The sequence below is a fragment of the Cherax quadricarinatus genome, chromosome 31 (assembly GCF_038502225.1).
Source record: "Cherax quadricarinatus isolate ZL_2023a chromosome 31, ASM3850222v1, whole genome shotgun sequence".
NCBI lineage: Eukaryota > Metazoa > Arthropoda > Malacostraca > Decapoda > Parastacidae > Cherax > Cherax quadricarinatus.
Window position 1 is genome coordinate 29,453,436 of NC_091322.1, and position 72,089 is coordinate 29,525,524.

Here is a 72,089-nt window from a genome sequence, read left to right on the forward strand (position 1 = left end):
ATAAGTAGCATGAATACCATAGTTGCATTAGTACTGTTGCAGTAGAGGTATTTGTACCTAGACCTGTCTTTCCTATCGTATATCTGTACCCATTTTTCAAATACGATATGCCCTTTTTTCATGCTAGAGCAGAAAGCTCTACTTGCCTCAGCCCTTTAGATTTTTTTTTTTTTAACGAGTCGGCCATCTCCCACCTAGGCAGGGTGACCCAAAGAGAAAGAAAATCCCCAAAAAGAAAATACTTTCATCATCATTCAACACTTTCACCACACTCACACATTATCACTGCTTTTGCAGAGGTGCTCAGAATACAACAGTTTAGAAGCATATACGTATAAAGATACACAACATATCCCTCCAAACTGCCAATATCCCAAACCCCTCCTTTAAAGTGCAGGCATTGTACTTCCCATTTCCAGGACTCAAGTCCGACTATAAGAAAATAACCGGTTTCCCTGAATCCCTTCACTAAATATTACCCTGCTCACACTCCAACAGATCGTCAGGTCCCAATTATCATTCGTCTCCATTCACTCCTATCTAACACGCTCATGCACGCTTGCTTTAGAAGTATATACGTATAAAAATACACAATATATCTCTCCAAACTGCCAATATCCCAAACCCCTCCTTTAGAGTGCAGGCATTGTACTTCCCATTTCCAGGACTCAAGTCCGGTTATATAAAATAACCGGTTTCCCTGAATCCCTTCACTAAATATTACCCTGCTCACACTCCAACAGATCATCAGGTCCCAAATACCATTTGTCTCCATTCACTCCTATGTAACACGCTCACGCACGCTTCCTGGAAGTCCAAAAAACCCCTCGCCCACAACACCTCCTTTACCCCCTCCCTCCAACCTTTTCGAGGACGACCCCTACCCCGCCTTCCTTCCCCTACAGATTTATACGCTCTCCATGTCATTCTACTTTGATCCATTCTCTCTAAATGACCAAACCACCTCAACAAACCCTCTTCAGCCCTCTGATTAATACTTTTATTAACTCCACGCCTTCTCCTAATTTCCACACTCCAAATTTTCTGCATAATATTTACACCACACATTGCTCTTAGACAGGACATCTCCACTGCCTCCTTGCAGCAGTATTTACCACCCAAACTTCACACCCATATAAGAGTGTTGGTACTACTATACTTTCATACATTCCTTTCTTTGCCTCCATAGTTAACATTTTTTGCCTCCACATATACCTCAATGCACCACTCACCTTTTTTCCTTCATCAATTCTGTGATTAACCTCATCCTTCATAAATCCATCCGCTGACACGTCAACTCCCAAATATCTGAAAACATTCACTTCTTCCATACTCCTCCTCCCCAATTTGATATCCAATTTTTCTTTATCTAAATCATTTGATAATCTTATATACATTTATATCATTCATTTTGAAAACTAAAAATATATCTATATCTTAATATATTATATTTCTGTTCTTTCAGAATCTAGCAACTAAGCAACTGTTTAAGAAATTAGAAGGTGCTAACATGGAATTAAAGAAGTATTCACATGTTAACAAGAAGGCCCTGGATCAGTTCATATCATTTTCTGAACAAAAAGAGAAGCTTGTGATGAGGAAAGATGAGTTAGATAGAGGGTAAGCTTTCATTGGGGGAAATAGTTTTGTCTTGGATTTTTATTTTCTGTAATTAAGTTTGTTGAAAAGATAGCTGTACTGCATTTCAAAACTATGTTGATAAATACAAGTAATGCATCATCTCAGTCATGTCTGTATCATAATGTTACAGGTATGACAAGATTAAGGAACTTATGAATGTCCTCGAGCACCGTAAATATGAAGCCATTCAATTTACCTTCAAACAAGTATCCAGATATTTCAGTGAAGTCTTCAAGAAGCTAGCACCTCAAGGACATGCTCAGTTGGTCATGAAAAATAATAAGGATGATGAGAGTGAGGTTAGTTTTCATGGACTATCTGATCTATTGTTATTTGACACCCTACTATTATTATTTTTATTATTATTATTATTTTGTTTTAGTGTTACACAAAAAGTCATCAAAGAGTGTTTGAGCTCTTGGATGGCATTTGGTTATTGATGTAAAGGAAGTTCGGGAGAGAGCTTTGAATACTGCCCTGTGTAATTCCCATTTTTATTGTCAGTGTAAATTTTAGCATAGGCTATCTTCCACCAAGTTAGAGTGACCTCTTAACAACAACACTAATTGAATGCTTTTCCTACCAGAAGTGGGCAGACACAACTCAAATGACCCTCTGAACTGCAGTATCCCCCAGCCTTCCAGAGTGGTGGTAATGTCCTTACCACCATCGGGACTCGAGTCTGGCTTACTCGTTTTTTGTAAATGTTACATTACTCCCATTCTATTAGCATGTCATGCCATAAAAAAACACTTGTTTTTATTTAGATTTAACACTTGCACAAACCTGTTGGATGCTCAAGCCACTGGCATTATTCCACCTCTCCGACCCTTCCTGAGATGACCTTCACCCCCTCTTCTTTCCACCTCATATTTATTCACTCTTGGTCATCTTATTCTGCCCCATCCTCTCTTAACCCTTTCAGGGTCCCTAGGCCCTCTCCCAGACTTGTTCTCAGGGTCGCCCAAATTTCAAAAAAAAAAAAAAAAGAAGAAGAAATTCTTTTTTCTTATGAAAAGATAAAGAATCTTTTTCCGATCATAATGACACCAAAAGTATGAAATTTGATGGATAACTTACGGAATTATGCTCTTGCGAAGTTAGCGGTCTCGACAGTGTTTACGCATCATCGATTTTTGCCTACTTTGAGCCCTATTTTCGGCCAATTTCAGTGTACTAGTCGACAAAAATCATAACTATTTTGCTAGAACTCCATTTTTTTCTATCAAATGAGTACAAGAAACCACCCATTTACCGATTTCAACTATCAATACAGTGGTCAGGATTTAGCAATTTTGCCAATTTCACACACATTTAAAAAAATGCCAGTTTCCAAATAGGGTCAAGAATAAACAAGAAAGACATTCCTGGCACTAAAATAACATTTCCTCTGTTCATTAGTCACGTCCTCACGCCCCTCTTACATTCTTTTGCTTCCCACTTTGAGTTTTTATTCTCACAAAAAAATATAAGATTTACTGTTATGCAGACTACTGCATTAGTCTAGAAATGGTATAAATAATATCGGCGCACTTGTGAAAGAATATTAGACTCACCAGTTGACGTATATTGGACGCTTAGCATGATTTGTTTACTTTCGAACTTTTGTAAAATTTGAACATTTCTGCTACTTTGAACTCAATTTCAAGGTACTTTGCATTGTAAAACCAGTCAAAATCATCTCAATTTCTGCAACATGTCTTCCATTCTATAAAATGAGACCGGGAAAACTAGAATATAACAATAAATACCATACGAAAATACAGTGCAAAGTCGCTGTTTTAATTCAAAAACATGGTTAAAAAAAAAATTCTCATTACGCACTGTGCTGCAGGATTTTTTTATACTGCGCACACTGACCACATAGACCCATTCTTCCATATGTAGGCCTACCAGCTTTCTCTCGCTAGATTTGAGGGTTCTAGAATTTAGGCGTACTAGTACGTCAAAACCCCTGGTGCGTAAGCCGTTCTAGTACGTCCAAAACCCTGAAAGGGTTAATGCTTGAACTACCTCAACAATTCTCCTCAGTCCTCTGATTCACGTCCTAATATTCACGTCGCACATTACTCTCAAACAAGACTCTCTCCACTGCCTACACCTTATTGCATTATATAAAGCCCATACAGAAGTGTTAGTACCACTATACTGTGGAACTGCCCTTTTTGCCTCCAAAATTAAACTTTTATGGAGATGCTTCAACACGCCAATTCCCCTTTTCCCTTTTTTATTCTATGATTTCACCTCGTCTTATCTGCTGACTTGTGTACTCCCAAATCTTTGAATATATTCACTTTCTCAGTTCTCTCTCCCTCTAGTCTGATTTTTGTGCCTCAAGTAGGATGTAATAAAATGGTATGAGCAACCTCTTTAGTACATAATGCTGCTGTTTATAATGTCAGAGGCTTATTTTTTTTATCAGATTGTATATTCATTCTTATTAAGTAATGCAGAGATTTTGGTGATAATTGTGATGCTTTTATATTCATAGATCAAGCCTGATAACCTCCCACTTCTTAGGTGCTTTATGAAGTCTCATACTACTATCTGTATTTCAGTGTAGTCAGGTTAAAGTGAATGCTAAGAAAAGTTAAAAACCAGATAATTGGGATACATTTCAGTTAGTTTTAATAATAGGTCATGCTTGTTCCATTATTTCAGCAAGAAGAACAGGGTACAGTGGATAACTTCTCTGGGGTTGGTATCAGAGTATCCTTTACTGGACGAAATGCAGAAATGAGAGAAATGAATCAGCTTTCAGGTGGTCAGAAGTCTCTTGTAGCTCTTGCTCTTATTTTTGCTATTCAAAAGTGTGATCCAGCTCCATTCTATCTCTTTGATGAAATTGACCAGGTGAGTTTGAATATGAAATATGGCATACTCCTTAAATTTAATAGAAGTCTGGCAATCATTCAAATTATAGTTGACATTAATGAGAATTAGCACTTGCATGCAGAATATTATTGTAATATTAAAATGTGTGCTAGAATTTTTTTAAGAATGCATATTTGTGAAATAAGTACCTAGAAGATTTCTGTAAGTTAGAATTTTTTATTTTCCAGGCTCTTGATGCTCAGCATAGGAAGGCAGTGGCAGATATGATTCATGAGCTGAGTAAAGATGCTCAGTTTATCACAACCACTTTCAGACCGGAATTGCTGGAACATGCCAACAAATTCTATGGTGTTAAATTCAGAAATAAAGTTTCCCATGTGGAATGTGTGTCAAGAGAAGAAGCATATGACTTTGTCGAAGATGATCAAACTCATGGCTAGGTTGTGTTTTATACTGTGAGGCTATTAAGCAGTGGCTGAGTGAGAAGCTTCAAAAAAAAAAAAACTTAACTAGTATGGGAATGAATATTTGTGATATTCAAAATATTTTTAGAAACTTTTCATAGAATTTGTTACCTTTATTAAAGACATGTACATATATTACAAGTGAGGCAAATAAAGTGTAAGTCTGTGGTTTGGATGAAACGTTAATGATAAATGAAAGTGATAGAGACTTGTAAATATTTATTTTCAGCACAGGCATTGGCTTGCTTGAAAATAGGATCTGTACAAAGTAATTATTTTCTACAAATTTAGATAATTTTCTAATATGTGTCAATATAATGAAATATTAAAGAAAGAAAGCACTTTTGTTAATATACTTTAATTTGATTACTATTAATCTACATTATTTTTTTAGATTGAACCTTTTTAATGAATGGAAGAAGAATTTTTGTTTGCTTTTTTTTTATTTGAATTTATTGTCATTCCTATTTAGTTAAATTTTTGGAGATTATTATTAAACTTTTATGATGAGTGCAAGAATATGAGTTTTTATTATTTTATATGGCCAAATTAAGGAAGTCACAGTATATGGAAGGTGCTTTATTATTTTGTAATAAAGGATAAAACATATTCAGTTAAATTTCATTTTGAACCTCTGGACTTTAAGAATTCTGGTAATTGAGTAAAATATTGCCAAGATAATCTTCATAAGGCCATTTTCACATTACCATATTTTCCAGCATATAAGTACACCCCAATTTTGGCCTGCATATTCTGGGGATAAAGGTTTATAACGTATTACTTGCTACACCTTGAGTTGGTGAACAGTAAAGAGATGCTGGTAAGCATCATTGGTGATGGTGGTAAATAGGTAATCTTATACAGGAGGCCCTCCACATTTGCGAGGGTTAGGGGAAGAACCTCATGAATCTTGAAAATTCGCAAATGTCTGGTGTGCAAATATTTAGAGAAATATAATAATACTGTTCTGGATCATTTGCAAATGTTTTGATGTGCAGATATATTGTAGGGAAATATAATAATAGTATTTACTTACAGTACTGCTTTCTTAATCTATTGAACCACGAACGGTCACAAAACACATGAAAACATTGTAAAATATTGTATATACCATACATGTTACGGTTTAATAACAACAAACAAAACACACCACTTGTAAAGTTAGGCAGACAAACTCTGACGACTTATGATAATGGTGATAGTTAGCCATGCAGTTACTGATGACAGTTTAATGCAGGTGATTAAATGTAGTGTAACTGCATGGCATGATGAGCCTAGTGTGTGGATTCTGAGTGGTTGGCAGACTGATGGGCTGTTGGTTGATCTGGCACCTGTGAAGATGCTTGTCCAGTTTCCTCTTGAAGGCTTCTACACTTGTCCCAGCCATGTTTCTGATATCTTCTGGTAAGATGTTGAATAGTCTGGGACCCTGGATGTTGATACAGTATTCCCTTATTGTCCCCACTGCACCCCTGCTTCTAACTGGGTTTATTGTACACTTTCATATCTCTCACTCCAGTATGTTATGGCAGTGTACAGATTTGGGACCAGGCCCTCTTAATATTTTCCAGGTACTGTATATATTATCATGTATCTCTCCTCCGCTCCAACGAATACATGTTCAAGACTTATAGGTGTTCCCAGTAGTTTAGGTGGTTTACAGGCTCAGTGTGAGCCGTAAATGATCTCTGTATTGCTCCAGCTCTGATATTTTCCTGATTTGAACAGGGCTGTCAGCACTGAGCAATATTCTAAGTGAGGGAGCACTGGCGATTTGAAGAGTGCCACCATTGGCATTATTTCCCTTGTTTTGAAAGTTCTCAATACCCACAGATCCACCCCATCATCTTCCTGGCTGTCGTGATCTTTGTCTTGTTATGGTCTTTCAAAGAAAGTTCCACTGACATAACTATTCCCAGGTCCTTTACATGTTCCTTACGTTCTATTTGGTGACCCTCTTGAGTTTATTGTATATAGTGTTCCTTTTGAGTTGCTTTTTCCAAACCTAAGCAGCTGGAACTTACCACCATTGAACATTGTGTTGTTCTCCACTATGACGTTCAATGGTGATCAGTTCCAGCTGCTTAGGTACATCTGTTTTTATTTATAGTAAACAGTAAGTGTATGTACTCAAGTTATAATCTGGGGATATTACATTGGGACAATTTGAAAGTATTTTGTAGGTTGTGTATATCAACAGTAAATATTAAAGTTATATTATTGGAATATAATGTTGAGCATTGGTGAAAATAGTTTACAGTATGAGAATGCTACAATTTGGTGTAAGAGAAACGTTTGTTTTTTCTTTTTGGGCCACCCTGTCTCGGGATACGGCTGGTTTGTTGAAAGAAGAAGAAAATTTATACTACACTGCAGTATTAAGTTATGTATGAGCTTTGGGTATCTAAATTTTGAAGTGTTTAGATTTAGGTAATTGGGAGATCTTTTGGCAAATTTAAGTATTGAGTATTTAGGCTGAGTAGATGGTTTTTGAGAAGAGTCTTAAATTGATGTCCAGACTGGGTTACTTTAGTATTTACTGGTAATGAATTGCAAATTTTGGGGCCCTTTATTTGCAAAGGGTTCTTACAGTGTGATGTGGACACAGGTACATTAAAAAGTGATCTGCGCCTTGTGTTATGGTCGTGTGTCCTGTTAAGGTTGGTGAGGAGAAGTTCGAGTGGAGGGCTTATGTTCGAGTGTAGTGTTCTAAGTGTGTAGTAGGCGCAAGAATAAGTATGGATGTTCTTTACAGCGAGTAGTTTTAGACTTCTGAATATTGGTGGAGCATGCTGTTTGGAGTGGGAATTTGTTATTCTGACTGCAGCCTTTTGCTGGGTTATCAGTGGTCTCAGGTGATTTAATGTTGATCCTCATGCACAAATTCCATAGGTGAGATAAGGGTAGATGAGCGAGTGATACAGTGCAAGGAGAGCTGATTGTGGAACATAGTACCATATCTTTGATAGTATGCCTACTGTTTTAGAGATTTTCTTGGAAATTTGTTGTATATGGGTCTGGAATTTGAGGATACTGTCAAGGTGGATTCCTAGGAATTTTCCCTTTGTGCATCTTGTGATGGGTGATCTGTTTAGTGTTATGTTAAGTGGAACATTTGTGGCTCTGTTTCCAAACTGAATGAAATAGGGTTTGTCAGTTTTGAGAGTAAGTTTGTTAGTCGTCATCCAAGCAGATATTTTCTGCAATTCAGCATTGACAGTGTTGTCCGGTATGACTGGGCTTGGGTGAGAGAAGACGCATGTTATGTCATCTGTAAATATGGGTTTGAGTAGTTGTGATGTATTCAGTAGGTCACTGATATACAAGTAAATGAGAAAGAGGAGAGGGCCAAGGACACCTCCCTGTGGGACCCCAACTGTAATTGGTTGTGTGGAAGAGTTAGCTCCATTTATGTACACATACCTATGCAGTTTGTACCCACTTCCACAAGTAGTGTTATGAGATCCTAAAAATTTTTTTTTTTTTTTTTTCATCCAATTTTTTCTGTAAAACCTTATTCTCATTTCCATATTGTCAAACTAACAGCAGTGATTCTAAGCTGTCCAATCACTACCTCATATTTTATATTCTTGTTAAACACCTCGAGATCACCATCTTGTTTGCCTAAAAAGATATACACTTCTGTTTGTTTTGTTATGTTTTTATATGTTTGTAACTATCTTCTTGCAGTCCTCCACTAGTTAACTACTTTATTTTTAATTTTCTTGTGTGTGTAATCTAAAACAAGTAGTGCAATACAATCCAAAGTAAGTGTTTACTGTCTAAAAAGATAAATATTTCTTATTTTTTATACAGTTGTAACTTTTTTTTTTTAACTTGTGTGCAGTCTATAATAGTTGATTTAATACAAAACCCCCTTTGTTTGTTTACTGTCTAGCATTAGTGCAAGCATTGTTAGGTAATATTGATATACCTAGTCTTAATAGTTCATTTTTTTATTTTCTAATCGTACAATTTGTGTTATTACTTGCCTAAATTTTGTGCTTTAAGTCAAATCTTACCATTTAAATTTTCTTTAAGACCTTTTTTTACCATCTTTTAACTTTATATTTTTTTTATTATTATTACTTTTTAAGTATCTGCGCAATCTGAAGAATAGTTCTTCTGCTACCTACACTCTGTACTGCTTGTATAAGCTCTCATATCACCTCCAATGCAACATAACAGTTATCTTTATACTATTTATACATTGTTAAACTTGCATTAGCCATATGATTGCAAACATCGATCCTGACATTAACCTTTTATTAAATGACACACATAATCCTAACAACAATTCCCTTTATTATACTGCTGGTCAGGCTAAGACACTGCTTAGTGCCAACAATAACATAACAGTATTCAATTATAATGTCAGATCACTAAGCAAGCATTATGATGACCTCCAAGCACTACTGAATAATCTAAATGTCAGTACGTATGTCTATCATTACTCTCACTGAAACATGGCTAAAACATGAAGTTACAAACATCTATTCTATATGACTCACGAAATCGTAATGACACGATTGCAAACAAACCATACCCCGGCCGGGATTGAACCCGCGGGTTCAATCCCGGCCGGGGTATGGTTTGATCTATTCTATACCTGTATACACAGCCATACACAATTGTAGGCCAGAACAATTAGGAGGTGGAACAGCTATATACTACTCTGATGAACTAGAATGTATAAATTCTACTTGCACAAGGGATGAACATGGTGAATATACCTTTGCAGAATTTAAATAAAAAAACCTTACAAAACCTCTAACAGTCGGAGCAATATATAGAGTTCCTCACTCCAATATTTACTCTATTAGTGAAAAACTAAGAAACGTAATAACTATCGTTGAAATGAATAAACCACCTAATACTTATGGGGGACTTCAACATAAATCTCATCCATGACCATGACCCACAAGTGACTGAATTCACTAACACCATGAACAGCTGCTTGCTTCTACCAACAACAACAAAACCTACAAGAATCACTGACACAAATGCCTCATTACTAGACCATATCTGGACAAACACTATCCCTGTTAAAAGCAGGCATAATCACATAACACCACTGACCACTACCCCATCTTTCTCATAACCAACATGTGTAAGGTGCCCCAGGACACAACTAAGATCACATTCCTACTACACGACGAGTCATCTGTTAACTTTTATTTCAGCATTTAGTGACACTGGCAAAACGAGCTAGCAGACAACTTCGATATTGATGAATGTGTTAATATTTTCTTACAAAAAACCCAAAACCTCTATAACAAGTATTGCCCAGTAAAAACTAAGCAGATCACAGCAGAGAGACTAAACAGCCCCTGGCATACAAACAGCATCCTCAAATCTATTGATAAAAAACATCTATATGAAAAACAGTACAGAATGGGTCTAATAAAGGATCTCGCAAAACATTATACTCATTCAATACTAACCAATCTTATAAGGAGGTCAAAAAAAATTGCATTATGAAAACAGATTTCATGACATAAAAGGTGATATGAAAAAGACCTGGAAAACCTTATCTGAAATTCTAGGAACAAAAAAGCTGTCACAAAACAGAACGATTAACTTAACTAAACCAGATGAACCTCTCCTACAGCCAACTGATACTGCCAACAAACTTAATGTCTTTTTCTCTACCATAGGAACAAAACTAGCAAGTAAAATCCCAAGCTCAAGCATTCAACCAAAAGACTATGGTGACTTTGTCAATGGTCCAAGTCGGACCGAAACGTCGTCGTAAGCTTCTGTCTTTTATGTGCGGGTTATTTGTGTATCGTTCCAGTCACGGTATTGTGCCTTTTTGTTATTTAAAAGACTACCTCACTGGCAACTACCCTAATATTCTATTTTTAGCCCCAACAAACCCAATTGAAATCTCGCTTATCATCAAAACTCAAAAGAGCAAGACAGGGAACCTAAATAACTAACCACCACTCATGTATAAAAAGCTTCTCATGTGTTGTCACCAATTATCGCAACTCTTTTTAACAAATCCATTGAATCTTCCACCTTCCCATCCATACTCAAGACAGCAAGTCACCCCGATCCTCAAAGGAGGTGACCCAACTAAATTGAACAATTATAGGCCTATATCAAACCTGCCCCTACTATCTAAAATCTTCGAAAAATTAATACACAAACAAGTCTACTCCTACTTCGTATCCCACAACATACTCAATCCTTGTCAGTTTGGATTCAGACCGAAAAAAAGTACTAATGATGCTATTATACATATGTTTGAACTAATATACTCTGCACTCGAGAAAAATGAATTTCCCCTGGGACTGTTCATAGACTTACGAAAAGCTTTTGATACAGTTGACCATGACCTTTTGCACCAAGAACTTGAACGTTACAGGGTCAGAGGACACTCGATTACCTAAAATCTTATCTTAACAATAGAACCCAGTATGTATACACAAATGGAGCCTGTTCCACTACATAACTTATTCTTGTTAGAGTCCCACAGGGGAACGTTCTTGGCCCACTTCTCTTTCATTGTCCTCATTGCTCTCGGGCCGTGTGGACGTGCTGCGCAAAAGCTCCTGCTTTCTCTGTTGCGCAACTTCCTGTTTTCTCCAAGATGGCTGCCAGTGGCCGCAGGAGGAGTAACACTGTGTGTGTTGACTTAGTCAAAGGGGCAATTTACCCTACAAATGCCTCTGTTTTGCTGCCGACGATCATCAGGGATACTTTCTGTATTGCCAACGATGAGTTATATGGGATTGCTCTGAATGGTTCTACAAGGATTTTCATCAAGTTCTGCACAGTGGAAGCTTACGAAAGGACGGTAACTAACTACCAGGAGAGATGTATCACCTTTTCATCTGGGCTGGAGGTACGCCTGCGGGATGCCTCCAAATGCTACACCTGCGTGAGGATTCGGAATGTTCCTTTTGAAGCAGATTACGTGGATATTCGAGAGACTTTTCGAAGCTATGGTGAGGTACATGCTGTGACTTTGGAACGATGGACAGATGGAATCTACGTGTGGCTTCCTGCAGGATCTTACAATATCAAGATGACTTTGAGAAGATCTATCCCCTCGTATCCCCTCAAGGAAGGTTCCTTGATGTTGGTGAGGGGCTCTTCATTTAGGGAATTGGATCTGTGCTCCAGTTCCCCGAATTAAGCCTGAATGCCTTCCACATCCCCCCCCCAGGCGCTGTATAATCCTCCGGGTTTAGCGCTTCCCCTTTGATTATAATAATAATATCCCCTCGTATGTTGTCCTGGTGGATTTTAGGACACAAGCATTTGTGACCTATGCAGGACAACATAAAACGTGTCGACTGTGTGGTGCTTTTGATCACATGGCAACCGGGTGTGGTAAGGCTACAGCTCCACGGTCAAAGGAATTGCCAGTAGCCACAGAGTCGTTGGTGGCTCCTTCGTCTGCTGCGATGGTTGCAGCGGGCAAAGGAAATTGGGCGGACAAAGTGGACGGTGTGGAGGAGCGTTGTGTGACGCTACCAGAAGCTTCGGTAGCTCCCTCACAGGAAGAACCTGAAGTGGAGCAGCAGCCTGTGGGAGTGGGGGAGGCTGGTGACCTACAGGAATTATCTGAACCTCTGCAGAAAATGATTAAGTCCTTCCTAGACGTGCCAGCGGAGGAGAACCCTGCTCTAGATGGGGGACTTCTGATGGTTGACGACCTGACTGGACAGGCCACTGGGTCGACGGGTTTAGGATCTGGCATACCTGGAGGTTACCTACCTGGAGGTTATTCCGGGGATCAACGCCCCCGCGGCCCGGTCCATGACCAGGCCTGGCATGTTGCAGTTGTTGCAGGTGGATGCTGAGGTGCACAGGGAGAGTGGAAATAATGACATGGAGATTGAGGGGGTTTCTAGGAAGAGAGCTGGAGACCTGTCAGATGACGAGGTCATTACTCCAGCTCAGTGACCTGGCAAGAAGACGTGGGCGGGAGTAACTAAGAAAGAGCAGAGTAGTGCACAGGGGAGGGAGGGAATCAAGGAGGGCAAGAGTGTACGGGAGAAGTCAGGAGTAATAAAAAGTGTTATAGACAGGACACAGAGACATAGAGGAAAGCCACCTTTTTTGCATCTTTAAGTGTTTAACTATAAATGTGAATGGCCTAAGAGCTGAAGTTAAATGTGTATGGTTCGAAAATGTTTTGAGGCATTTTGATGTTGACGTGTGCTTTATACAGGAACACAATTTTAAGTGTGGCAGAGAGTTGAGGTTGAAAGGGTTTAGGATGTATGCTGGTAGTTCAGGGAAAGTAAAGGGTGGGGTGGCAGTGGCAGTGAGGGAATCCAGCCCATTTCAAGTGCTCACGTGGGAAGAGGGGGGAGGGGAGGGTGGAGGGGCTCTGGGGGGAGATTAGAGTGTGTTTTCTGGGGATATATATGCCGGCTGATAGTAACAGACGGATAATGGTGAATTTTATACGGGATGTTCTGCTTTTCCACTTGCAGGGTTTACTCATGGTTTCCATAGTAGGCGGGGACTGGAATTGTGTAATTAGAAATAAGGATGTGGAGCCGAGGGGTGCAGGGTGTGTGCTTCGGGTGTTGAGGGATTTGTTGAGGGATGCAGGGGTTTATGATGTAGTCAGGGGTGATGGGTGGAAAGTGGAGCACACGTTTATGTGGAGGGATTATGATGCCAGATTAGATCACATATACATAACTCGTGAGATTACAGTAGAACGTGTGCTGATGGTTGACGTAGGTTTTTCGGACCATCGTGCCATGTTGGCAGAGGTGGCATGGGATGGTATGGTTTGCCGGTATGCAGGTTATTGGAAAATGAATGTGAGGTTACTTCAGGGGAAGGGGGAGGGGTTTACATTCAGGGACTGGTGGAGACAATTCTGTGAGGCACGCAACATCGAGGAGGATGTTTTGGGATGGTGGGAGATGCAAGCTAAATGGCAGATTAAATTCAAATTCAAATTCAAAGTTTATTCTCTATAAGGATTACAATGCTGAGTTTACAGAAATTTGGTTATTGTTTGGTTTACATGTAGTAAAATTGTGATTACAGAGTGTACCACTAGAACGCTTAGCATGGCTAGGCATTTCGGGCATACTTAGTTTTATTCTTAATTGTAAAATATTACAAATTATGAGGTAAGTTGGTATTATGGCTAAGTGACTAAATACTAGTTTATGAGTTTAGCAATGTGAATGCTTTTGTTTTGGCACAGTATATAGTTTCAGTATTGGAGTATCACAGGATTCATTATTTTAAGACTGAGATTAATATTTCTGTTTATGGTCAAATGAGTGAGCGAGTGTAAGTGTGAACCACCAGGTGGTATTCGTGTAGTTAGTTGACGGGGTGTATCAGGGAGATAAGATGTTTTCTAATGGTAGTTTTGAAGGTGATGAATGCGTCTGCAGTTCTAGAGTTCTCAGGTAGGGTATTCCAGATTTTAGGGCCTTTGACATACATTGAATTTTTGTAAAGGTTTAGTCGGACACGGGGAATGTCGTAGAGATGTTTGTGTCTGGTGTTATGCCTGTGGGTTCTGTCACAACTATCAAGAAAGCGTTTTAGGTCAAGGTTGATATTAGAGTTTAAGGCCCTGTAGATATAGATTGCACAGTAGTAAGTGTGGATGTACTGAACTGGGAGTAAGTTTAGATCTTTGAAGAGTGGGGGGGTGTGCTACCAGGGATGGGATTTAGTGATTATTCTTACTGCAGCTTTTTGTTGGGTTATTATTGGCTTTAGGTGTGTTGCTGCAGTTGATCCCCAAGCACAAATAGCATAGGTGAGGTATGGATAAATAAGTGAGTGGTATAGTGTGAGAAGGGCATTTTGCGGCACGTAGTATCGTATCTTGGAGAGGATCCCAACCGTTTTGGATACTTTTTTGGCTATATGCTGGATATGGGTGCTGAAATTCAGGTTGTTGTCAAGGTATAAGCCTAGGAATTTTCCCCCATTATTTCTGGTAATTAGAGTGTTGTCAATCTTAATGTTAATTTGTGCATCTCCTGCTCTGCTACCAAACATAATATAGTAAGTTTTGTCAGTGTTAAGCGTAAGTTTATTGGCTGTCATCCAAGTCGATATTTTAATCAGCTCCTCATTCACAATGGTGTTGAGGGTGGCAAGATTAGGGTGAGAGATGACATAAGTCGTGTCATCAGCAAAGAGAATGGGTTTCAGGTGTTGGGATACGTTTGGAAGGTCATTGATGTATATGAGGAAGAGCAGGGGACCAAGGACACTTCCCTGCGGAACTCCAGTATCAAGTGGCCGTGTTGCTGATGCTGTGTCTTTAATGGTGACGTACTGATACCTATTAGTAATGTAAAATTTGAAATAAGCAAGCGCATGGCCTCTTATACCGTAGTGGTCAAGTTTGTGGAGTAGGATTTGGTGGTTTACTGTGTCAAAAGCTTTTCTTAGGTCAATAAAAATTCCTAGTGGATATTCCTTATTTTCCAATGCTGTGTAAAGCAGATCTAGCATTTTTATGATTGCATCATTAGTGCTTTTATTTTTCCTGAATCCAAACTGGCAGGGGTTGAGTATGTTTTGAGCCGTTATAAATGAATACAGTCTCTTGTACACGAGTTTCTCAAAGATTTTGGATAGCAATGGTAAGTTAGATATTGGCCTATAGTTGTTTAAGTCTGTAGGGTTACCACCTTTATGTATTGGTGTAACCCTTGCCATCTTGAGTAGTTTCGGGAAGGTGCTAGTCTCTATTGACTTGTTAAAAAGTAATGAAATAGCATGCGAAAGGACATGGGCCGCTCGCTTGTATAGTAATGGTGGGACATGAGACAGATTCCCGGAGTTATTTTTAAGTGACTTTATGATCCCAATGACTTCCGTGGGCTCAGTTGGTGCAAGATAGAAGGAATTAGGGAAATTACCATCTAGGTAGTCCCCGGCATGGGCATTGGTATGTGGGATTTTACTGGCGAGATTAGATCCTATGTTTGAGAAGAAGTCGTTTATCTTGTTAGCTGTGTCAGTGGGATGTAGTGGTGTTTCATTAGGTTTAGTTAGGACAATATTCTTGGTTTTTCTCAGTTTGTGGGTCCCTAGAATCTGAGAGAGTGTTTTCCAGGTCTTTTTTATATCTCCTCTAGTGTCTGTGAATCTACTGGAGTAGTATAGTTGTTTGGCTTTTTTTATTACTTTGGTGAGAGCTGATGAATAGTGTTTAAGAGTATCTTTGTGTATTAAGCCCTGTCTATATTGCTTTTCATATTGGTGTTTCTTGTCTATGGATTTCAGAATGGTGCTGGTTAGCCATGGGCAACCAAGCCGTTTGTTTGTGATCTGTTTTGTTTTTATAGGACAATGTTTGTTGTTTAGTCTAAGTAATTTGTTAAGAAAGATGTCTGTCCAGTCATCAATACCATTGGCCTTGGAGAATTCTGTAGGCCAATCAACAGTCTCTAGGTCAGCTGTGAACTTCCTTACTGAGGCCTCGTCATGGAGTCTAAATGAGACTTTGTTGTATTCAAGTGGTGGTTTACTAATGTTTGTCAGGAGGAAGGTAGGGTAGTGGTCAGTAGTGCTATCTGTGATTATTATTACCAACATAGAGAACGGGATGAGGCGCAGTGGAGGTTTGGATTACAGAAATACCTTGAGGGGCAGCTCAATGATTGCTATGAAACGGGTGGGGGTGGTAGGCATGGGGAAATTGAGGTTTTAAGGGGAAGATTGAAGGATATACAGAATTCTCGTTTTGATGCGATACGTGTGAGGGAAGGATTAGAAGAGGTACTATGAGGTGATAAACCGTCAGGATGTGTTCTGCGGAGGTTCAGGGAAAGACAACAGATGACCACGATTATGGGATTAGAGGTGTGTAAAGGGGTGGGGGCTATAGTATGGGGCAGGTACTAAGAACCACTGATGCAATGAGTAACTATGCTGATCATTGGTTCAGGGAGAATTTTAAGCAGGGCAGGGTGGAGGGAGGGAGGGAGAGATTATAGGAGAGGGAATTCGGGGAATTTTAGGGGAGGAAGAGAGGGCGGAGCTTGAGGGTAGAATCAGTGAGGAGGAGGTGGGGGAGGCGGTAATGAGCTTGAGTAGGAGAAAAGTGCCAGGGATGGATGAGATTCCTAACGATTTCTATATTGCACACTGGGATTGTATGAAGGAATGTCTGGTCTCGTTGCTTAACTGTATGAAGGAAGGGGGAGTGTTGGGGGAAATGCATGGCATGGGGGTAGTTGTTTTGGTTTATAAAGGGGAGGAGGACCCTGGGTGCCCATAGGGTGATATCTCTCATGTGCACTGATTATAAGATATTTGCGAAGGTTTTGGGCAATCGCATGAAGAAGGTGATTGACCTTGTCCTACATAAAGGACAGTATGGGATTCCAGGTCGAAGTATGCATGAGGGGAATGGAAGAATTAGGGATTTCGTGGAGGGCAGACAAGGGGGGGGGGGATCTTGGGGATCGACTGGAGGCATGCTTATGACTGTGTTGACAGATGTATGTTGTGGCGTATTTTACAAAAACACGGTTTTGGGGATGAGATTGTGCAATGGGTGTCTACTTTGTATACACCTGCGAGAGTCAGGGTACAAGTTAATGGGAAGTTAGGGCTGCTGGTACAGATGAGGAAGGGCTTGAAACAGGGTTGTCCCTTGTCACAAATTCTCTTTGCATGCATGCAGGACCCATTTTATAGGCTTATAGAGGAAAGAGTGTGGGAACGGGGAGGGAAGGGTCCTGGCAGATGTGGGATTGTGGGGCATGTGGATGACACCACAATTTTGGTGGGAGGGGAAATAGGATTGGGGAATGTGGGACGCATAATAGAGATTTTTGGTGGGGCGACTGGGATGAGGGTTAATGGAGCAAAGTCTAAGTTAACGGAAGTAGGTACGTGGGTGGGGGGGATTTGGGGGAATTGTATGGGTGGAATGTTGTGGATAGACTTAAGATATGTGGGGTGGTGTACATGGCAGAGGCTGGGGAGGCGCAGAGGGTAAATTCAAGGGATGTTGTGAGTAGAGCAATGGGTAGGATGCGAGGGTGGAGGGCCGGGGATATAACGTCGCAGCAGAGGGTGATGGTGGTAAACACACTGGTGTATAGTAAAGTGTGGGGAGTGGCAGAAGTATATCCCCTGAGGGCGTGTGATATTCAGGAACTGGAGAGGGGGGTTTTGAGGTATGTGTGGGGTTATGGGAGGCCGTAGCTTCGGAAGGAAGTGGTGATGAAGGACGTGCGACTGGGTGGGCTGGGTCTCATACCTTTGGACACACGTGTTAAGGCAGTATATGTGAAGCAGAGGTACCTAAGGGTGGGAGGGGAGAGGGGTATAAGGGTGGGAGAGGTCATGGAGGATGTGAGGAAATGGTGGAAGAGGAAGGAGTTATTGATGTGTGAAGATATGATGCATAATTTATTGACAATCCAGGATGCAAGGAAGGTAAAGGTTAGTAGGCTTGGGTGGACAGGTAGGCAGGGAGAGGTGATACAGGGACTAGATACATACCCGATGTATGATTGGAGGGGCATTTGGGAAGACTTTCGAAAGATTAGATTAAAGCTGAAGGTTCGTGAATTGGTATATAGGTTTTTTCTGGGAATTTTAGCTTCAAGGTCTGTACTGTGTTGAATGGGTTATGTAGGTGCGGGGAATTGTCAGCATTGTGGGGAGGAGGAGACAGCTTTTCACGCTGTATATTTTTGTGAAAACATGGGGGTTGTAAGGACATGGTTAGCGAGGATCCTAGGTATAGTGGCGGGGGGGGGGCGAGAGTAACATCTCGACCTTGAGGGCGTTGCACTTTGATATAGGTGGAGTTTCTAAGGACATTCGGCGGGCTGTGATGTACGTGGTGGCAGAATTTTTGTATGTTTCTTGCGATATGCAGGAGGTGGGGAGTGATTGTAGGGTAAGGGCACTTGCAGCGAGTGTGTATTGTATGGTTTGCAGGAATAGGCTACTATATGGGAAGGTGTGGGTAAATAGTTTCCCAGTGGGTTATCGTAATCTGACGGTAGGTGTTATGTTAGGGTTGGGTGCAGGGTAGAGCTGGAATGGGTGTATTCCCTGAGTCACTTTTGTTCTGTTTTGAGATTAGTGGAGGATGGAATGTGAATAAAAGTGTGTGGTAGTGGAGTATATGGGTGTGCAGTCGCTAGGCATGAGGGGAGGCGTAGGGTGGGGTGACCTGTGATTAAGAGACAGGGGTTTATGACTTTAGACTTCAGGTACGAGCTTGAGCATGTAAAGGAACATAAGTTTGTGTTTTTTAATATAGACAGTATGGGGTCAGGGGATGGCAGGGGGTGGCTTTCTGAAGTGTCTTGTGCCTGGATGGATTTTTAATGATGGGCGTTGACCCCAGGAACTCTCTCCAGGTAAACTCCAGGTAAACTCCTTCCGCTGTGTGAAAATTTGTGTGGACTGCCTCCAAGTGAGTCGCCTACCCTGGCAAACTCTGTTGACACCGAGCTCTGAGGTGGGTACCTCAGCCTCACAAGTGGCTTATAGGACAGATTTTCACAAATGATCGATGTTGCAAGAAACTCGTCTGCATGCACGTATAAAGGACTAACTTACTTGGTGTTGCAGCATATATCCTGATCCAACTTCCCTAAGCTTAGCCTTAGCCCCTTTGGACTTCCCCTCAGAAACCATGTGCAACTGGGAGCCTTAATTCCTGCAATATTCAATTATTATTAGTGACCTGCCTGCACCTCAGAAATTCCTATATCCAAGGGGGTGTGTATCCCCTAGTATAACTATGCAGGCACAGACACTAGCTTCCAGACTGACAAGAGACACTGGTACTTACTGGGCATGCACTGCCTGCTGCGCAAAGGGCCTACAGATCAACTCACTCACAATTCTCCCCAGACACTGGCCAGAAACCCAAAGTATTTCTTCTCCTATGCCAAATCAAAGTCGAGAACAACGTCCAGTATTGGGCCCCTACTTAAACAAGATGGGTCCTACACAGATGACAGCAAGGAAATGAGTGAGCTACTCAAGTCCCAATATGACTCAGTTTTTAGCAAGCTGCTAACCAGACTGAGAGTCGAAGATCAAAATGAATTTTTTATGAGAGAGCCACAGAATTTGGTTAACACAAGCCTATCTGATGTTATCCTGACGCCAAATGAATTCGAACAGGCGATAAATGACATGCCCATGAACTCTGCCCCAGGGCCAGACTCATGGAACTCCGTTTTCATCAAGAACTGCAAGAAGCCCCTATCACAAGCCTTTTCCATTCTGTGGAGAGGGAGCATGGACACGGGGGTCGTCCCACAGTTACTAAAAACAACAGACATAGCCCCACTCCACAAAGGGGGCAGTAAAGCAACAGCAAAGAACTACAGACCGATAGCACTAACATCCCATATCATAAAAATCTTTGAAAGGGTCCTAAGAAGCAAGATCACCACCCATCTAGCAACCCATTAGTTACACAACCCAGGGCAACATGGGTTTAGAACAGGTCGCTCCTGTCTGTCTCAACTATTGGATCACTACGACAAGGTCCTAGATGCACTAGAAGACAAAAAGAATGCAGATGTAATATATACAGACTTTGCAAAAGCCTTCGACAAGTGTGACCATGGCGTAATAGCGCACAAAATGCGTGCTAAAGGAATAACAGGAAAAGTCGGTCGATGGATCTATAATTTCCTCACTAACAGAACACAGAGAGTAGTCGTCAACAGAGTAAAGTCCGAGGCAGCTACGGTGAAAAGCTCTGTTCCACAAGGCACAGTACTCGCTCCCATCTTGTTCCTCATCCTCATATCCGACATAGACAAGGATGTCAGCCACAGCACCGTGTCTTCCTTTGCAGATGACACCCGAATCTGCATGACAGTGTCTTCCATTGCAGACACTGCAAGGCTCCAGGCGGACATCAACCAAATCTTTCAGTGGGCTGCAGAAAACAATATGAAGTTCAATGATGAGAAATTTCAATTACTCAGATATGGTAAACACGAGGAAATTAAATCTTCATCAGAGTACAAAACAAATTCTGGCCACAAAATAGAGCGAAACACCAACGTCAAAGACCTGGGAGTGATCATGTCGGAGGATCTCACCTGTATCAATCGCATCTGCTAGAAAAATGACAGGATGGATAATGAGAACCTTCAAAACTAGGGAGGCCAAGCCCATGATGACACTCTTCAGGTCACTTGTTCTATCTAGGCTGGAATATTGCTGCACACTAACAGCACCTTTCAAGGCAGGTGAAATTGCTGACCTAGAAAATGTACAGAGAACCTTCACGGCGCGCATAACGGAGATAAAACACCTCAATTACTGGAAGCGCTTGAGGTTCCTAAACCTGTATTCCCTGGAATGCAGGCGGGAGAGATACATGATTATATACACCTGGAAAATCCTAGAGGGACTAGTACCGAACTTGCACACGAAAATCACTCACTACGAAAGAAAAAGACTTGGCAGACGATGCATCATCCCCCAAACCATACCCCCGGCCGGGATTGAACCCGCGGTCATAGAGTCTCAAAACTCCAGCCCGTCGCGTTAGCCACTAGACCAGCTAGCCACAATAAGATTCATCCAACTAGGTATATTTCTACACAATAGGAAAGTTAGCACAGGCACCTCTGTGACCACAAATGCAAGTTTTTACAGACGAATCTCCAGCTAGCGTGGCCGTGACGAACTCTAGCTCAAGTCCCTTCACTGCCGTCAACATGACTCAAGAAATCGTAATGACACGATTGCAAATAAACCATACCCTCGGCCGGGATTGAACCCGCGGTCATAGAGTCTCAAAACTCCAGCCCGTCGCGTTAGCCACTAGACCAGCTAGCCACAATAAGATTCATCCAACTAGGTATATTTCTACACCATAGGAAAGTTAGCACAGGCACCTCTGTGACCACAAATGCAAGTTTTTACAGACGAATCTCCAGCTAGCGTGGCCGTGACGAACTCTAGCTCAAGTCCCTTCACTGCCGTCAACATGACTCAAGAAATCGTAATGACACGATTGCAAATAAACCATACCCCCGGCCGGGATTGAACCCGCGGTCATAGAGTCTCAAAACTCCAGCCCGTCGCGTTAGCCACTAGACCAGCTAGCCACAATAAGATTCATCCATTTCTTGAGTCATGTTGACGGCAGTGAAGGGACTTGAGCTAGAGTTCGTCACGGCCACGCTAGCTGGAGATTCGTCTGTAAAAACTTGCATTTGTGGTCACAGAGGTGCCTGTGCTAACTTTCCTATGGTGTAGAAATATACCTAGTTGGATGAATCTTATTGTGGCTAGCTGGTCTAGTGGCTAACGCGACGGGCTGGAGTTTTGAGACTCTATGACCGCGGGTTCAATCCCGGCCGGGGGTATGGTTTATTTGCAATCGTGTCATTACGATTTCTTGAGTCATCATCCCCCCAATGAAAAGCAGGGGTGTCACTAGCACGTTAAGAGACCATACAATAAGTGTCAGGGGCCCGAGACTGTTCAACTGCCTCCCAGCATACATAAGGGGGATTACCAACAGACCCCTGGCAGTCTTCAAGCTGGCACTGGACAAGCGCCTAAAGTCGGTTCCTGACCAGCCGGGCTGTGGCTCGTACGTTGGTTTGCGTGCAGCCAGCAGTAACAGCCTGGTTGATCAGGCTCTGATCCACCAGGAGGCCTGGTCACAGACCGGGCCGCGGGGGCGTTGACCCCCGGAACTCTCTCCAGGTAAACTCCAGGTCAGATTACCAAAAGCTCCAGCGGCGGGTCATCATGTGATTAAGACCCGCGACAGGAAACACTTATCCTGTTTCCTGACAAATCTTACCTAACCTGATAGGGATGTTAGAAAGTACTTCTTCAGTCTTAGGGTGAATCGCAGGGATATCAAGTACTTTAGTTTGAGGATGTGTCAGGGGATGTCATGAAGTACTTCAGTCTGAGAATAGTCAAGGAATGTCAAGTACTTCAGTCTGAGGATGAGTCAGGGGATGTCAGGTGCCTAACGCGACGGTCTCGAGTTTTGAGACTGACCGCGGGTTCAAACTCCAACCGTGGTATGGGATGTCAAGTACTTCAGTCTGAGGATGAGTCACAGGGGATATCAAGAAGTACTTCAATCTGAGAACGAGTCAGGGGATGTCAAGTACCTCAGTCTGAGGATGAGTCAGGGGATGTCAAGTACTTCATTCTGAGGATGTGTCATGGGATATCAAGAAGTACTTCAATCTGAGAACGAGTCAGGGGATGTCAAGTACCTCAGTCTGAGGATGAGTCAGGGGATGTCAAGAAGTACTTCAGTCTGAGGATGAGTCTGGGGATGTCAAGTACTTCAGTCTGAGGATGAGCCAGGGGGGTGTCAAGAAGTACTTAGTCTGAAGATTGAGACATTTATGCAGCATATGGGAATCTTTATTCAGGAAACGTTTCGCCACACAGTGGCTTCTTCAGTCCAATACAAAGAGGAAGGCTTAAGGAGAGGAGGAGAATGAGGTAATCAGTCCCTCAACCTGGAGTCGATGTGTTCAGTCCATCAATCTTGTAGAATGTACAGCATAGGGCCATAGACGTGGCTTATATACTGTTGTGAGGTGAGGTGAAGCAGGCGGAGGCGGGGTCATAGTGGTACCATCCACTAGTCGAAGTAGGTCTTCGTCCAAAGGTTGAACAAGTGATGAAGAATTCTTTGTAACAAGATCCCATGATGCTGCAGTGTCTGACAGTTGTGATGAATGGTTTGAAAAACCGACAAGTTGAAGATTGAGACACTTATGCAGCATATGGGAATCTTTATTCAGGAAACGTTTCGCCACACAGTGGCTTCTTCAGTCCAATACAAAGAGGAAGGCTTAAGGAGAGGAGGAGAATGAGGTAATCAGTCCCTCAACCTGGAGTCGATGTGTTCAGTCCATCAATCTTGTAGAATGTACAGCATAGGGCCATAGACGTGGCTTATATACTGTTGTGAGGTGAGGTGAAGCAGGCGGAGGCGGGGTCATAGTGGTACCATCCACTAGTCGAAGTAGGTCTTCGTCCAAAGGTTGAACAAGTGATGAAGAATTCTTTGTAACAAGATCCCATGATGCTGCAGTGTCTGACAGTTGTGATGAATGGTTTGAAAAACCGACAAGTTGAAGATTGAGACACTTATGCAGCATATGGGAATCTTTATTCAGGAAACGTTTCGCCACACAGTGGCTTCTTCAGTCCAATACAAAGAGGAAGGCTTAAGGAGAGGAGGAGAATGAGGTAATCAGTCCCTCAACCTGGAGTCGATGTGTTCAGTCCATCAATCTTGTAGAATGTACAGCATAGGGCCATAGACGTGGCTTATATACTGTTGTGAGGTGAGGTGAAGCAGGCGGAGGCGGGGTCATAGTGGTACCATCCACTAGTCGAAGTAGGTCTTCGTCCAAAGGTTGAACAAGTGATGAAGAATTCTTTGTAACAACCTTGTTCAACCTTTGGACGAAGACCTACTTCGACTAGTGGATGGTACCACTATGACCCCGCCTCCGCCTGCTTCACCTCACCTCACAACAGTATATAAGCCACGTCTATGGCCCTATGCTGTACATTCTACAAGATTGATGGACTGAACACATCGACTCCAGGTTGAGGGACTGATTACCTCATTCTCCTCCTCTCCTTAAGCCTTCCTCTTTGTATTGGACTGAAGAAGCCACTGTGTGGCGAAACGTTTCCTGAATAAAGATTCCCATATGCTGCATAAGTGTCTCAATCTTCAACTTGTCGGTTTTTCAAACCATTCATCACAACTGTCAGACACTGTGTGGCGAAACGTTTCCTGAATAAAGATTCCCATATGCTGCATAAGTGTCTCAATCTTCAACTTGTCGGTTTTTCAAACCATTCATCACAAGTACTTAGTCTGAGGATGAGTCAGGGTATGTCAAGAAGTACTTCAGTCTGAGGATGAGTCAGGGGATGTCAAGAATTACTTCAGTCTCAAGATGAGTCAGGGGATGTCAAGAAGTACTTCAGTCTAAGGCTGGGTCAGGGGATGTCAAGTACTTCAGTCTGAGGATGAGTCAGGGGGTGTCAAGAAGTACTTCAGTCTGAGGATGAGTCAGGGTATGTCAAGAAGTACTTCAGTCTGAGGATGAGTCAGGGGATGTCAAGAAGTACTTCAGTCTGAGGATGAGTCAGGGGATGTCAAGAAGTACTTCAGTCTGAGGATGAGTCAGGGGATGTCAAGAAGTACTTCAGTCTAAGGCTGGGTCAGGGGATGTCAAGTCAGGGGATGTTAGGTACTTCAGTCTGAGGATGTGTCTTAGGATGTCAAGAAGTACTTCAGCCTCAAGATGAGTCAGGGGATGTCAAGAAGTACTTCAGTCTAAGGCTGGGTCAGGGGATGTCAAGTCAGGGGATGTTAGGTACTTCAGTCTGAGGATGTGTCTTAGGATGTCAAGAAGTACTTCAGTCTAAGGCTGGGTCAGGGGATGTCAAGTACTTCAGTCTGAGGATGAGTCAGGGGGTGTCAAGAAGTACTTCAGTCTGAGGATGAGTCAGGGGATGTTAGGTACTTCAGTCTGAGGATGTGTCTTAGGATGTCAAGAAGTACTTCAGTCTAAGGCTGGGTCAGGGGATGTCAAGTGCTTCAGTCTGAGGATGAGTCGGGGGATGTCAAGAAGTACTTAGTTTGAGAATGAGTCAGGGATGTCAAGAAGTACTTCAGTCTGAGGATGAGTCACAGGGGATGTCAAGTATTTGAGTCTGAGAGTGAGTCACAGGGGATGTCAAGTACTTGAGTCTGAGTGAGTCACAGGGGATGTCAAGTACTTAAGTCTGAAAATGAATCACAGGGGATGTCAAGAAACACTTCAGTCTTACAGTTTAGTTATAGGGACATCAGAAAGCACTTCTTGTTTGAAGTAGTCAGGAAGTGGAACAGTCTGGATAAGGAAATGGTGTGGCAACACTCCTGAGTAGGTATTATAGGGTCTGTAGGAACACCTATAATGTGACTATTCGTGAATAGCAGAGAGGCTGGACCAGGAGATAAAACAAGGCCCTCACAGCCATAAATAGGTGAGTAGAAATAGGTGAGTGCGTAAGGTGAGTGTGTGTTGTCAGTGTTGAGGGTCGCCGGGAGTGTTGCTGATGTTTCCCGCCAGTGAAGGTTGAGCATCCACGTGAGGTGGTACCACTAGTTATTTTTACCTCCAGCACTCAGAATGAGCGACCATGACGACGAGCACACCATCGCCGAGGACTTGGTGGTCACCAAGTACAAAATGGCCGGCGAGATCGTCAACCGTGAGTGTCAGGAGGAACTTGTAGTGGAGATAGAGAGTGATGAAGCTAGGTGTTATGGACTCCATGTTTGATGGTGACGCGTGGGAGGTTACCAATATTTAGGCTCTGTTCCTGGCTCCAGGTGACCTGAGGCCCTCCACCTAGCTAGGACCTGACCCTTACATAACCTACAGGTCACATATGATCTCGGAGACCTGGTCATAACCTGAGAAATGGGCTGTGGCACTTCGTCTGGTCCCTCTGTATGACTTAACGCCTTTGTTGACGCTTTCCTGCTTCCACTATCTGGGCTCCGTTTATTTATATTTATTACATTATCTCACACTAAGGATTCCAAGTATATGTTAAGAGAGAATTAAGGTTTATCCTCGACCTAGGTGTAGTAACACTTAGGTGTAGTAACACTTATGTTCCATCGCTTAAGTTTTAATTCTATTTAAGTTGTAAGTGAATAGATACAAAATTCCTAACAATTTCCGTAGACTGTCTATCCTCAAATTTTGGAAGTGCAGAGGAAAGGAACAAAGTGCTAAAATTTGCCTTTGAAGCAAATACTTAGTGGCATTAAAGATTAGGCAAATACGTAAGTTGAAATTGATCAAGACTGTATCATAATATAAATGGTATATAATTATTAAGTTGAAAAACAAGACAAGTGTGCAACACTTTGGTAGCTTTATTGACGATATGGTTTGGTGTCCCCCTCACCCCCATGGATGTTAATAACTTGCATGGCAGGCTATGTGCTGAGTACAGAGGTGAGTACAGTACTGCAGGCAGTAAAAGTCTGGAGGGGTACTTTGAGGGTATCAGTCCCTTGGCCTTTATAGGCTGATTGTGGCAAGTTATTATGTAGGGATGGGTTTCTTTTATTTTTTTCATAGGCCCAAATATACAAAAACATCTCCATTGCAAAACCCACCTAATAATGTTGGGGTATTTGTATATGTAGTAACTTAAGCTGCAACGAGAAGTTAAAATAAATTTTGACTGAAGATAGCCCGTTCTTCAGCTTTCTATCTAGGCTGAGGGACTGATGATCTCTAATTACCTCCAGTTCTGTCTCCATTTTCGTGGTTACCTCTGTATTCGAATGATGAAGCATGTGAAACGTTTTATCAGTGAAGATTGCTGAGTATTGCACACATCTTAGCCCTTCTAGATTGTCTAGCAGCATGGACCAGTAGATCTACTGCAATGCACCTTTTATTATCTTAGGGTTGATAAATACAAAAAAAAAAAAAAGTGAAGACTCTGGATAAAATAGGATAACTCATGAAAGTTGGTTTATTCATGTTAATCTCTACCCTTCGAGCTAGGTGTCTTGATTCTGGCCTCAGGATCCAACAAATTGGAATCCACATCCCATTCCTTGGATCGAATATGATTGCCTCCCATGTGGTTTAGTGCTACTGCAGGATGTGACCAGCAGTTTAAGAACAAAAACATTAGAGCACTGCAGCAGGCTTAGTAAGTTTATCCAGGTACAGGTACACATAAATATAGTTAGGGGGCTCTGGTGGCCTGGTGGTTAACGCTCTTGCTTCACACGGCGAGGGCCTGGGTTCGATTCCCAGCCAGAGTAGAAACATTGGGCGTGTTTCTTTCTACCTGTTGTCTATGTTCCCCATCAGTAAAATGGGTACCTGGGTGTTAGTCGACTGGTGTGGGTTGCATCCTGGGACACTGACCTAATTTGCCTGAGATGCTCAGCATAACAAGTGGCTTTCTATGTAGTAGTATGTCATTGTTGTCAGCTAGGACTGTATACCATGTACATGTACTTGTAGTAAATAAAGATTATTATTATTATTACATAAATTATCATACATAGAAGCATATGTATAGATTACATAGGATAACCCAAAAAGAGTCAGTGACTTGTTTCCATTGGGGTCCCTTATATTAACTTATATTTAAACCTTAAAAGTTAAAACCGGTAAGAAACTTAATCATGTATCTTTCTTGCCTGTGTTCCAGGGAATACAAATCAAGGGACTTCAACCATTCTAAGCACTTAAATTACTGGGAATAGATGAAGTCCCCTGACTTGTATTCCCTGGAATGCAGGTGAAAAAGATACATGATAAAGTACACTTTGAAAATCCTAGAGGGATTAGTACCAAACTTGCACACAAAAATCACTCCCTATGAAAGCAAAAGACTTGGCAGGAGATGCAGCATTCCCTCAGTGAGAAGCAGGACCACCACGAGTACACTAAGAGACAATACAATAAGTGTCAGGGGCCCAAGACTGCTCAACTGCCTCCCGGCATACATAAGGGGGATTACAAATAGTCCTGTCTGTCTTCAAAAAGGAGCTGAACAGGCTCTTAAAGTCAGTAACTGATCAGCCAGGCTGTGGTTCGTACGTCAGTTTATGTGCGGCCAGCAGTAACAGCCTAGTTGATCAGACTCTGATCCACCACAAGGCCTGGTCTCAGACTAGGCCGTGGGGGCGTTTACCCTTGAAACCCTTTCCAGGTAACTGAAGTGCAGTACAGTAAAAGGAGATAAGGTAGGAATGAGGTAAATGAGTTATTTACATTAACATTAAAGAGAGGATCAGATCACAGTAATAGGTACACATATGTTAGCTATACGAGAAATCTCTCTCCTTTTTCCATATACTTGGAGTGGGTTTCGGGGGTCAACGCTCCCGCAGCCCGCATGAACTGGTTCGTGCTATTACAGGCTTTGACATATGCAGGCAGTCTGTTCTGCACCTTTATTGCTATACAGTAAAATGTGTTGGAAGCCTGACCACCGACTGTGGGTATACCTGGAGAGAGTTCCGGGGGTCTGTCATTAGTGTTACTGAATTCCTATGTAATGTACTTGTGTAGTATATGTAGCGAGTACTAGCTATATTATATATAAGATCCCTGTTGAGTTAGGCTGTCTGGCTAGCTTGTGACATCACCAAGTCATGCCTTTGTGAGCGCCATACCAGAGGCACCCGCCCTCACTATCACCACAGGCTTAGACTCGACAGGTAGGCTGGGCTATCTCCCCTCACAACTCTGCCAATATGTTACCAACCAATCAAGTGTGTATTACTTCAACCATCATATCTCCAAGGTACCCATGCAATAAATGGTGGCAAATAGTGAGGGCAGGTGCCTCTAGTATGGTGCTCGCATAGGCATGGCTTAGTGATGTCACAAGCTAGCCAGAGAGCCTAACTCAACAGGGATCTTATATATAATATAGCTAGTACTCAATACATATACTACACAAGTACATTGTATAGGAGTTCAATAACACTACTGACAGGTCAATGCCCCCGTGGCCCGGTCTGTGACAAGGCCTCATGGTGGATCAGGGTCTGATCAACCAGACTGCTACTATTGGCTGCAGCAAAGTTGTGTTCCCTCCCCCTAGTAATATACTTGCTTTGGATCCCAGTCTTGACAAACTTAGCAGCAAGGTATTCAAGACACTGAGCAATTTTATAAACATGATCTAACATTTGTTTTACTCTGTCTTCCACATTCAGCATATCCAGTTATAATTCATCCTGGTCTACATGCTGTCTTGGACCCATATCTAGGAATAATCTCAACATTTTGTTCTGGGTGATTTGTAGTCTTATTTTTGTTTTTTGTTAAGGCAGAGTACCATGAATAACAAGAGTAATCCATATGGCATTGTATAAGAGCTAGACGTAGGATCCTGAGAGCCTCAGTAGATACACTATACCTGTCTGTAGAGGAACTTTAGTCTATCATTTGCTTTCTTTACTACACAGTTCCCAATCAGTTCTCCTGACATACATGGGTCGAAGGGAATTCCCAGATATTTCACTGAGGAAATTGAAGTGATGGGTTCCCCCATTTCACTGGACATTAAAATTATTTACACTTTTAGTTTATTTTTTGTACCAGAGTATGGCCTCCGTTTTCCTGAGGTGTAATGTTAATTTGTTGTCTACCAACCATTTGCTGCAGGACTCTAGTTCTAGTGATAGTACATTAGCTATATCTTGTGGGTCTTTACCTGACACTAGCAAAGCACTGTCTGCATACAACAGAAGCCTACATTTGACCCTGATGGGCATGTCATTCACATAACATAGGAACAATAAGGGACCCAGAATACTACCTTGGGGAACCCCACGTGCTACCGGCAAGAGGTCTGATTCTGTGTTGTTGATCTTGACAATTAGGACTTAAACCAATCAGCAGAACTTATGCTGATAGCCTGTAGTTTCTTACATAATATATTGTGGTTGATCGTATCGAAGGCCTTTTGCAAGTCTGTTACCATACCTGTGAGATTCCCTAACGACATTTCAGTTCTCAAGTAGTCCATCAATTACGTGATTGGTAACTATGGAGAAAGTTTTTGTCATTAGGATACTTAACTACTTGACAGTACACCGCCTTCTCTAGAAATTTGGACATCACTCTGAGTATATTAACAGGCCTATAGTTGCTGACATCAGACCTACTATTTTTCTTGAAGATTAGAGTAATTCTGGCCTCTTTGAACCCCTCTGGAACGGTATTAGTGGTGATGGACAGATTTATGTGTGCAGTGGGGATTGACAGTTCAGATGCACCATCTTTTAAGAACTTGGCCAGGATGTTCTCTGGACCAGTGCTCTTGGTTGGGTTTAACTGATCCATGCTAGCCAGGTCCATTTCACACAGTCTTTCTTGTATGTTTGTGTCCTATTTTTTAGTGTTAACTTCAAGTGTCAGGTGAAGTCATTGATGAGTTATCCATCAGCAGATTTACGATGAGTTAACTAACAACCTGATTTAGCATTAATTTAAGCTAGGTTAGTGCTTATCAATAATTTTACAAAATACACTACTATTCACCTCGAGCATCTTTACTCACTCTTGACTTCTCATTTTACCCAATGGAAATAAGTCGATGGCTTTTTTTTTGGGGGGGGGTATCCAAGGTAATTTATACTACTATATGATAATTGTACTTATGTGTACCTATGGCTAAATAAATAAAATAAATAAATAATAAATAAAACCTCACTAATGGGGTTTTACAATAGGAAATCACCTTAAACCCATTGTTACTCAACAAAAATGTTAGAATGATTACTCAATCAAATTCCAGACAACACTTTCCCTTATTGTCCCTATTTTACAGTTTAAATATACTCGTTGTGCAAAATACTTATACTATGCATACTATGTTTATAGAAGACTCAGGACAACACAGACCCAGCACTTAAACTATTTCTGGAGAGCTGCAAGAGAACATAGGCACGAAACAATGAACAAATACCTTTGACAAACTGTGTGTTAGGCCTAACCTGTATAGAAATTCTGTGCAGATAGAAACCCTGAAATATGGAACTCAATATCTGAAGATGCAAGAAGTTCCCAGTCTGCCACCTACTTCAAAACTCTCTAACTGCTTCTGTAGTAAAGCATAACAGTATACAGTAGTAAAGATCACATAGAATTGTGTAAGCTGGTAATGACTTTTATATTTGCAGGTGTGCTGAAGCTTCTTGTGGCAAAATGTGAACCTTTGGCATCAGTTCGTGACATCTGTGCTGAGGGTGATCGATTACTAGAAGAAGAAACCAGCAAAGTTTTTAAAAAAGAGAAAGACTTAAAAAAGGGCATAGCTTTTCCAGTATGTGCTTCCGTCAACAACTGCATAAATCACTACTCACCTCTTGCCTCAGAGGGCGACACAATATTACAAAATGGCGATCTAGTCAAAATTGATATGGGAGCACACATTGATGGTTTTATTGCAGTGGTGGGACACACACTGGTTGTTGGAGCTTCTAAAGACAACAAGGTTTGCATTTTCAAGGGTGACATTTTTGACCATGTTGGCATTTTAAGATCTAGTTTGTGTGTAAAGCTTAATCTTTACAACTTCTCATGTATTTTTTGTTGATAATTTTATCTTGAAATATATAATATACTGATTATTTTAACAAAAATAAACTTCAGCATTAAGGATGATTAGAAATGATTTGCAGTAATTATGCATGTCACACAGCAACATTGTGAGTTCTTGGTTCAAAAAAGATAGGTGGATGTTGCACATGTTTTACTCATCAACTTAACCTGTAAACGGTCCAAACGTATATATACGTTTTTTCAACATTTGAAAGTATGTAAAACAAGTAGATCTTCTTTTTGTTTTTTTACATTTGAAAATGTGTAAAAAAAAACTGATCTATTTTTTTTGTTATATTTGAAAATATGTAAAAAAAAGTAGATCTACTTTTGTAGCACTACACATGTGAACGTAGATCTGCTTGGACCCTTTACGGGTTAATGGTATCGTATAACTTTTGATTTAATTAAAAATTAAAAATGATGCTTATGGGGTATTATACTTAAGATTCTAGCACTTGTAAGTAACAAATCTTTCTGGTGCAGATTTAAATTTGTTTAACATATTTGAACAGAAGGTTTGCAATTCTTTTATAGATAACTGGGCGTCGAGCAGATGTGATGCTCGCAGCACATAATGCAGCAGAGGCAGCATTGCGCCTAGTCAGACCTGGCAACTTAAACTTTTCTGTTACGGATACTGTCACCAAGATTGCAGAGGTATATAAATGTAAACCAGTGGAGGGCATGTTGTCTTTCCAACTCCAACAGGGACGGATTGATGGAGAGAAAACTATAATTCAGAATCCCACAGAAGCTCAGCGTAAGGAGGTTGAAAAGCAAGAGTTTGAGACGCATGAAGTTTATGGTGTTGATGTTTTAATCTCCACTGGAGAAGGCCAGGTGAGAACTGTCAGTATTTGTATTACTACTTGATTTGATTGTTATTGGGAAATTGCAGGATGTGTACAGTTGTTTCAGTTGATGAAAATTCTTGAAAGTCCAGTGTTTGGATATCTGAAACTTGATGAGCAGACTGCAAGGGCCATCTGATGATACAACTGGACACAGTCTTCTTTACTAAAACTATTTTCTCACCATCCTCACTAAAAATATAAAAATAAATGTTTCTCAGCATACAGCCCACTATACAATATATATAAGATTTTACAAATCTTGATTTATTAAGTTGGAGTGAGCCTAATTGACCACTAACAATTTAAGTGAAGAGGTAGGGGACTTGAATGCTAAAGTAGGAGAAACTTTTAGAGAGGGTGTGGTAGGTAAGTTTGGGGTGCCAGGTGTAAATGATAATGGGAGCCCTTTGATTGAACTTTGTATAGAAAGGGGTTTAGTTATAGGTAATACATATTTTAAGAAAAAGAGGATAAATAAGTATACACGATATGATGTAGGGCGAAATGACAGTAGTTTGTTGGATTATGTATTGGTAGATAAAAGACTGTTGAGTAGACTTCAGGATGTACATGTTTATAGAGGGGCCACAGATATATCAGATCACTTTCTAGTTGTAGCTACACTGAGAGTAAAAGGTAGATGGGATACAAGGAGAATAGAAGCATCAGGGAAGAGAGAGGTGAAGGTTTATAAACTAAAAGAGGAGGCAGTTAGGGTAAGATATAAACAGCTATTGGAGGATAGATGGGCTAATGAGAGCATAGGCAATGGGGTCGAAGAGGTATGGGGTAGGTTTAAAAATGTAGTGTTAGAGTGTTCAGCAGAAGTTTGTGGTTACAGGAAAGTGGGTGCAGGAGGGAAGAGGAGCGATTGGTGGAATGATGATGTAAAGAGAGTAGTAAGGGAGAAAAAGTTAGCATATGAGAAGTTTTTACAAAGTAGAAGTGATGCAAGGAGGGAAGAGTATATGGAGAAAAAGAGAGAAGTTAAGAGAGTGGTGAAGCAATGTAAAAAGAGAGCAAATGAGAGAGTGGGTGAGATGTTATCAACAAATTTTGTTGAAAATAAGAAAAAGTTTTGGAGTGAGATTAACAAGTTAAGAAAGCCTAGAGAACAAATGGATTTGTCAGTTAAAAATAGGAGAGGAGAGTTATTAAATGGAGAGGTAGAGGTATTGGGAAGATGGAAGGAATATTTTGAGGAATTGTTAAATGTTGATGAAGATAGGGAAGCTGTGATTTCGTGTATAGGGCAAGGAGGAATAACATCTTGTAGGAGTGAGGAAGAGCCAGTTGTGAGTGTGGGGGAAGTTCGTGAGGCAGTAGGTAAAATGAAAGGGGGTAAGGCAGCCGGGATTGATGGGATAAAGGTAGAAATGTTAAAAGCAGGTGGGGATATAGTTTTGGAGTGGTTGGTGCAATTATTTAATAAATGTATGGAAGAGGGTAAGGTACCTAGGGATTGGCAGAGAGCATGCATAGTTCCTTTGTATAAAGGCAAAGGGGATAAAAGAGAGTGCAAAAATTATAGGGGGATAAGTCTGTTGAGTGTACCTGGTAAAGTGTATGGTAGAGTTATAATTGAAAGAATTAAGAGTAAGACGGAGAATAGGATAGCAGATGAACAAGGAGGCTTTAGGAAAGGTAGGGGGTGTGTGGACCAGGTGTTTACAGTGAAACATATAAGTGAACAGTATTTAGATAAGGCTAAAGAGGTCTTTGTGGCATTTATGGATTTGGAAAAGGCGTATGACAGGGTGGATAGGGGGGCAATGTGGCAGATGTTGCAAGTGTATGGTGTAGGAGGTAGGTTACTGAAAGCAGTGAAGAGTTTTTACGAGGATAGTGAGGCTCAAGTTAGAGTATGTAGGAAAGAGGGAAATTTTTTCCCAGTAAAAGTAGGCCTTAGACAAGGATGTGTGATGTCACCGTGGTTGTTTAATATATTTATAGATGGGGTTGTAAGAGAAGTAAATGCGAGGGTCTTGGCAAGAGGCGTGGAGTTAAAAGATAAAGAATCACACACAAAGTGGGAGTTGTCACAGCTGCTCTTTGCCGATGACACTGTGCTCTTGGGAGATTCTGAAGAGAAGTTGCAGAGATTGGTGGATGAATTTGGTAGGGTGTGCAAAAGAAGAAAATTAAAGGTGAATACAGGAAAGAGTAAGGTTATGAGGATAACAAAAAGATTAGGTGATGAAAGATTGAATATCAGATTGGAGGGAGAGAGTATGGAGGAGGTGAACGTATTCAGATATTTGGGAGTGGACGTGTCAGCGGATGGGTCTATGAAAGATGAGGTGAATCATAGAAATAATGGATGTTTAATATTTATATGTTCACTATTGTATATCATGCATAAAAATACCAGGAGCTTGAACATCCAACAGGTATATGTTTTTTTTTTTTTTTTTTTTTAAACAAGTCTGCCGTCTCCCACCGAGACAGGGTGACCCAAAAAGAAAGAAAATCCTCCAAAAGAATATACTTTCATCATCAGTCAACACTTTCACCTCACTCACACATAATCACTGTTTTTGCAGAGGTGCTCAGAACACAAGAGTTTAGAAGCATATACGTATAAAGATACACAACATATCCCTCCAAACCACTAATATCCCGAACCCCTCCTTTAGAGTGCAAGCATTGTACTTCCCATTTCCAGGACTCAAGTCTGGCTATATAAAAATAACCGGTTTCCCTGAATCCCTTCACTAAATATTACCCTGCTCACACTTCAACAGATCGTCAGGTCCCAAATACCATTCATCTCCATTCAGTCCTATCGAACACGCTCATACACGCCTACTGGAAGTCTGAGCCCCTCGCCCACAAAACCTCCCTTACCCCTTCTTTCCAACCTTTTCGAGGACGACCCCTACCCCGCCTTCCTTCCCCTATAGATTTATACGCTCTCCATGTCATTCTACTTTGACCCATTCTCTCTAAATGACCAAACCACCTCAACAACCCCTCTTCAGCCCTCTGACTAATACTTTTATTAACTCCACACCTTCTCCAAATTTCCACACTCCAAATTTTCTGCATAATATTTACACACACATTGCCCTTAGACAGGACATCTCCACTGCCTCCAACCGCCTTCTCGCTGCACCATTTACAACCCAAGCTTCACACCCATATAAGAGTGTTGGTACTACTATACTTTCATACATTTCCTTCTTTGCCTCCATAGATAACGTTTTTTTGTCTCCACATACAGTGGACCCCTGGTTAACGATATTTTTTCACTCCAGAAGTATGTTCAGGTGCCAGTACTGACCGAATTTGTTCCCATAAGGAATATTGTGAAGTAGATTAGTCCATTTCAGACCCCTAAACATAAACGTACAAACGCACTTACATAAATACACTTACATAATTGGTCGCATTCAGAGGTAATCGTTATGCGGGGGTCCACTGTATACCTCAATGCACCACTCGCCTTTTTTCCTTCATCAATTCTACGATTAACCTCAGCCTTCATAAATCCATCCGCTGACACGTCAACTCCCAAATATCTGAAAACATTTGCTCCTTCCATACTCCTCAATTTGATATCCAATTTTTCTTTATCTAAATCATTTGATACCCTCATCACCTTACTCTTTTCTATGTTCACTTTTAACTTTCTACCTTTACACACACTCCCAAACTCATCCACTAACCTTTGCAAATTTTCTTTAGAATCTCCCATAAGCACATTATCATCAGCAAAAAGCAACTGTGTCAATTACCATTTTGTATTTGATTCCTCATAATTTAATCCCACCCCTCTCCCGAACACCCTAGCATTTACTTCATTTACAACCCCATCTATAAATATATTAAACAACCATGGTGACATTACACATACCTGTCTAAGACCTACTTTTACCAGGAAGTAGTCCCTCCTCTCTTATAGACACCCTAACCTGAGCCTCACTATCCTCATAAAAACTCTTTACAGCATTTAGTAACTTACCACCTATTTTTTATACATTGGACCCCCGTCTTACGATATTAATCCGTTCCTGAGAGCTCATCGTAAGCTGAAATTATCATTAGCCGAATTAATTTTCCCCATAAGAAATAATGGAAGTCAAATTAATCCGTTCCTAACACTCCAAAGTATGAAAAAAAAATTTTTTTTTACTACATGAAATACAGTATTAATTTTAATACACACAAACTGAAGAAGACATGCACAATTACTACTCTACTAAGAATAGAATACATGACACTTACCTTTATTGAAGATCTGGTGATGATTGATGGGATGGAAGGAGGGGAGAGTGTGGAAGTTATTGTTTAAAAGGGGAATCCCCTTTCATTAGGACTTGAGGTAGCAAGTCCTTTACCAGGGTTACTTCCCTTCTTTTAATGCCACTAGGACCAGCTTGAGTCACTGGACCTCTGTCGCACAACAAATCTCTGTACCTCCCGTTCCTTAAAGACTCCTAAAATGGGCCATAACATTGTCATTGTACAGGTTGCCAACACGGCTTGCAGTAGCTGTCAGGGTGATTTTCATCCATTAAGGTTTGCAGTTCAACCCGCTTTGCACACATTTCCTTAATCTCTTTTTCCATACTAATTCTCACCCTTTTTACCACAGGGATGGCACTAGAAGCTTTCTTGGGGTCCCTGGTGACTTATTTTGCAGTTACAGCACTAAAAACACTGGAATAATGTGAAATGTACCGAATGTACGCGTAGATGCGACTGCACTGGCTGGCTTGTAAACACTGGTGCTGAGGTCACACGTGGGACGCGTCCCAAACTAATCACGTAAGGCGAGTTTTTTTATCGTGAGGCGAGGCAAAATTTTTGCGTTCAAATGCTTCGTGTGGCGGATTTAACATAACACGATGCGTTCGTAAGGCGGGAGTCCACTGTACTTGCATCATCTGCCACATTGCTCCCCTATCCACTCTATCATATGCCTTTTCTAAATCCATAAATGCCATAAAAACTTTCCTACCTTCATCTAAATACTGTTCAAATATATGCTTCAATGTAAACACTTGATCTGCACATCCCCTACCCACTCTAAAACCACCTTGCTCATCCGCAATCCTACATTCTGTCTTACCTCTAATTCTTTCAGTAATAACCCTACCGTACACTTTTCCTGGTATACTCATTAAACTTCTTCCTCTATAATTTTTACAGTCTTTTGTACCCTTTCCCTTTATATAAAGGGACTATACATGCTCTCTGCCAATCCCTAGGTACCTTCCCCTGTTTCATACATTTATTAAACAAAAATACCAACCACTCCAACACTATATATCCCCTTGCTTTTAACATTTCTGTCATGATCCCATCAGTTACAGCTGCTTTACTCCCTTTCATTCTACAAAATGCCTCGTGCACCTCCCCCACACTCAGATCCTGTTCTTCTTCACTCCTAAAAGATGGTATACCTCCCTGGCCAATGCATGAAATTACCGCCTCTCTTTCTTCGTCGACATTTAAAAGTTCCTCAAAATATTCTCGCCATCTACCCAATACCTCCATCTCCCCATCTACTAACTCCCATACTCTGAGCGATATGTTGTATATCTTTATACGTATATGCTTCTAAACTGTTGTATTCTGAGCACCTCTGTAAAAACAGTGATAATGTGTGAATGTGGTGAAAGTGTTGAATGATGATGAAAGTATTTTCTTTTTGGGGATTTTCTTTCTTTTTTGGGTCATCCTGCCTTGGTGGGAGACGGCCGACTTGTTGGGGAAAAAAAAAAAAAATCCATTTGTTCCCTAGGCTTTCTTAACTTGTTTAACTCGCTCCAAATTTTTTTCTTATTTTCATTAAAATTTCTTGACAGTGCCTCTCCCACTCTATCATCTGCTCTTCTTTTGCACTCTCTTCACCTTTCTTTTACTCTCCATATACTCTACTCTTCTTATAACACATCTGCTTTGTAAAAACCTCTCATAAGCTACCTTTTTCTCTTTTATCACACCCTTTACTTCATCATTCCACCAATCACTCCTCTTTCCTCCTGCACCCACCCTCCTATAACCACAAACTTCTGCCCCACATTCTAATACTGCATTTTTAAAACTATTCCAACCATCTTCAACCACCACCCCCACTACTCATACTTGCACAAGTCCACCTTTCTGCCAATAGTTGCTTGTATCTCGCCCGAACTTACTTCCTCCCTAAGTTTATACACTTTCACCTCCCTTGTACTTGTTGCCATTTTCCTCTTGTCCCATCTACAACTAAATAATGAACTGATATATCAGTTGCCCTCCTATAAACGTGTACATCCTGGAGCCTACCCATCAACCTTTTATCCACCAATACACAATCTAACAAACTACTTTCATTACGTGCTCTGACTGAAATGACCAGGCAAGTACCAGGCAAACCTGATGCAGAACTGGGGAGCGAGGGAATATGAAAATTCTTGAAAATCCATCAAGGACAAGATGTACCCTACGTCAGTGGGAAACAAGAGGTGTATTTAAATGAATAAACTTGATTTATATGGGAAATGCAATTTTGAATTTAAGAGTTTGTGCTCTGAATCTTCAGGTTATGAAAAGATGATAAAGGCCATTTGGTTTTAAGTATTTCTTTTACTTAGCCGTCTCCCACCAAGATAAGGTGATCTGAAGAAGAAACACTTTCACCGTCAATCACTATCACTGTCTTGTCAGAGGTGTACTGATACTACAGTTCAGATGCTGCTCCAAACTGCAAATATCCCCATCCCTCCTTCAGATCACAGGCACTGTACTTCCCACCTCCAGGACTCAAATCTTGCAAACTGGTTTCCCTGAATCCCTTCACAAATGTTACCTTGCTCACACTCCAACAGCTTGTCAAGTCCCAAAAACTATGTCTCCACACACTCCTGCGTAACATGCTCACATGTGCCTGTTGGATGCCAAGCCCCTCACACACAAAAAAGCAAAAGCCATGTTTTTCTGTTTTGACTTTCTCAAGGTAGGGTGAATCAGATGACCTGATGAAATGCATTCAGGTTATGATTTTTTATCCAAATAATATAAACTATAATTGATTGATAGTGGGCCGAAACAAAATTCTTTTTCACCTTGTAGTATAATACTGTACATAGATTCCTAGGTTTTTTTATGACCGTATGTGCTCTTCAGGGCAAGGAGGCCGAAGCTCGTGTCACAGTCTTTAGGAAAACAGAGGAAAGTTACAATTTGAAGCTCAAGGCCTCTCGAGAATTCTTCAGTAAGGTAAACGACCATAATTATAAGTTTGTGTTTAAAATTTCACTTGGTTAAATAATAGCATCTTGAAGATATTTTGTTTACCATTTGCCAGGGGTTATAATCCTGCTTAGTACATCTTACACTATACTATTAATAATGAGTTTTAGTAATGTTTAGATTTTGTACATTATGCCTTGGGTAATATTATCTGATTACTGTTTACCTGTTCCAATAATTTATTGTTCTTATAATTTTTGTTTGTATTTTTTTGAATTATGAAAATTGCATGGCAAAAACTATTGGATATGAATGGATACCTGTGTGAATATCTACTCATAATGTCCGAAGCTAACAAAATATGTACTTATGTTTTAGGTCCAGAAAAACTATGGAACAATGCCTTTCAATATTAGATCATTTGATGATGAGAAGAAGGCTCGTTTGGGGGTAACTGAGTGTGTGGCTCACAAATTGGTGGACCCTTACCCTGTTCTGTGGGAGAAGGTAAGACTTGCTAAATGTTGTTTTGAATGAAAGATAGTAAAATTTTTGCATTGAGTTAGAGTAATTCTTTTTGTAAATTATTTGAAGTTTGCTAAATCTGTAAATTAACTGGTTATTATTTATACTTTTATACATACATTCATAATAGAACCAATACTGTTCCTGGTTTATGTGAATGGCATTCCAGATGGGTTTGAATCAGATGTATTCCTGTATGCTGATTTAAAACTAAGGGAAATAAAAAAAAAACATGGGGAAAGGGAAAGGCTCTGAATGGATCTGGACAAACTACAATATTGGTTAGATAAGTGGTTGCTTGAGTTCAGCCCCTAACAAGTGCAGTGCTGATAAATTAGACACATGTGCAACTCTTGGGTATCTTTATTGAGGAAACGTTTCGCCACACAGTGGCTTCATCAGTCCATACAAAGGAGGAGAATCTTGAAGAACAGGAGGAGAATGAGGTAATCAGTCCCTCAACCTTGAGTCGATGTGGTCAGTCCATCAATCTTGAATAGAATACGGCATACGTGCTGAGAAGGAGCTTATAAACCATTGGCAGGAGAGGTGCAGCAGTCATAGGTCGTGTAACATTTGTTCAATGTTGAAGTAGGTCGTGCCCAAGAATTAGGCAAGCGAAGAATTCCCAAGTATTAAGATCCCAAGAAGTTGCAGTGTCTGACAGGTTTGTAGATGAATGGTTCAGAGAACCAACATGTTGATAAATTAGACACATGTGCAACTCTTGGGTATCTTTATTGAGGAAACGTTTCGCCACACAGTGGCTTCATCAGTCCATACAAAGGAGAATCTCGAAGAAGAGGAGGAGACTGAGGTAATCAGTCCCTCAACCTTGAGTCGATGTGGTCAGTCCATCAATCTTGAATAGAATACGGCATACGTGCTGAATACTTGGGAATTCTTCACTTGCCTAATTCTTGGGCACGACCTACTTCAACATTGAACAAATGTTACACGACCTATGACTGCTGCACCTTTCCTGCCAATGGTTTATAAGCTCCTTCTCAGCACGTATGCCGTATTCTATTCAAGATTGATGGACTGACCACATCGACTCAAGGTTGAGGGACTGATTACCTCATTCTCCTCCTGTTCTTCAAGATTCTCCTTTGTATGGACTGATGAAGCCACTGTGTGGCGAAACGTTTCCTCAATAAAGATACCCAAGAGTTGCACATGTGTCTAATTTATCAACATGTCGGTTCTCTGAACCATTCATCTACAAGTGCAGTGCTATAAAGATTGGGAAAAGGCCAATACTGGACAGCATATGCTTTGGGAACAAAGGCTGAAGATGTCACTCAAAAAGAGACTTAGGGTGACTATACCTCCCGGTATATCACCAGAGACTCGCATCAGCTTATTAACTTTTGCAGCAAGTGCTTATTTGGCAAATCTTTAGACCAACTTTCAGGAATTTCAACAGAGTAATTCCAGGCTCTTGATCCAACATATGTCAGACCCATCTTGGAGTATGCAGCACCATTATAGTACCCACACCTGCAAAAGCATTTTAGGAAACTGGAGAAGTGCAGAAATATGCATCGAGGCTTTTTCCATATTATTTTAATCAAGGGGTAGCGCTAAACCTGTAAGATTATACAGCGCCTGAGGGGGGATGTGGAAGGTATTCAGGTTTAATTCAGGGAACTGGAGAACAGATCCAATTCCCTAGATCAAGAGCCCCTCACCAGCATCAAAGAACCTTCCTTGAGGGGGGCTTTTTCCATAGCTGAAGGTTATGAGCTATGAGGAGAGGTTAATGGAATTGAATCTAAATGACATTGGAAGACAAACCTAGGGAGATGTAAAATATTTAAGTAGAATTGATAGGATAGACAGGGAAAAGATGTAGAGGTAAGAAATGGCATTTCTTTAGTTTGAGTAGTTCGGAAGTGGAATGATCTCAGTGGCAGAGGCAGGATCCCTACATAGTTTTAAGATAATGTGAGAAATCATGAAAGGGCTTGGAAGTTATTTTTTCACAGTGGTGGTTTTGTGTATTGTGATGTCACCTGTTTACTGTGATCTTATTGTATAGTTTTAAGCATAGGTATGATAGGGCCCAAGAGGTGTATCTGGAAAGTGGCAAGTCGAGTTGCAGGGCCAAGAGCTAGAACTCAACCCCTGCTGCAATGATACATAGGTTAGTACATACCTATGTACAGGTGGAGACATATGGCATAAAATACCAACACAATGGAAAGAGACGTACGCAATATAATGTGATCCTTTATTGACAATGTTTTGTGAGCTTTTATCAAGTCACAAACCTACTTGTGGAGAGATGATGTGTGTTTATTTAGCAAAAGTTATGACATGAAAAGTCAGGTGAGGAATGTTGAAGTTGACTTTTTGGGTAGTGTAATGACAGGTTGGACAAATATATGGCTGAGAAGAGGTTGGACTTGATAAGGACTTGCTCAGTATGGGCCAGTAGGCCTGCTGTAATATTTCTCCATGCTATGTTGCTATGTAGAATGAAGATGAAGTTCCCTGGCAAGAAATTCAGCTATGTTGTAGAAGCCATTGTTCTGGTCGAAATTGTGGGAGATGCAGGATCTTGGAATCGTTACTCATTTCCATATCCAACCATTTCAACCAGAACAACGGCTTCTATAACATAGCTGAACCTCTTGCCAGAAAACTGTTTTCCTACACAGGCAGGTCCCACTTTACAGCGCTTTGCTTCAGTGTTTCGCTAATACCGTGGTTTTCAATTATGCCCATTCTTCATTTACTCAACACTCACTATAAGCTAAGGACGAAAATATATTAAGGTAAGAAATGTGCGAGTCTTAGGTAGGAGGTTGGTAGACCGCAACCACCCAGGGAGGTACTACCATCCTGCCAAGTGAGTGTGAAACGAAAGCCTGTAATTGTCTTACATGATGATAGGATTGCTGGTGTCTTTCTTTCTGTCTCATAAATGTGCAAGATTTCAGGTGCGTCTTGCTACTTCTACTTACACTTAGGTCACACTGCACATACATGTACAAGCATATATGTACATACCCCTCTGGGTTTTCTTCTATTTTCTTTCTAGTTCTTGTTCTTATCTATTTCCTCTTAACTCCATGGGGAAGTGGATCAGAATTCTTCCTCCGTAAGCCATGCATGTTGTAAGAGGCGACTAAAATGCCAGGAGCAAGGGGCTAGTAACCCCTTCTCCTGTATATATTACTAAATGTAAAAGGAGAAACTTTCGTTTTTTCTATTGGGCCATCCCGCCTCGGTGGGATACGGCCGGTGTGTTGAAAGAAAGATTTCAGGTACGTCTTGCTACTTCTACTTACATTAAGGTCACACTACACATGCATGTACAAGCTTATATATACACACTTTTGGGTTTTCTTCTATTTTTCTTGCTAGTTCTTGTTCTTGTTTATTTCCACTTACCTCCACAGGGAAGTGGAACAGAATTCTTCCTCCGAAAGCCATGCATGTCGTAAGAGGTGGCTAAAATGCTGAGAGCAAGGGGCTAGTAACCCCTTCTCCTGTATACATTACTTAAGTTAAAATGAGAAACTTTTGTTAAACTTTTTGGGTCACCCTGCCTCGGTGGGATACGGCTGGTGCGTTGAAAGAAGAAATGTGTGTATGTACATACATATTTTAGGCCTAGCTATATTGCTCACTTAATGTATAATAGTTTAAACATGTTATCAGGCTTTTATGTGCATTTGAAAGTGAAAAAAAAAAGCTGTTTCACTTTATGGAGATTTTTGCTTTACAGTAGTAGCCTGGAACCTAACCTGCTGTATAAGTGGGGCCCTCCTGTATAGTAACAGATAATAGAATAGAGGAATACTGCAGCAGGCCTACTGGCTTATGCTGGGCAGATTCTTCTCAAATCCAACCTCTTCTCAGCCATATATTTATTCAACCTGTCATCATACCAAGATGTCAACTTCAATGGAGCATTTTATGGCACATGCTTCTATAAACTTATACTGCATATTCCATTATATAGATAAGCCTGTTTCAAGTGAGGCACATGGGTTCAAAACCTACACATTTTTCCTTTCTACATGAAAGATGAAAATCTAGTTTCATATTGGTTTAACATGAGAGATTTCACTAAAATATTTCAACTTATTTGTGGATATGTTATCAGTTTATAGAGACAAGATCATTTCTAAACGTTGATGTCATTACCAAAACAAAGATGCTGCTAATGTTGCCACCACAGCATGAGTTTGCCATAGCATAAAATTTTTATTTTTTCCTTACTTTCGGATGTATTGTTCATTTAAAAAATGCAAAACAGTCTTGATCTTATTTTTATTATGTGTGTTTGACTGTCTTGTGTTAGAGGGCACATTTTGGCATCTCGCTTTTCAGTGCCTAAGGTTACTGTATTAATTGGCATTGAACTTTATTTCAGAGTGGCGAGTTTGTGGCTCAGTTTAAGTTTACTGTGTTATTAATGCCTAGTGGACAACACAAGATCACAGGCCTACCGCTTGATGCTCAGATGTTGGATTCACAGTACAAGATAGTAGATCCTGAACTGAAGGTAATTAAAATGTATATTAAAGAGGTGAACCCCCATTGGGAAGTGGAGAAGAATCCTTCCTTTGTAAGCCATGTTGTGACCCCTTCTGTATAAATTACTAAATGTAAAAAGAAAAACTGTGAAAGCATTTCTTTTTTGGGTCACCCTGCATATGTGGGAGATGTCCAGTGCATTTAAAAAAAAGTGGAGTATTAATACTTTTTAATACTTTAACACCAACAATCTCCTGAGATAGGTGAACCCGAAAAAGAAGAAACACTTTCACCATCATTCACTTTATCACTGTCTTGCCAGAGGTGTGCCAGTACTGCAGTTCAGATGTCCCTCCAAACTGCAAATATCTTCACCCCTCCTTGAAGATGCAGGCACTGTGCTTCCCTCACCTCCAGGACTCAAGTCTTTATATTTTATTAAGTCTTTGAGAGTTTTAAATGTAAATGAAGTAAGTTAACCTTTGTGTCCAGTAAGTTTGAAAGATTACTGAAAGTATTTTGCAAGACAAGAGCTTCACTTATTACCATTTTATGTATAGACCTGTGTCTGAGGACATTTAAAGTGTTGAATCAGATGAGTTTAAATCTAAGTCAGGTTCCTCCACTCTAAAGGAGGGATTTGGGATAGTATTTGCTATTTGGAGGGACATCTGAACTGTTGTATCTGATCACCTCTGGCAAGACAGTTATAGTGTAAATGATGGTGAAGGTATTTCTTTCTCAGGTCACCCTACCTCAGTGGAAGCAAGCTAGCATGTTAAAAAAAAAATTAAATTGGCTACTTCCACCGTGTTCTTTCTAGGAAGCATACACACTAAAACTTCGTATTTAATATCTTGCATATATCCTCTTAATTTTTTTTTCTTTTACAAACCATGTAACAAGTTTGGTTGTCTTGCACTTGTCCACAAACTGTCTTTTATGCTTTTCCCATGTACAGAGAGACTTGCAAGGCAATACCATGACAGTACACAATAACCCACATGTAGGGAACTGAAATTTATGACAACACTGGTTCAACTTGAACCATTAACTAGTTGTACTGAAATACTGTCATAAGTTTGTCTCCTGCGTTTGGGTTATAGTATTTGTATTTTTCATATGTACAGTATTCTTTCCGCCTTGTCTTTTCTTCCCTCGATCCCCTTTTCTTATTTGAGATTTGTCAGTATGCTCATTGTCTGAACTAAACTACATATTTTCTTTTTGCAGCAAATTATTACGGCATCAATTAGCAATAAGAATTCAAAGAAGAAGAAGAAGAAGGCTGAGAAGGAAGCGGCGACAGTCGTAAGAAGTGAGGACTAGCATTAATCAGATTAAACATTGTTGTGTCAAACCCTAGTAAACACCCAGTGATCCAGGTGGTACCAGATGGTCTGTGTTCCCAGGAGAAGTCCCATAAATGTCAGTACAGTACTAATAATTATTTTTTTGGGGTTAGTAATCTCTTAATTCTCATCCTATCAGTTTAATCTAGGTACATCACTTCATGCTCATAATAATTTGCTTTTTTATTTATAGTTAATCACAACTTTTCTCAGTTGTTTAGTGGTGCAGTGAGCTCTCTTTAGTTGATTTGTACTTAGACTTTTTGTTTTTCCCTGTGAAGTCTTGTATTGTTTTTGCCTTTTATATTGTGTGTATTGTGAGGATTTTTATTTTTGCTAGCACAGAAAGTAACTGATTTGACATGCAAGGGATCTGGGCAATCTCACAGGGGATGATGTAAAGTTAATGAATTCAAAATGGGTGTAGCATTCCAGCCGCATTTTTAGTAACCCCCTACATATTTGCTGCTTTCAAACTGTACCCCCCTATCCCCTAGACTTGGTATTTTATAACTCAATCTGTAATACATGGCAGAATGTACCATCTGGGTTGATGCTTTTAGGTGGGTTGTTTACTACTGGCATAAAGTGAATGTCAGTTTGGTTCTTAATGTTGAAAAATCTGAATATTTTGCACTTGTAAATTTTGTGCTAGGGTGAAACAACTTTACTAGCTGGTATCCTTGGATAAATTTAAGTGGGATGGATGCACATGATCAGCCCACTGTTTACTGCCAGTCATGTGCACTTGCAACAGGTCCCCTATCCAGTGTCTTTGCCTCAGAGGTTATTTTGTATATCCTTTGTACAAATTTGTAGGTAAGATACATCACCCACACAGCCAGAGTAACCATGTACATCATATGCAACTAAAATTGTACCAGTGTGGCTGCTTTCATTTTAAAGGAAATACTTTGGTCTTTGTAAATCTTTATTATTTTTTTGATAGTGATTTTAGTGGAATGTAGTGTGTTTTGTTGACAATTGGAAGTTTTCAAATTTTATTTTAGTGGTTGTGGTGAGCAGTCTCTAAATTGATGAATTATGTGGCTTATAAGATGGTCCTTGTACCCACAATTTCCCAGAAATCTGTCTTAAAGGAAAGTCAGGTTTTTAAGGTAATGGGCTTGAATAATTTAAGGCATTGCTGATAGTAAAGGTGAGTTAAACACGTGAATTTTGGTAAACCATGCCTTATAACACTATGTACACAAAGAACAATTAAGCTATTTTGTTTCAATTATTTTCTATTTTTCATAAATGCTATTTTTTTTTTTTACCATAGTTAAGGTGAGTTTGCCCTTAGTATCAGAAATGCCTGCTAATTTCTCTATTTCCCTAATTAAAAATAAGACCAATGAAATTTATTGTGGCATGAAGTTAAAGCAGCTACAATTTTTAACCAAGCAATATTACTACTTTCCTATTAAAATATTCTAAGCTTGTGAATGGATCTACAGATGTGGGTGTCCTAGTGTTTCTTTGTGTATGGTTGAGCATGACATACATTCTCATCTTTTAATTGGATGACCTAATCATGTGTGCCCATCAAGTTTGGGGATATTTTGTACTCCCAAGCTAACTTCAGAGCCTTGCTGAATATTAACGTCCAACTTACCATGTTTCATCATGACCCTTGCCACGCTGTTTTCCTTGAAGTGAAAATGATAGTGTGAGTGGCTTTTGGAGTGAAGTTTCTAAATTTTATTTAAAAATGTGGAGCATTGCAGTAACTGACTTTTTTTTTTGCAGTTTGTGTATATTTGGCTGGATAAAAGTTAGGATTGCAGTCAGATTTAAAGGCTGGTGAAAGATAAACATCTGGCTTGTCACAAATTCATCTTACTCTTTGAGTAAGTGTGTGAGTGAGAGTGAGTGTGTGAGTGAGTGTGAGTGTGTGTGAGTGAGTGTGTGTTAGTTACCATTTTGTTAATAGCACATGTCGATTCAACACTAGGCCTGTGTGTGTGTGTGTGTGTGTGTGTGTGTGTGTGTGTGTGTGTGTGTGTGTGTGTGTGTGTGTGTGTGTGTGTGTGTGTGTGTGTGTGTGTGTGTGTGTGTGAGTGAGAGTGTGTGAGTAAGAGTGTGTGAGTGAGTGTGTGAGTGAGTGTGTGAGAGTGTGTGTGAGTGTGTGAGTGAGAGTGAGTGAGTGTGTGAGTGAGAGTGTGTGAGTGAGTGTGTGTGAGTGAGAGTGTGTGAGTGAGAGTGTGTGAGTGAGAGTGTGTGAGTGAGAGTGTGTGAGTGAGAGTGTGTGAGTGAGAGTGTGTGAGTGAGAGTGTGTGAGTGAGAGTGTGTGAGTGAGAGTGTGTGAGTGAGAGTGTGAGAGTGAGAGTGTGTGAGTGAGTGTGAGTGAGAGTGTGTGAGTGAGAGTGTGTGAGTGAGAGTGTGTGAGTGAGAGTGTGTGAGTGAGAGTGTGTGAGTGAGTGTGTGAGTGAGAGTGTGTGAGTGAGTGTGTGTGAGTGAGTGTGTGTGAGTGAGTGTGTGTGAGTGAGTGTGTGAGTGAGAGTGTGAGTGTGAGAGTGTGTGAGTGAGAGTGTGTGAGTGAGTGTGTGAGTGAGAGTGTGAGAGTGAGAGTGTGTGAGTGAGAGTGTGTGAGTGAGTGTGTGTGAGTGAGAGTGTGTGAGTGAGAGTGTGTGAGTGAGAGTGTGTGAGTGAGAGTGTGTGAGTGAGAGTGTGTGAGTGAGAGTGTGTGAGTGAGAGTGTGTGAGTGAGAGTGTGTGAGTGAGAGTGTGTGAGTGAGAGTGTGTGAGTGAGAGTGTGTGAGTGAGAGTGTGTGAGTGAGAGTGTGTGAGTGAGAGTGTGTGAGTGAGAGTGTGTGAGTGAGAGTGTGTGAGTGAGAGTGTGTGAGTGAGAGTGTGTGAGTGAGAGTGTGTGAGTGAGAGTGTGTGAGTGAGAGTGTGTGAGTGAGAGTGTGTGAGTGAGTGTGTGTGAGTGAGGGTGTGTGAGTGAGGGTGTGTGAGTGAGGGTGTGTGAGTGAGGGTGTGTGAGAGTGAGGGTGTGTGAGAGTGAGTGTGTGTGAGAGTGAGAGTGTGTGAGAGCATGTGTGTGAGTGTGTGAGTGAGTGTGTGAGTGTGTGAGTGTGTGTGTGTGTGTGTGTGTGTGTGTGTGTGAGTGTGTGTGTGTGTGTGTGTGTGTGTGTGTGTGTGTGTGTGTGTGTGTGTGTGTGTGTGTGTGTGTGTGTGTGTGTGTGTGTGTGTGTGTTACCATTTTGTCCATAGCACATGTCGATTCGACACTAGGCCTGTGTGTGTGAATTAGGCATTAGAACTGATAATCTAAAATCATTGAATGTTTGAAATTATTATTTAGATCAGCAGTATAATCTAATTAAAAATCTCTTTAAAAAGTATACATTAATGTAGTATACCCACAAAGAGCTTTCACCCTATGGGATGAAAGTACTTAAGAGGATTACTGTATTGTTTTCATTATGGTTATAATGCATATTTGATTGCCTGTTTTTGGTGATTTTTACATTTACAATTTTATTATTTTGTAAATGTGTACAGATATGCAGTTTACATTTATAATGTTAGAAGTTAAGCATCTCAGCCACCCACCCACCCTTTCCCTGTCCACTAATTAATAAACAAGTAATAATGGAAAACTGGGTTATGAAAGTGTAGGGTTGAATGGGGGTTTAATATATATTAGAAAGTGGATCATGATGCTGTACGTAAGTTTTAAGTGGGCTCGTGTTTTACTTGAACATTTCTTACATGCTAAGGCATTTTCATTGTTCTTATTGTACACTTCTTATTACTATGGTTTTGTCATATAGCCCATTGTGTGTTTATAGATGCTGTCTGGCCTAGCAATATATATTACTGATGGTTGGGGTGAAAACAAAGCAGCATATTTAGTGATGCCGGACATTTTGTACACAGGTTTTCAGGTCCAAAAAATAAACCTTGTTCACATTTTGGGATTTTGCTTCACCCTCAGGGATAGTACTATTTTTAAAATGCTAATTTTATATATATATATATATATATATATATATATATATATATATATATATATATATATATATATATATATATATATATATATATATTTATATTTTATATATATATATATATATATATATATATATATATATATATATATATATATATATATATATATATATATATATATTTTATATATATATATATATATATATATATATATATATATATATATATATATATATATATATATATATATATATATATATATATATATATATTTTATATATATATATATATATATATATATATATATATATATATATATATTTTATATATATATATATATATATATATATATATATATATATATATATATATATATATATATATATATATATATATATATATATATATATATATATATATATATATATATATATATATATATATATATATATATATATATATATATATATATATATATATATATATATATATATATATATATATATATATATATATATATATATAAAAGATTGAGAATAATAATAAGCATAGAAATGTTTATGGGGGGAAGAAAACACTTGAAGTAAAGAAACACATTACTGCCACTTGAAGTAAGGAACACATTACTGAACTCTGAAGGAGGGGGTAAGATGTTACAGCTTGGAGGGTCTTCTGAAATCCAATATCGGCATGCTTCTGGCAAATCAGCAATTGAATGAGCAAGTTAGTTTTTCTTGGGTCACCCCACCTCAGTGGGAGAAAGAAAAAAAATTTTTCCTTAGATGCATCAACATCATCCAGCTTTTTCCCTCTCACCTTGTCTTTCATAGACCAGCTTGCCAACAAATTACTTTTAAAAATCTGAAAACATTTACTTGCTCCACGCTCTCTTCGGTATTTCATTGCCTAGAAATTTTTGTTACTCTAATCACTTTTCTTATGTTCATTTTTAATTTGCTTTTATATACCCTCCCAAATTTATCCACCAACCTTTGCAACATGACAGTTCTTTAAGAGATCTTAAAGAACTGTCATTGGCAAAGAGCAACTGACAACTACTTTGCATCCAATTCTTTATCTTCTAATATCACATCTCAGTGTCTTTACCAAGGTGACTTTCATGCCTATTTTTATATTGCCCTCAAATGATGTGAAGCTGTGGCTAGTGCTTTTGTCTTATAAAGATAAGAAATAGTATAGGCATGAGACCATGTCTTGGATTAGCAAGTTTTTATTTATTTGGTAAGGCTAGATTTTGCTTTGTTTACTACCGTGTTTTATTTGTCATAAAATTTAATTCCTTTTGTCTACATTTTCCTCTATGCCTACTGACTTCATTTTGTGTTACCATTCCATGATTGCACTTGTCAAATGCCCTTATAAAGTCTTTGTAGACTACATCTGCATTTTTCTTTCTAAGCCTCTGTAGTTTTGTCATAATGGTTTAAAACAGAGTCTAGCCTGTGCCAAAGGTGGAATTTTCAAAGAGGTCGGTTAATATGTATGCACATACGGGGAGGAAAAGGGGAGGGGATGACGACATAAGTGAATCCTGCTGATAGGACAATTAAGACATGGTGGACAGTCACTTATACACTAGTTAATTTTTTTTTTTTAAGTATGAATGTTTGGAAAAAGAAAGGAGGATTTACTATTTGGAATGGTTAGATTTTTTTAGCACCTTTGTTACTGTAACCCCCCCCCCCCCCCAGGGAGGGTCCTTGATGCTGGTGAGGGGCTTGTGATCTAGGGAATTGGATCTGTGCTCCAGTTCCCTGAATTGAGCCCGAATGCCTTCTATCTAAACCCCCCCCCCCCACAAGCACTGTATACTCCTACAGGTTTAGTGTCCCCATGATTATAATATGTACAGTACCAGCTTGAAGACTAGCAATATGCGAACAGTAAAAAAAAAAAATTTTTTTGTTCAGAGACCCATCTAACACTGGGTTTTTAAATACATATAAAGTAAAATGCCTGATGTTGGGCAAGACTTTCTCACCAAGCCTACCATCTTGTAATAATAGCGATAAACCCAAAAGGGTCGTGCAGCATGTACCATCTAGTAATATGTCTCTGGGTGTACATATTTAGTCTCCTTGGTACTGATTGTTATGGCTATTTTATGTTTGGCTCTGGTGTGATAAGAGCAGAGTTGCTTTGTTCAGTTACTATTTTTTTTTTTTTTTTTTTTCAACAAGTCGGCCGTCTCCCGCCGAGGCAGGGTGACCCAAAAAAGAAAGAAAATCCCCAAAAAGAAAATACTTTCATCATCATTCAACACTTTCACCACACTCGCACATTATCACTGTTTTTGCAGAGGTGCTCAGAATACAACAGTCTAGAAGCATACACATATAAAGATACACAACATATCCCTCCAAACTGCCAATATCCCAAACCCCTCCTTTAAAGTGCAGGCATTGTACTTCCCATTTCCAGGACTCAAGTCCGACTATATGAAAATAACCGGTTTCCCTGAATCCCTTCACTAAATATTACCCTGCTCACACTCCAACAGATCGTCAGGTCCCAAGTACCATTCGTCTCCATTCACTCCTATCTAACACGCTCACGCACGCTTGCTGGAAGTCCAAGCCCCTTACCCATAAAACCTCCTTTACCCCCTCTCTCCAACCCTTTCGAGGACGACCCCTACCCCTGTATTTTTCATAGTGCAGTATTTAATTCATGTTGCAGGACTTGTCTTTCCTTGCTGGAAAGGAGTACCTTGATGCCAGTGAACAGCTCTTGATCTAAAGAATTAAAGCTAACATTATTTTCCTTAGGTCAGTCAGGGTGACACCTCATTCCCCAAGTGCTATATAACCTGTATGGGTTATATGGCACCTGGGAAAAATGGGAGGATTTCAGCTTAAATAAAAAAAAAATGTAAAGTTAAAGTTTAATTACTTTGACCAAGAGTCCCCTCACTGTTATCAAGGAACCTCTCTTGGGAGTCCATGAAAGTAATAATATGCTGTAATATAATGCAAGATAACTTAATCTTTAAGGCATAACCCCCACTACTGACCTGACCCACCCTTTGTTTCTTACTTCCAAAGCCTCCTCACAGGTCCTTTGTCCCCCACACTGGGATATAATTACTGTACTACAATTCCTAGTAACTTTTGCAATCTGCCTCCATATTGTGATTTTACTGATCATTGCCTTCATTCTGTAAATTAATTTTTCAATCATTTATTAACCCCTTCAGGGTTGGTGCCGTACTAGTACGGCTTGCACGCCAGGGGTTGGTGCCATACTAACATGGGTTGCAATCCAGGGTTGGTGCCATACTAGTACAGCTTGCATGCCAGGGATGGTGCCATACTAGTACACATAAATTCTAGCGCCTTTAAATCTAGCGAGATTATTATAATCAAAAAGAAGCGCTAAGCCACAAAGGCTATACAGCGCTGCAGGGCAGGAAGGAAGCGAGGGCATCAGGTGGCAAAAGGGAGGTGGATGAGTAATAGGTTACGGATAACAGCGGAGCAGTGGATGGTGAAAGGGTAAAGGGCAGCAAGAGACTGAGCTAGAAAGGGCTGAGGGGAGTGCGTAAGGTATCATCATCAGAGTTTGTGGAGCAAATCGGTCGTTGTCAAGAAGTCAATGAGAGAGTCAGGATTAAAGGAGGGTCCATCAGCAAGAAGGGAAGGTAAAGAGAGAGTAGTAGAACGAAGATGGCGTTGGAGGTAAATTCTGCGTGCTCATTGATAGAGAGGGCAGTCTAACAGAATGTGGCTAATCGATACTGGAACTTGACACTGCTCACAGAGAGGTACAGGGTGCCTCTCCATGAGATACCCGTGAGTAAGACAAGTGTGGCCAATGCGAAGACGGGAATGAGTGGTCTCCCAACCACGGCACTGATGACAAGAAGACGGCCAGTAACCTATGCTCGGTTTAATAGAATGAAGTTTGTTACCAAGCAGAGTTGACCAATGTTGTTGCCAACGGGCGTGAAGGTGGGTAGCTATTGCAGCAAAATAGTCCAGAAATGGAACACTTTTTTTTTTTTTCAACAAGTCGGCCGTCTCCCACCGAGGCAGGGTGACCCAAAAAAGAAAGAAAATCCCCAAAAAGAAAATACTTTCATCATCATTCAACACTTTCACCACACTCGCACATTATCACTGTTTTTGCAGAGGTGCTCAGAATACAACAGTCTAGAAGCATAAACATATAAAGATACACAACATATCCCTCCAAACTGCCAATATCCCAAACCCCTCCTTTAAAGTGCAGGCATTGTACTTCCCATTTCCAGGACTCAAGTCCGACTATATGAAAATAACCGGTTTCCCTGAATTTTTTTTTTTTTTTTTTTTTTCAACAAGTCGGCCGTCTCCCACCGAGGCAGGGTGACCCAAAAAAGAAAGAAAATCCCCAAAAAGAAAATACTTTCATCATCATTCAACACTTTCACCACACTCGCACATTATCACTGTTTTTGCAGAGGTGCTCAGAATACAACAGTCTAGAAGCATACACATATAAAGATACACAACATATCCCTCCAAACTGCCAATATCCCAAACCCCTCCTTTAAAGTGCAGGCATTGTACTTCCCATTTCCAGGACTCAAGTCCGACTATATGAAAATAACCGGTTTCCCTGAATCCCTTCACTAAATATTACCCTGCTCACACTCCAACAGATCGTCAGGTCCCAAGTACCATTCGTCTCCATTCACTCCTATCTAACACGCTCACGCACGCTTGCTGGAAGTCCAAGCCCCTTACCCACAAAACCTCCTTTACCCCCTCTCTCCAACCCTTTCGAGGACGACCCCTACCCCGCCTTCCTTCCCCTATAGATTTATATGCTTTCCATGTCATTCTACTTTGATCCATTCTCTCTAAATGACCAAACCACCTCAACAACCCCTCTTCTGCCCTCTGACTAATACTTTTATTAACTCCACACCTTCTCCTAATTTCCACACTCCGAATTTTCTGCATAATATTTACACCACACATTGCCCTTAAACAGGACATCTCCACTGCCTCTAACCGTCTCCTCGCTGCTGCATTTACCACCCAAGCTTCACACCCATATAAGAGTGTTGGTACTACTATACTTTCATACATTCCCTTCTTTGCCTCCATAGATAACGTTTTTTGACTCCACATATACCTCAACGCACCACTCACCTTTTTTCCCTCATCAATTCTATGATTAACCTCATCCTTCATAAATCCATCCGCCGACACGTCAACTCCCAAGTATCTGAAAACATTCACTTCTTCCATACTCCTCCTCCCCAATTTGATATCCAATTTTTCTTTATCTAAATCATTTGACACCCTCATCACCTTACTCTTTTCTATGTTCACTTTCAACTTTCTACCTTTACACACATTCCCAAACTCATCCACTAACCTTTGCAATTTTTCTTTAGAATCTCCCATAAGCACAGTATCATCAGCAAAAAGTAACTGTGTCAATTCCCATTTTGAATTTGATTCCCCATAATTTAATCCCACCCCTCTCCCAAACACCCTAGCATTTACTTCCTTAACAACCCCATCTATAAATATATTAAACAACCATGGTGACATTACACATCCCTGTCTAAGACCTACTTTTACCGGGAAATAGTCTCCCTCTTTTCTACACACCCTAACCTGAGCCTCACTATCTTCATAAAAACTCTTTACAGCATTTAATAACTTACCACCTATTCCATATACTTGCAACATCTGCCACATTGCTCCTCTATCCACTCTATCATATGCCTTTTCTAAATCCATAAATGCAATAAAAACTTCCCTACCTTTATCTAAATACTGTTCACATATATGCTTCAATGTAAACACTTGATCTACACATCCCCTACCCACTCTGAAACCTCCTTGCTCATCCGCAATCCTACATTCTGTCTTACCTCTAATTCTTTCAATTATAACCCTACCGTACACTTTTCCTGGTATACTCAGTAAGCTTATTCCTCTATAATTTTTACAGTCTCTTTTGTCCCCTTTCCCTTTATATAAAGGGACTATACATGCTCTCCGCCAATCCCTAGGTACCTTCCCCTCTTTCATACATTTAATGAACAAAAGTACCAACCACTCCAACACTATATCCCCCCCTGCTTTTAACATTTCTGTCATGATCCCATCAGTACCAGCTGCTTTACCCCCTTTCATTTTACGTAATGCCTCACGTACCTCCCCCACACTTACATTCTGCTCTTCTTCACTCCTAAAAGATGGTATACCTCCCTGACCAGTGCATGAAATTACTGCCTCTGTTTCTTCCTTAACATTTAAAAGTTCCTCAAAATATTCTCGCCATCTACCTAATACCTCCATCTCCCCATCTACTAACTCCCCTACTCTGTTTTTAACTGACAAATCCATATTTTCCCTTGGCTTTCTTAACTTGTTTAACTCACTCCAAAATTTTTTCTTATTTTCATTAAAATTTCTTGACAGTGCCTCTCCCACTCTATCATCTGCTCTCCTTTTGCACTCTCTCACCACTCTCTTTACCTTTCTTTTACTCTCCATATATTCTGCTCTTCTTATAACACTTCTGCTTTGTAAAAACCTCTCATAAGCTACCTTTTTCTCTTTTATCACACCCTTTACTTCATCATTCCACCAATCACTCCTCTTTCCTCCTGCACCCACCCTCCTATAACCACAAACTTCTGCCCCACATTCTAATACTGCATTTTTAAAACTATTCCAACCCTCTTCAACCCCCCCATTACTCATCTTTGCACTATCCCACCTTTCTGCCAATAGTCGCTTATTAAATATTACCCTGCTCACACTCCAACAGATCGTCAGGTCCCAAGTACCATTCGTCTCCATTCACTCCTATCTAACATGCTCACGCACGCTTGCTGGAAGTCCAAGCCCCTTACCCACAAAACCTCCTTTACCCCCTCTCTCCAACCCTTTCGAGGACGACCCCTACCCCGCCTTCCTTCCCCTATAGATTTATATGCTTTCCATGTCATTCTACTGTGATCCATTCTCTCTAAATGACCAAACCACCTCAACAACCCCTCTTCTGCCCTCTGACTAATACTTTTATTAACTCCACACCTTCTCCTAATTTCCACACTCCGAATTTTCTGCATAATATTTACACCACACATTGCCCTTAAACAGGACATCTCCGCTGCCTCCAACCGTCTCCTCGCTGCTGCATTTACCACCCAAGCTTCACACCCATATAAGAGTGTTGGTACTACTATACTTTCATACATTCCCTTCTTTGCCTCCATAGATAACGTTTTTTGACTCCACATATACCTCAACGCACCACTCACCTTTTTTCCCTCATCAATTCTATGATTAACCTCATCCTTCATAAATCCATCCGCCGACACGTCAACTCCCAAGTATCTGAAAACATTCACTTCTTCCATACTCCTCCTCCCCAATTTGATATCCAATTTTTCTTTATCTAAATCATTTGACACCCTCATCACCTTACTCTTTTCTATGTTCACTTTCAACTTTCTACCTTTACACACATTCCCAAACTCATCCACTAACCTTTGCAATTTTTCTTTAGAATCTCCCATAAGCACAGTATCATCAGCAAAAAGTAACTGTGTCAATTCCCATTTTGAATTTGATTCCCCATAATTTAATCCCACCCCTCTCCCAAACACCCTAGCATTTACTTCCTTTACAACCCCATCTATAAATATATTAAACAACCATGGTGACATTACACATCCCTGTCTAAGACCTACTTTTACCGGGAAGTAGTCTCCCTCTCTTCTACACACCCTAACCTGAGCCTCACTATCCTCATAAAAACTCTTTACAGCATTTAATAACTTACCACCTATTCCATATACTTGCAACATCTGCCACATTGCTCCTCTATCCACTCTATCATATGCCTTTTCTAAATCCATAAATGCAATAAAAACTTCCCTATCTTTATCTAAATACTGTTCACATATATGCTTCAATGTAAACACCTGATCTACACATCCCCTACCCACTCTAAAACCTCCTTGCTCATCCGCAATCCTACATTCTGTCTTACCTCTAATTCTTTCAATTATAACCCTACCGTACACTTTTCCTGGTATACTCAGTAAGCTTTATAGGTAGTAGGTTGGTAGACAGCAACCACCCAGGGAGGTACTACCGTCCTGCCAAGTGAGTGTAAAACGAAGCCTGTGATTGTTTTACATGATGGTAGGATTGCTGATGTCTTTTGTCTGTCTCATAAATATGCAAGATTACAGGCATGTCTTGCTACTTCTACTTACACTTGGGTCACACTACACATACATGTACACATTTATTTATACACACTCATCTGAGTTTTCTTTGATTTTATCTTAATAGTTCTTGGTCTTATTAATTTTCCTTTTATATCCATGGGGAAGTGGAATAAGAATCTTTCCTCCGTAAGCCATGCGTGTTGTAAAAGTCAACTAAAATGCCGGGAACAATGGGCTAGTAACCCCTTTTCCTGTAAAGATTACTAAAAAGAATAAGAAGAAGAAAATTGTCAAAGTGGGAAGTCTGAATGTGCGTGGATGTTGTGCAGATGATAAGAAAGAGATGATTGTGGATGTTATGAATGAGAAGAAGCTGGATGTCCTGGCTTTAAGTGAAACAAAGCTGAAGGGGGTGGGAGAGTTTCAGTGGAGAGGAATAAATGGGATTAGGTCAGGGGTTTCAAATAGAGTTAGAGCTAAAGAAGGAGTAGCAATAATGTTGAAGGATAAGCTATGGCAGGAAAAGAGGGACTATAAATGTATTAATTCAAGGATTATGTGGAGTAAAATAAAGATTGGATGTGAAAAGTGGGTTATAATAAGCGTGTATGCACCTGGAGAAGAGAGAAGTGTAGAGGAGAGAGAGAGATTTTGGGAAATGTTGAGTGAATGCGTGGGGAGTTTTGAATCAAGTGTGAGAGTAATGGTGGTTGGGGATTTTAATGCTAAAGTGGGTAAAAATGTTATGGAGGGAGTAGTAGGTAAATTTGGGGTGCCAGGGGTAAATGTAAATGGGGAGCCTTTAATTGAGCTATGTGTAGAAAGAAATTTGGTAATAAGTAATACATATTTTATGAAAAAGAGGATAAATAAATATACAAGGTATGATGTAGCACGTAATGAAAGTAGTTTATTAGATTATGTATTGGTGGATAAAAGGTTGATGGGTAGGCTCCAGGATGTACATGTTTATAGAGGGGCAACTGATATATCGGATCATTATTTAGTTGTAGCTACAGTTAGAGTAAGAGGTAGATGGGAAAACAGGAAGGTGGCAACAACAAGTAAGAGGGAGGTGAAAGTGTATAAACTAAGGGAGGAGGAAGTTCGGGTGAGATATAAGCGACTATTGGCAGAAAGGTGGGCTAGTGCAAAGATGAGTAGTGGGGGGGTTGAAGAGGGTTGGAATAGTTTTAAAAATGCAGTATTAGAATGTGGGGCAGAAGTTTGTGGTTATAGAAGGGTGGGGGCAGGAGGAAAGAGGAGTGATTGGTGGAATGATGAAGTAAAGGGTGTGATAAAAGAGAAAAAGGTAGCTTATGAGAGGTTTTTACAAAGCAGAAGTGTTATAAGAAGAGCAGAGTATATGGAGAGTAAAAGAAAGGTAAAGAGAGTGGTGAGAGAGTGCAAAAGGAGAGCAGATGATAGAGTGGGAGAGGCACTGTCAAGAAATTTTAATGAAAATAAGAAAAAATTTTGGAGTGAGTTAAACAAGTTAAGAAAGCCTAGGGAAAATATGGATTTGTCAGTTAAAAACAGAGTAGGGGAGTTAGTAGATGGGGAGATGGAGGTATTGGGAAGATGGCGAGAATATTTTGAGGAACTTTTAAATGTTAAGGAAGAAACAGAGGCAGTAATTTCATGCACTGGTCAGGGAGGTATACCATCTTTTAGGAGTGAAGAAGAGCAGAATGTAAGTGTGGGGGAGGTACGTGAGGCATTACGTAAAATGAAAGGGGGTAAAGCAGCTGGAACTGATGGGATCATGACAGAAATGTTAAAAGCAGGGGGGGATATAGTGTTGGAGTGGTTGGTACTTTTGTTTAATAAATGTATGAAAGAGGGGAAGGTACCTAGGGATTGGCAGAGAGCATGTATAGTCCCTTTATATAAAGGGAAAGGGGACAAAAGAGACTGTAAAAATTATAGAGGAATAAATGGAACACCTCTATAGGAAATTGGTAGGTCATGTACTGCTGACCGCGCAGCAGTGTCTGCCTGTTCATTGCCCTGTACGTCGACATGACCAGGGACCCAACAAAAAATAATATCTTTATGCTTTGTAGAGATACGACGTAGCCAAAGTTGGATAAGGAGAACTAGGGGGTGAGATGTATCAAATTTTCGTATAGCCTGTAGAGCACTAAGGGAGTCTGAGACTACCACAAATGATGACACAGGCATAGATGCGATACGAATAAGTGCTGCAAGAATGGCATACAGTTCAGCAGTAAAAATGCTAGCCGAAGATAGTAAATGGTCCCGCACGACGCTGTCCGGAAACACTGCTGCGAATCCGATGCCGTCTGAAGACTTAGAGCCATCTGTGTACACAGCGGTGGCATGAGAATGGGAGTGGAAGTGATCAAGAAAAAGAGCGGGAAGCCACCGTAGGCAGTTGAGCTTTCGAGCAAGAGAGTGAGAAAGAACAGACCCGAACAGCTGGAAGTTCCCAGGGGGGTAGGGAAAAGTGAGATGCTACATGAACATATAAAGGTGGTAACTGAAGGGAAGACAAGAGTGAATGTAGGCGAAGAGAAAAGGGACGGAGCAAACGGGTGGCGAACGAATAAAGAATGTCTACTAATATCGGTGACCATTCTATAAATGGAAGGATTGTGGAGATCGTGAGAGCGTACATAGTAGCGAAGGCAATGGGCATCACGGCGATCAGACAAGGATGGAACATTCTCTTCTGCATAGAGGCTCTCAACAGGGGAAGAGCGAAAAGCACCAAGGCACAAATGTAATCCTTGGTGATGGATAGAGTTAAGGCTAGAGAGAGTAGCAGGAGAGGCCGCAGAATAAATCTGGTCACCATAATCGAGTTTCGATAAAATGAGGGCTGAATGTAGGCGAAGCAGAGTTCGACGATCAGCTCCCCAGGAAAGATGAGCAAGGGTTTTAAGAAGGTTTAGCCGGCTGTGACAAGTTGCCTTCAGAGAGGTAATGTGAGGTTTCCAGGATAACCTATGGTCAAAGAGAAGGCCTAGAAACCTGACTGTATCACGTTCGGGGATACGGGAGCCATAGAGATACAAAGGATGATCGGAGATGAGAGAGCGTCTAGTGAAAGTAATTTGGTGAGTTTTGGTACTTGAAAATTTAAACTCATGCGTGGTGGCCCAAGTGGAAACACGGTCGACCGCATGCTGGAGAGAAACTGCAATGAGATGACATTCAGCACCTGCACAAGCAATAGCGAAGTCATCAACATAGTGATAACCAAATATTGGTGGAAGAACAGAGGCCAAATCATATATAGCAAGGAGAAAAAGTGTTGTGCTTAGAACACATCCCTGAGGGACACCTTCAGCTTGGACGAAGTCCGGGGAAAGAACATTATTGACTCGAACACGGAAATGTCTGTCAGTTAAAAAGTTCTTAAGGAAGGATGGTAGATTGCCTCGGAGGCCTAAGGAATGGGCCTGGGCCAAAATAATATACCTCCCAAGTTGTGTCATATGCCTTCTCAAGGTCAAAAAATATGGCAATAACTGAGTGATTATTCGCAAAGGCATTACGAACATACATATCCAAGTGTAGTAAGGGGTCTATGGTAGAACGACCCTTAAGAAAGCCATATTGACTAGCGGAGAGACTTGTGTGTCTCTAAATACCACATTAACCCTTTCAGGGTCCAAGGCCCAAATCTGGAGTCACGCACCAGTGTCCAAGAATTTTCAAAAAAAAAATTTGTTATTTTTTCTTATGAAATCGTAGAGAATCTTTTTGTGAAGGTAATAAAACAAAAAGTACGAAATTTGGTGGAAAATTGACGAAATTATGCTCTCGCGAATTTTGATGTGTCAGCGATATTTACGAATCGGCGATTTTGCCGACTTTGACTCCCATTTTAGGCCAATTACACTATTCCAGTCAACCAAATTCTTAGCTATTTCACTAGTATTACTTCTATTCTATCGATTGAGCACAAGAAATTGCCAAGTCAACTGTTTCAACTACAAAATAAAGTGATCGGAAATTGTTAATTTGGCCAATTTAACACAAAGTTCAAAATATTCCAATTTCAAAATAGGGTCCAGAATGAACAATGTAGGCATTCCTGGCACTAAACTAACATTTCCTCTGTTCATTAGTTATGTTTTGAGGCTTTACAAATAAATTCCATTTTGATTTTTTATTCACATAATGAATTTTTATTCACACCAAAAAATAGAAGATTTACTGTTATGCAATACTGTAATAATTGTATAAATATCATCACCATATTTGTGAATGTATATTAGACCCACCAGCTGATGTGTATTAGACGTGTGAGGTCGTTTGTTTACTCTTGAATATCGGCAAAAATTTAACATTTCTGCTACTTTGAGCTCAGTTTCAAGCCATTTCCAGTGCTAAAACCAATCAAAATCATCTCTATTTCTGTAATATGTCTTCCATTCTATCAAATGAGACCAAGAAATCGCAAATACAACTATAAAAAACATACGAAAAAACACTGCAAAGTTGCTGTTTTAATCGAAAAATCATGATTTCATTTTTTTTCTCTCATTATACACAGTGTGCTGCAGGATCTGTTTTATGTGGTGCACACATACCACATAGATGTATTCTCTCATATCTAGGCCCAAATATACCACTCAGTTTATCAGAGTGAGCTGAGCTCATGGCGTAGATCTACGGTTTGGACCCTGAACGTAAAGCCGTAGATCTACGGGACGGACCCTGAAAGGGTTAAATGTCGATTTACGAGACGTTCCATCACTTTGCAAACTGCACTAGTAAGAGCGATGGGATGATAGTGGGAGGCATCATGTCCTGTAGTACCCGGTTTGCAGAAAGGGAGAACAATGGCAGATTTCCACAGCTGGGGAAGAACTCCTTGTGCCCAAATAAGATTGAAGAGATGTAAGAGGACTACAAGGGCTGACTGATGTAAATGTTGTAACATACGAATATGAATGTCGTCAGGCCCAGCTGCCGATGATCGGCAAGCTGAGAGCGTTGCCTCTAGTTCTTGAAGTGTAAAAGGCACATTTTACTGTTCTTCTCTGAGAGAAGAAAAGTCCAAGGGTACTAACTCTCTTGCAGACTTTGAGGAAAGAAACGAGGGGCATAGATGGAGCCCCCGGGAAATATGGACCAGATGTGTGCCAAGTTCAATGGCAACGTCGAGAGGGTTTGCTACATCAACACCAGCGACCCGTAGAACAGGAGCCGGGTCAGGAGAGTATTTACCACTCAATTTCCTCACTTTTTTCCAGACTGCACTCATAGAAGAAGCAGAGGTGATGGTGGAAACATAGTCTCGCCAACAAGTGAGTTTAGCTTCACGGATGACACGGCGAGCGATCTCACGCTTCTGCTTAAAATCAAGAAGTTTCTCAGCGGTTCTATTGTACCGGTACCTGCCCCATGCAGCGCGTTTCAAACGTACTGCACGAGCATAAGCAGGAGACCACCAAGGCACGCACTTCTGAGAATGCCTGCCTGAGGTTTGGGGTATAGAATGAGAAGCTGCGGTATAAACTGACGTCGAGAAGAGGTGTAGGAGCTCATCAATGGAGGATGAAGAAGGAACCTCACTAAAAGCAGTGAGGTGTGAGTAAAGATCCCAATTTGCCCGATCAAATTGCCAGCGAGGGCTACGGAAAGGTGGTGAATAGGAAGGAGAAGTAAGAATGATTGGAAAATGATTGCTGTCATGTAAGTCCGGTAGAACAGACCAGGTGAAGTCTAGTGCAGTGGAGGAAGAGCAGACTGATAGATCGATGCAAGAGAGAGTATGAGTACGAGGATCAAAATGGGTGGGAGTACCCGTATTTAAAACATGGACGGGGTGAGAGGCGAGAAAAGCCTCCAACTGGATGCCACGTGAGTCACAATGAGACCCCCCCAGAGGAAATGGTGGGCATTAAAATCACCAAGTAACAGAAGTGGTGGTGGTAAGGATGAAACAAGAAAGGCAAAGTCTGGGATAGAAAATGCTCAAGAAGGAGAGAGATATAAAGAACATATTGTAAACCACTTATTCAAGTGGATACGGGCTGCAGTGTAATGCAGCGAGGTATGGACAAATAGTGGGCAGTACGGAATATTGCGTAGAAGAAGGGCACTTTCATTAAAGGTCCCATCTGAGAAAGGATCCGAAGAATACAATAAATTATAGCCTGAGATATGTTGGAAAACAGTCGAGTGTAATTTTGGTTCTTGTAAGCAAGCACCAACAGGGGAAAACCTGGAAAGCAACATCTGAAGCTCACCCCGATTACCCCTGAGGCCGCGGATATTCCACTGTAAATAGGCCATGATTGGCAATGAAAATACCAGGAATCTGTAGGTAAAGGCACCTACGGACTAGAGGGGTGAGAAAAGTCAACGTGTGGTGGCATTGGAAGACGTTCAAGCAGCGAAGGAACGGAGCATTGCGAAGAATGGGGTTGTGAAGATGGAGGAGAGGAAAGAGAAGGAACAGGAAGTGAATCAGTGTCCATTGAAGGTTTAGTCTCTGCAATATATTCTGAAATGGCTTCAAGTGTTTCTGAATTCAAAGATGTATGGGAGACCATATTGGAGATAGAAGGAGGAGGGTGAGTAAAGATTGGGACAATAATGGACTGTACGAAAGTAGAGGGGGAGGGAAGAGTGTAAGGGACTGGAGATGAAGTGTGGGGGAGGGGACAAGAGGCAGAAACCTGGGAGGTGGCAGAAGAGGGAGAAACTTGGGAGGGGACGGGGGTGGAAGGCATAGTATGAGGAGGAGGGTGAATCTCCACACTTGTAATAGAGCCAGAGAGAGGGGAAGAACTAGGTACAGAGACTGGAAAGGTAAAGTGTGGAGGTGGAAGAAGGGAAGGAAGGGGCAAAGAAGATTTGAGCAATGTGGATTTTTTGGACTTCTGAGAAGTAGAGGGACGATTGGTATTAGGTGTCGAACGAGGTCTTGTCGATACTGGGGCTTGTGAGGAAGGACGCGAAGATGTGAGAACAGACTGAGTTGTAGTCGGGACGTCAGAGTCAAGGACAGCAAAAGGATTAGATGCCGGAGTGGCTATGGGAGGGGTAACAACAGAGGAGGCTGCAGAAGATGGGACCCCACAAGTGGGGGGATGTTTGGAAACACGAGAATAAGAAACATGGGGTAGTCTCCCTTGGAGGTGGAGATGAGTAACTGCCATAGGATAAGGGAGACCTTCTGCCTCTTTGAGGCAACGGATTTCACGTTCATTTAAGTAGACCTGGCAACGGCGGGAGTATGAAGGGTGAGCTTCATTACAATTAAGGCAAGATGGAGGTTGACTGCAAGATGTATTAGAATGGTCGTCGGCACCACAGACTGGGCATTCGGCCATAGATCTGCAACATTTCGCTGGGTGACTAAAACGCCAGCAATTTCTACACTGTTGCGGTGTAGGTATCACCTTTCGAACTTGTAACCGATGTCCCGCGACATATATAGAGGATGGGAGTTCTCGGCTGTCAAAAGTTAAACGAGCCACATTGCAAGGGTAACGTCTCCGCCCCCGGGCAGGAAGGACATAAGTGTCTACTTTGAGGATTGGGAGATCCTGGAGTTCCAGCTGTTCAAGAATGTCATTGCCACATGACTGGAAATTCTGTTGGACTATGGTATGGGGCAGAATGACAGTACCACTACAAGAATTGAGAGAGAGATGTTTTTCAATAGTGATAGGAGTAGTATCGATATTCGAAAGGAGAGAGAGATCATGAGCTTGGGTAGCATTCTGGACAGTGACGATGCGCATACCGCTCTTGAGAGCATGAAATGTAATATCTCTACCAACATGACGCAGGAGCGCTTTGCCAATACTATGGTCAGAAAGGTAGGCAGAAGAAGAAGTCGGTCTTAAAGTAAAGAATTTAGTCCATTGTGTGGTCCGAAACTGAGCGTGGAGAGGGAGTGCTTGACGTGTCGGTCTTTTCCGAGTAGAATGGGAAGGTAACGAAGGAGCATCATCAGGAGATTGACGTTGGCATTTAGAAGTAGGACCGGAGTTGGTCCGGCATGAAATGGGCGGGCGATTCGAAAATTGCCGTACCGTAGAGGGAGAAGCCGGAAGCATAGTCAAAGGAGAGCGGAGTTCGGACAAATCGAAGGAGTCAGTCGAAGCCCTGGTACCTGAAGCGGGTGAGGAAACAGCACCAGCAAGAGGTACAGGGGCATCAGGAGTGTCCGAAGAGTGGTCGAAACACAAGGCAGGGTCAGAATGGGGTGCGGTATCAAGAAGGGGCCTGGGGGTAGTGGGCTCATGGATTGGGTTCTCCATGGTTAGGTTACTCCTTTGCTTTTTGTTTTTAAGAAAAAAAAAGAAGAAAATAAAATAAAAATAAAAAGAATAAAAAAAAGGGGGGGAGCGGGGAGGAATAGTTCCCAGGAGGAATGAAAGGGCCGGAAATCTCCCTCCGCGCCCAAGAGGACCTCAGCACTGCTAGTAGCGCAGATGCAGCATGGAACCCGTGCCATACCCTACCCTTCATGCCAGTAAACCAGCAATCCGGGATAGCAACCTCACATCTGCCGAGCTACCTCGGTGGACAAAAGAGAGGGCGGCCGGATGTCCGCCACAAAGCATACCTCCTTTGGCCACCACCCCCGGAATCCGAAAGGTGGCTTCCAGAGATACACCCGTCGCCCGAAAGACACCCAAAGCTACTCCGGGATACCGGAGAGGGATCGGGACATCCCCAGGCGATCCAGATTCCACGGCAAACTACGCCACCGCCAAGAACCTCAACGGAATGGGATGGACCCCGGTGTCCTTTCCCCTATCTAGGAACTAGCGTGCCCATGGGAGAAATCCCAAAGGCCAAAAAGAGGAAGGGCAAAAGGGAGGGGTGTGGGGGAGGAGGAGGAATGGAAAAAGGGGAGGATGGGATAGGGGAGGGGAGATTGGGGGGGTAATTAGGTTCGGTCTGAGGAAATCTAGCGAGAGAAAGCTGGTAGGCCTACATATGAAAGAAAGGGTCTATGTGGTCAGTGTGCACAGTATAAAAAAAAAATCCTGCAGCACAGTGCAAAATGAGAAAAAAAAAACTTCGACCGTGTTTTTTGCTTTAAAACAGTGAATTTGCAGTGTATTTTCGTATGCTATTTATGGTTGTATTTAGTTTTCCTGGTCTCATTTAATAGAACAGAAGACATATTATAGAAATTGAGATGATTTTGATTGGTTTCACAATGAAAAGTACCTTGAAATTGAGCTCAAAGTAGCATAAATGTTCGGTTTTTGCTAAAGTTCAAAAGTAAACACATCATGCCATGCGTCCAATACACGTCAACTGGTGAGTCTAATATTCTTTCACAAGTGCGCTGATACTATTTATGCCATTTCTACACTAATGCAGTAGTCTGCATGACAGTAAATCTTCTATTTTTTCTGAGAATAAAAATTCAAAGTGGAAAGCAAAAGAAATGTAAGAGAGGCCTGGGGACATGACTAATGAACAGAAAAAAATGTTATTTTAGTGCCAGGAATGTCCGTCTTGTTTATTCTGGACCCTATTTGGAACTTGGCATCTTTTGAAATTTGTGTGAAATTGGCAAAATTGCCAATTTCTGACCACTTTATTGGATAGGTGAAATCGGTAAATAGGTGGTTTCTTGTACTCATTCGATAGGAAAAAAAATGGAGTTCTTGCAAAATAGTTATGATTTTTGTCAACTTGTACATTGGAATTGGCCGAAAATAGGGTTCAAAATGGGCGAAATCTCTGATGCATAAACATTGTTGGGACTGCTAACTTTGTGAGAGCATAATTCCGTAAGTTTTCCATCAAATTTCATACTTTTGGCATTATGATCAGGAAGAGATTCTCTTATCATTTCATAAGAATTTTTTTTTTTTCGAAAAATTTCCGACCCTGAGAACAAGTTTAGGAGAGGGTCTGTCAACCCTGAAAGGATTAAAAAGCTTGTTGACTTCATTTCCAATCTTTCACCCTTTTGTAAAATCTCATTTTTAATGCAGATTTGCAGTGATTTTTTTTTTTGTTTGTTTTAACTGAAAAACGGTTTATTGCCCTCAGTTTGACTGACTGACTTTTTAACACATACACACAGGCCAGGGAGCTCGGACTCGACCCCCGCAACCTCAACTAGGTGAGTACGTACACACACACACACATGCACACACACCATGTATCCCTAATGTCAGAAATTTTTGCAAGCCTGAAGGATCTACACTAGGTTAGTACATTTAAGTTAACATACAGCAGTGTTACATTAAATATATTCAGGGGGAGGTGCTAAGCTTGTAAGGGTCACAGAACATCTGGAGAATGAGAGGCAATCAATTTTATTCAAGCAGATGGAATCCCTGAAAGTGATACATTAAACCTACACACATAAGATGCTCCGTTCTTTTTCATAGTGCATTATTTTGTGAATTTTATTTAATAAAATCACCCATTTCAAACTTTTTAGTGGAAATTAGAGCTACCATCCCCTACCTCGGAGCAAACTAGATAACTACCATTTCCAAGGAATTATGACCACTACAAAATATAGCACTTCCCCACGAATAAAATCAGTAGTAGCTATCTGCTTCTCATAGTAGATACAGCACTCGATTTATCTTCTATGTAATCTTTGGGTTACAATTCTCGTCCATTGTATTAAGTCGGTTATCATGTAATGCAGGCGTTCTGTTGCCTTTATGGGGTTTAGCACTCCATCAAAATAGTAGCAGGTAATACACAAAACCATTTTGGATAACTAATTTTTTTTTAGTTGGATAGCAAGTCATTATTAGTAACTCAATCTCTTCAGTCACAAGCAGTTGCACAGTAAAGTCACATCCTAAAACAGTTAAAAGTACAATAATAAACTATTATTTCAATTAGAGCAATTACATGCTGAAACAGCATCCTGCAACAGGTGACAACTGGATAAATATAAGTTATGGTACTCTTAAAAATGCATTCTTTGTAAATAACATTGTGCACAAACTTGAATTCATATGGGAGTAAAATTACTGCCCCATGCCTATGCCTTTATCAGTAACTAAAATATAATTGAGCAAAAAAAAAAAAAAAAACACGTCTTAACCATTTACAATTTTGTCATATTCAGAGACAGGACATTTCTAAAAATATACTGTAGATTACACTTCATGATGATTCAGTTCTCAGACCTACTTTTAATGACTGTCACAAATGGCTGAGTCTGAAGTTTTTATGACAGTTTGGATATTAAAAGAGTAATTAAATGGAAGTAGATGTCAAAGGTGCATTTATAAATACTCCATACACCAAGACATTATAAAACAGTATAAATAATTCCTATCACTATAATCAAAATCCATTGTATAAATCCAACTTTTGGCCAGTTAAGTAAAGTGAAAGGTGAGTAATGCCTATATAGGTTTTGATCTTTTAGAGTTTCTTTGAAACTGATGAGGGGCTCCAGATCCAAGGAATTAAATTTTTCCTCCCCTTCCTTGGATCAACCTCAATTACTTCCCATTTCCCAGGTACTCTGATGATCCCCATGGAATTAGTGCTTCCTCTTAAATACAATGTGGATTTTGATAATCTTTGCACAGCTAAATGATTTGACATTACATACTTATGCTTACAATATCCAAGTTATATAAATGAAATAATTTAATTGCAACATGACTTATTTTACACCTTATAAGAAATCACAAGACCTTGGGTAATATGACTGATATTGTATTTCATGTTCTCTAATTTTTTTTTCTTTTTGTATAACTTACTACAGTACATCTTTTGCATGCATGCAGTAATAAATATATAATTGTAATTTATATATTATAGAAATACTTTATTATAATTATAAACAAAAAAGGATTTAGTCTTGCTAAAAATTTTACATACAGTACAGTACATACGTATTTGAAAACTTATGAACTTCTTGCAAGATAAAGTAAAGCAATTCAAATCTCATAATAAAATAATGAAGGTAAAAAGAAATAAAAAAGTGTGGAATATTTTCTACTCATTACATTTTACAGAAATGCTAGAATAACTGAAATATAAAAGAAACTTGGTAACGAGTACAATACGAAGTGCCTTGTGAGAAAGAAAAGAATTCAAAACACTCATTTGAGCTATAATCAAATGCGTAATTTACATTTTGAAAAACGTTTTGACTTTATTCAAATTACTTGCCACAAATTTCACTAATGGTCTTTGTTGCACAACGCTCATGCTCATAATCCTCTCGCAAACTAAAATACTGTGCCTGGGAATAAAGACAAAGAGCAGAACATGGTATTATTGAGAAGGAATATAAATGTATAAATTCAAGGATTACGTGGATTAATGCTGTATAACCCTTGCAATTTAGCGCTGCTTTTGATTATAATAATAAGTGGATTAAAATAAGGGTCGGATGCAAAAAGTGGGTCATAATCATGTATGCACCTGGAGAAGAGAGGAGTGTAGAGGAGAGAGAGATTTTGGGAGATGTTAAGCAAATTTATAGGAACTTCTGAACCAAGTGAGAGAGTAGCTGTGGTAGGGGACCTAAATGCTAAAGTAGGAGAAACATTTAGAGAGGGTGTGGTAGGTCAGTTTGGGGTGCCAGGTGTAAATGATAATGGGGAGCCCTTTGATTGAACTTTCTATAGAAAGGGGTTTAGTTATAGTTAATACATATTTTAAGAAAGAGAATAAATGGGTATACAAGATATGATGTAGGGCATAATGACAGTAGTTTGTTGGACTATGTATTGGTAGATAAAAGACTGTTGAGTAGACTTCAGGATGTACATGTTTATAGAGAGGCTATGGATATATCAAATCACTTTTTAGTTGTAACTACAGTGAGAATAAAAGGTAGATGGGATACAAGAAAAATAGAAGCAGCAAGTAAGAAAGAGGAGGCAGTTAGGGTAAGATATAAACAACTCTTGGAGGACAGACGGGCTAGTGAGAGTATAGGCAATGGGGTCGAAGATGTGGGCGTGGGAGGGAAGAAGCGTGATTGGTGAAATGATGTAATGAGAGTAGTAAGGGAGAAAAAGTTAGCATACGAGAGGTCTTTTTTTACAAAAGAAGTGATGCAAGAAGCGAAGAGTATATGGAGAGAAAGAGAGGTTAAGAGTGGTGAAGCAATGTAAATTATTATTATTATAATCAAAAAGAAGCGCTAAGCCACAAGGGCTATACAGCAAAGCAATGTAAAGAGAGAGCAAATGAGAGAGTGGGTGAGATGTTATCAGCAGATTTTGTTGAAAATAAGAAAGTTTTGGAGTGAGATTAATAAGTTGAGGAAGCCTAGAGAACAAATGGATTTGACAGTTACAAATAGGAGAGTTATTAAATGAAGAGTTAGAGGTATTGGGAAGATGGGGGGAATATTTTGAGGAATTGTTAAATGTTGATGAAGATAGGGAAGCTGTGATTTCATGTATGTATAGGACAAGGAGAAATAACATCTTATAGGAGTGAGGAAGAGCCAGTTGTGAGTGTGGGGGAAGTTCGTGAGGC

At 40.5% G+C, this 72,089-nt stretch overlaps 3 protein-coding genes across 7 annotated transcripts in view; 2 read left to right on the plus strand and 1 right to left on the minus strand.

Annotated features, from left to right (window-relative positions):
* SMC3 (structural maintenance of chromosomes 3) overlaps window positions 1-5,549 on the plus strand; it is an 84,487-nt gene extending 78,938 nt beyond the window's left edge. For 2 of the 3 annotated variants that reach the window (XM_053788211.2, XM_053788216.2), the window contains exons 22-25: window positions 1,466-1,620; window positions 1,772-1,940; window positions 4,303-4,494; window positions 4,704-5,061. In XM_053788211.2, coding sequence (XP_053644186.1) covers window positions 1,466-1,620; window positions 1,772-1,940; window positions 4,303-4,494; window positions 4,704-4,916 — 729 coding nt within the window. In that variant the 3' untranslated portion in view covers window positions 4,917-5,061. Of the gene's footprint in view, window positions 1-1,465; window positions 1,621-1,771; window positions 1,941-4,302; window positions 4,495-4,703 lie in introns of all 3 variants that reach the window. The other variant, XM_053788201.2, reaches the window with a different exon arrangement.
* A 20,457-nt stretch (window positions 5,550-26,006) lies between these two features.
* LOC128696837 (proliferation-associated protein 2G4) lies at window positions 26,007-50,396 on the plus strand. The gene is made up of 7 exons (XM_053788229.2): window positions 26,007-26,174; window positions 31,645-31,958; window positions 32,603-32,908; window positions 40,039-40,131; window positions 40,483-40,611; window positions 45,020-45,151; window positions 46,357-50,396. The coding sequence occupies exons 1-7, from the start codon at window positions 26,093-26,095 to the stop codon at window positions 46,450-46,452; spliced, it is 1,152 nt and encodes a 383-aa protein (XP_053644204.1). The 5' UTR covers window positions 26,007-26,092; the 3' UTR covers window positions 46,453-50,396.
* A 20,187-nt stretch (window positions 50,397-70,583) lies between these two features.
* LOC128696841 (late secretory pathway protein AVL9 homolog) overlaps window positions 70,584-72,089 on the minus strand; it is a 108,664-nt gene continuing 107,158 nt past the window's right edge. For all 3 annotated transcript variants that reach the window (XM_053788244.2, XM_053788263.2, XM_053788253.2), the window contains one exon: window positions 70,584-72,089. This exon is cut by the window's right edge and continues 8,781 nt beyond it. The gene's annotated coding sequence lies outside the window, so the exon portion shown is untranslated.

Bases quoted from the DNA above. Each gene is read 5' to 3' on its own strand.
- LOC128696837 (XM_053788229.2), top strand. From the start codon at position 26,093: ATGAGCGACCATGACGACGAGCACACCATCGCCGAGGACTTGGTGGTC. The intron at 40,612-45,019 runs GTAAGACTTGCT...ACTTTATTTCAG, and splicing joins ACCCTGTTCTGTGGGAGAAG to AGTGGCGAGTTTGTGGCTCA. The intron at 45,152-46,356 runs GTAATTAAAATG...TTCTTTTTGCAG, and splicing joins TAGTAGATCCTGAACTGAAG to CAAATTATTACGGCATCAAT.